Raw genomic sequence first — 69,882 nt, 5'->3', positions numbered from 1 at the left:
GTAGTCAGCATGACTTGTAATTCGTACAATCCAAGGGTCATGTTGTAGGTAGTGCAGCAAGAAGGCGCTCATGTGTCTTGAGCATCCAGGAGGACAAAGTCCTTGGTGTCTTGGTGTTGGAGAGGTGAGAATCGTGCCTCCTTCCTCTGCCCTCTCCCCACAACCTCGCACAACCAAAATGTGAGCAAGCTCTCACTAATCTGCTGAGTCTTCCATGCCCATCGCCAGTTCGTCCTCCATTTCTTCCTGGGCTCCTGCACCTTCCTCAACTGTTTTGTTGATACTATGCTCCCTTGATAATCCCTCTCCCCCTCCATACCATGACTGCCGACAAGGTGCCGCTGAACGTCTGGACCTTGTAGATCTTGTTATCCCTTCCGCTTTTGACTCCTCCAGTACATCCTCCCTTCCTCTTGGACCAATACCTGACTCCGAATAATACTTACAGTGTGTTCCATCATGTAGATGACCAAAATTGTCACGCTAAGAATGTCATCGCCAGTGTTAAACATCTGCGTCGACATTTGTAAACTGTGTAGAATGGTGCATATGTCCTTGATCTGACACCGCTCCAGAAGCGTGATCTGCATCACCTCTGGATCAAGTTAGCCCAGGGTATACGTCATAATAACGTATTTCAGCTGGGCTCTGCGGTGCTGCCACAGACGCTGCAACATGTGCAGATTAAAATTCCTGCATGTCGGAACATCGCATTTCTGACGTTTAACCGCCAGACCTTAAGAATTCAGGAGTGATGAAAGTTGTTGAGCTACTGGGTGCGAACGATGGAAGTGAGCACATAGTGAGCGTGCCCGCTGCACAAGGCCATGTAGGCCGGGATGTTGTTTTAAAAATTGCTGGAGAATCAGATTAAACACGTGAGCCATACAAGTCACGTGTGTCACATGGGCCTGACGAAGGCACGCTGCCATGTTTGCATCATTGCCGCACACAGCTGTTAAGTCACCACCGTAGTCCGCTACGTCAATTTGTACTCCTGTCGCAAGGTGACAACGTGTTCCTTTCGTGCATAGTGCTGATGATGGGAGAGGAGTCGACGCCAGCGGTGCAGGTGGACACAGGTTATGCTCACCCACTGGGATGCGTTACCTTGACAGATGCAGAACCACAGGCTGAATGCAGGTGGTGGGTATCTCACAGATGAAGTACCATCATTCAGCTACAACCAATGGGAAGACACAACACCCTTTTTTAGGCCCCTCCTCTCTGAAGACCACTGCCAGGCATAGCTATGAACCTCTGGTTACTGTTACCCCCAGTTTAGTTTTATGAGTTTGTTTGCTTGTTACCTGACTACTTTTCCTGCTTGCTGTTTAGGTACCTCGTTGGCCAATTTGCATTTCACCTCTGCTTGTTTTCTGATTAAGTCCTGTCCCTCCCATTCTGTTCCTCTTCCTCAATTAATGTTTTGACCCTGCATGACTACTATTCCCTGGAATTGCAGCCTTCCACAGGTATTGATCAACTTGGGCCCTGTGTCATTCAACATCACTGTATAGGGATTAAAGGGTTTCAGGGTTCTGGGGGTCCAGCTTGGTGAGTGGGTTCCCTCTAGCCTACCCTTTACAGCCCGTATGAGTGTGTCAATCCAGGCAGGCGTTACACCGTGCCCTCGACAGAAGGACATGTAGGCCGGGATAGTGTTTTAAAAATTGCTGGAGATTCGGATTCAACACGTGAGCCATACAAGGCACGTGTGTCACATTGCCCTGAAGAAGGGCCGTAGACTGTTTAGCATCATTGTCACACCCGGCATTCCCTGGCTGCTGGTTGAGTGGAGACAACCATTGATGAAACTCGGTCTCACTCTACAGAGCTAACCGTCCACAATTCCTCAGCGGTGTCTCACACTTCCCCTACATTTCAAAGTAAACATTTGACCGCCTGATGGCCTTGAGCTCTGCTGCCAGCATAGTAAGGAGGTGTGTGGGATTCCTTGGGTGCAGTTACAAGGAAGGGTGGCCTGACCACACAGGGTTTGGGCTGAGGTGCAGGAACAACACGAGGTTGATGAGGCAGAAGCAGTGGAGGAACTTGTACATACAGAGGAAGGATTTAAACACACAACTCGTGTGGACGGAAAGACTTGTACAGCAGACACTTCTATATCTATCACAATAGTTACCCAGTGCCCAGTCAGCGACATGTAACGCCCCTGTTCATGCTTACTGTTCCAAGTATCTGTGGTGAAATGCACCCTGTCACACACAGAGTTTCTTAAGGAAGCGGTGATGTTGTGTGCGACCTGCTGTGTTAGCGCGGGCACCCCTTTCTTGGAGAAGGAGTGGCAAATGGCCATCGGCTCTTGGGGCACTGCAATGGGCATAAGGTCTCGAAAATCTTCGGTGACAAAAGGGTGTAAAGGCAGCCTTTCTGTAGCTAACAAGTTTGAGATGCCGAAACTAAACCTCTTAGGCATGTTATGCACTTCGAAAATCATGTAAGAAACAGCGAGGGGACTCCAACCACAGTCTCCCTCGTTGCCACTAATTGGGCCACACACACCCCACTTGACTGGCATCAGTTGATGCCCCTTTTCAAAATGAAACAGATGCTTTGCATGAAGCACTCTCAAATATATACGTGCCTTTTGCCTCCCCTAGATGAGCCAGGGGAAGAAAAGTCTTCTGAGAGCCATGACTTGTTCATCTTGGTTCTTTTTTCAAAAGCGAGGGGACTCCAACCACAGTCTCCCTCGTTTCCACTAATTGGGCCACACACACCCCACTTGACTGGCATCAGTTGACCCCGATTTTGAAAAAGAAAAAGATGCTTTGCATGAATCACTCTCAAAAATACGCGTGCCTTTCGCCTCCCCTGGATAACTCAGGGGAGGAAAAGTCCTCTGAGAGCAATGACTTGTTCATCTTGGTTCTTTTAGAAACACAGCGAGGGGACTCCAACCACAGTCTCCCTCGTTTCCACTAATTGGACCACGCACACCCCACTTGACTGGCATCAGTTGATCCCCCTTTTCAAAATGAAACAGATGCTTTGCATGAAGCACTCTCAAAAATACACGTGCCTTTTGCCTCCCCTGGCTGACCCAGGGGAAGAAAAGTCCTCTGAGAGCGATGACTTGTTCGTCTTGGTTCTTTTAGAAACACAGCGAGGGGACTCCAACCACAGTCTCCCTCGTTTCCACTAATTGGGCCACACACACCCCACTTGACTGGCATCAGTTGATCCCCCTTTTCAAAATGAAACAGATGCTTTGCATGAAGCAATCTCAAAAATACACGTGCCTTTCGCCTCCCCTGGCTGACCCAGGGGAAGAAAAGTCCTCTGAGAGCCATGACTTGTTCATCTTGGTTCTTTTAGAAACACAGCGAGGGGACTTCAACCACAGTCTCCCTCGTTGCCACTAATTGGGCCACACACACCCCACTTGACTGGCATCAGTTGACCCCCCTTTTGAAAAAGAAAAAGATGCTTTGCATGAAGCACTCTCAAAATGCGCGTGCCTTTCACCTCCCCTGGCTGTCCCAGGGGAAGAAAAGTCCTCTGAGAGCCATGTACACATTGTCAGTGGACAGACACGTGTGTTTATCTGCCAGCAGACCCCCAGCAGCACTGAAGACAGGTTCCGAGAGAACGCTGGCTGCAGGACACGACAAGATTCCCAAGGCGTACGTGGCAAGCTCAGGCAATTTATCCAGATTAGAAGCCTAAAATGAGCAGGGATCAAATTGCACAGTAATGGCATCAATGTTTCCTTGCATATACTCATATATCTGTGTCTCCTCCTCTTTTTCCTTGTCCAGCTCTTTTGTTTTCGCATGAGTATATGTACTTGTCACTTTCCCATGTGTTTGTGTTGTGTGGTGAATTGTTTGTCACTTTTGGACACCTTTGAGGGTGTTTTCTAGGTGTTTTTATGTGTTTGTGATTGCCTGCCATTGTTTTCTATGCGGTTCGAGTTCGGTTCGTCGAACGTTCGCCGAACCGAACTCGAAAGAGACGCCCGTTCGGCGAACCTAACTCGAGAAGAACCGCGACCGGTTCGCTCATCTCTAGTTAGGAATAGAGTAAAAACAGGAGTTAGTTTAAAACTAGGGGATAGAAATTAGGTTAGTCCAGCAGTTTAACCTAGGTTAAACCAGAATTTAAGGTTTAGATTAAGCAAGAGGTGAGGATTAGAGTTGGGTACTGAGTTAAGGCTATCATTAGGGTTAGACCATGGGTTAAGATTAGAGTTAAAACAGGAGTTAAGGTCAGACCAGGAGCTAGAAATAGGGTTAGTCCAGCAGTTAAAGTTAGGTTATCCCAGTATTTAAGGTTTAGGTTAAGTCAGAGGTGAGGATTAGGGTTGGGTCCTGGGTTAAGGCTAGGGTTAGGGTTAGACCATGGGTTAGGAATAGAGTAAAAACAGGAGTTAGTTTAAAACTAGGGGCTAGAAATAGGGTTAGTCCAGCAGTTTAACCTAGGTTAAGCCAGAATTTAAGATTTAGGTTAAGCCATACGTGAGAATTAGGGTTGGGTCATGGGTTAAGGCTAGGGTTAGGGTTAGACCATGGATTAGTAATAGAGTTAAAACAGGAATTAGGGTCAGACCATGAGCTGGAAATAGGGTTAGTCCAGCAGTTAAAGTTAGGTTATCCCAGAATTTAAGGTTTAGGTTTGGGTTAGGCCAGAGGTGAGGATAACGGTTGAGTTCTGGGTTAAGGTTAGGGTTAGGGTTAGACCATTGGTTAGGAATAGACTTAAAACAGGAGTTAGAGTCAGACCAGGAATTAGAAATAGGGTTAGTCCAGCAGTTAAAGTTAGGAATGGAGGAAAAACAGAAGTTAGTTTAAAACTAGGTGCTAGAAATAGGGTTAGTCCAACAGTTTATCCTGAGTTAAGCCAGAATTGAAGGTTTGGGTTAAGCCAAAGGTGAGGATTAGGGTTGGGTCCTGGGTTAAGGCTAGGTTTAGGGTTGGACCATGGGTTAGTAATAGAGTTAAAACAGGAGTTAGGGTCAGACCACAAGCTAGAAATAGGGTTAGTCCAGCAGTTAAAGTTAGGTTATCCCAGTATTTAATGGTTAGGTTAAGTAAGAGGTGAAGATTAAGGTTGGGTCCTGAGTTAAGGCTAGGGTTAGGGTTAGACCATGGGTTAAAAATAGAGTAAAAACAGGAGTTCGTTTAAAACTAGGGGATAGAAATTGGGTTAGTCCAGCAGTTTAACCTAGGTTAAGCCAATGTTTAGGTTAAGTCAGAGGTAAGGATTAGGTTGGGTCCTGTTTTAAGGCTAGGGTTAGAGTTACACTATGGGTTAGGAATAGAGTTAAAGCAGGAGTTAGGGTCAGACCAGGAGCAAGAAATAGGGTTAGTCCAGCAGTTAAAGTTAGGTTATCCCAGAATTTAAGGTTAAGGTTTGGGTTAGGCCAGAGGTGAGGATTAGGGTTAAGTCCTGGGTTAAGGTTAGGGTTAGGGTTAGACCATGGGTTAGGAATAGAGTTAAAACAGGACTTAGTTTAAAACTAGGGGCTAGAAATAGGGTTGGTCCAGCAATTTAACCTAGGTTAAGCCAGAATTGAAGGTTTGGGTTAAGCCAGAGGTGAGGATTAGGGTTGGGTCCTGGGTTAAGGCTAGGGTTAGGGTTAGACCATGGGTTAGTAATAGAGTTAAAACAGGACTTAGGGTCAGACCACAAGCTAGAAATAGGGTTAGTCCAGCAGTTAAAGTTAGGTTATCCCAGAATTTAAGGTTAAGGTTTGGGTTAGGCCAGAGGTGAGGATTAGGGTTAAGTCCTGGGTTAAGGTTAGGGTTAGGGTTAGACCATGGGTTAGGAATAGAGTTAAAACAGGAGTTAGGGTCAGACCAGGAGCTAGAAATAGGGTTAGTCCAGCAGTTAAAGTTAGGTTATCCCAGTATTTAAGGTTTAGGTTAAGTCAGAGGTGAGGATTAGGGTTGTGTCATGGGTTAAGGCTAGGGTTAGGGATAGACCGTGGGTTAGAAATAGAGTTAAAACAGGAGTTGGGGTCAGACCAGGAGCTAGAAATAGGGTTAGTCCAGTAGTTAAACTTAGGTTATGCCAGAAATTAAGGTTTAGGTTAAGCCAGTGGTGAGGATTAGGGTTGGGTCTTGGGTTAAGGCTAGGGTAAGGGTTAGAACATGGGTTAGTAATAGAGTTAAAACAGAAGTTAGGTCAGACCACGAGCTAGAAATAGGGTTAGTCCAGCAGTTACATTTAGGTTATCCCAGAATTTAAGGTTAAGGTTTGGGTCAGGCCTGAAGCGAGGATTAGGGTTGAGTCCTGGGTTAAGGTTAGGGTTAGACCATGGGTTAGGAATAGAGTTAAAACAGGAGATAGGTCAGACCAGGAGCTAGAAATAGGGTTAGTTTAGCAGTTAAAGTAAGGTTATCCCAGTATTTAAGGTTTAGGTTAAGTCAGAGGTGAGGATTAGGGTTGGGTCGTGGGTTAAGGCTAGGGTTAGGGTTAGACCGTGGGTTAGGAATAGAGTTAAAACAGCAGTTGGGGTCAGACCAGGAGCTCGAAATAGGGTTAGTCCAGTAGTTCAACTTAAGTTAAGCCAGAATTTAAGGTTTAGGTTAAGGCAGTTGTGAGGATTAGGGTTGGGTCTTGGGTTAAGGCTAGGGTTAGGGTTAGAACATGGGTTAGTAATAGAGTTAAAACAGAAGTTAGGATCAGACCACGAGCTAGAAATAAGGTTAGTCCAGCAGTTCAAGTTAGGTTATCCCAGAATTTAAGGTTTAGGTTTGCGTTAGGCCAGAGGTGAGGATTAGGGTTGAGTCCTCGGTTAGGGTTAGGGTTAGACCATGGGTTAGGAATAGACTTAAAACAGGAGTTAGGGTCAGACAAGGAATTAGAAATAGGGTTAGTCCAGCATATAAAGTTAGGTTATCCCAGCATTTAAGGTTTAGGTTAAGTCAGAGTTGAGGATTAGGGTTGGGTCCTGGGTTAAGGCTAGGGTTAGGGTTAGACCATGGGTTAGTAATAGAGTTAAAACAGGAGTTAGGGTCAGACCAGGAGCTAGAAATAGGGTTAGTCCAGCAGTTAAAGTTAGGTTATCTTAGAATTTAAGGTTTAGGTTTGGGTTAGGCCAGAGGTGAGGATTAGGGATGAGTCCTGTGTTAAGGCTAGGGTTAGGGTTAGACCATGGGTTAGTAATAGAGTTAAAACAGGAGTTAGGGTCAGACCACGAGCTTGAAATATGGTTAGTCAAGCAGTTAAAGTTAGGTTATCCCAGTATTTAAGGTTTAGGTTAAGTCAGAGGTGAGGATTAGGGTTGGGTCCTGGGTTAAGGCTAGGGTTAGGGTTAGACCATGGGTTAGGAATAGAGTTAAAACAGGAGTTAGGGTCAGACCAGGAGCTAAAAAAAGGGTAAGTCCAGCAGTTAAAGTCAGGTTATCCCAGAATTTAAGGTTTAGGTTTGGGTTAGGCCACAGGTGAGGATTATGCATGAGTCCGGGTTTAAGGCTAGGGTTAGAGTTAGACCATTAGTTATGAATAGAGTAAAAACAGGAGTTAGTTTAAAACTAGGAGCTAGAAATAAGGTTTTTCCTGAAGTTTAACATAGTTTAAGCCAGAATTTAAGGTTTAGATTAAGCAAGAGGTGAGGATTAGAGTTGGGTCCTGGGTTAAGGCTATCATTAGGGTTAGACCATGGGTTAGGATTAGAGTTAAAACAGGAGTTAGGGTCAGACCAGGAGCTAGAAATAGGGTTAGTCCAGCAGTTAAAGTTAGGTTATCCCAGTATTTAAGGTTTAGGTTAAGTCAGAGGTGAGGATTAGGGTTGGGTCCTGGGTTAAGGCTCGGGTTAGGGTTAGACCATGGGTTAGGAATAGAGTAAAAAAAGGAGTTAGTTTAAAACTAGGGGCTAGAAATAGGGTTAGTCCAGCAGTTTAACCTAGGTTAAGCCAGAATTTATTGTTTAGGTTAAGGCAGAGGTGAGGATTAGGGTTGGGTCCTGGGTTAAGGCTAGGGTTAGGGTTACACTATGGGATAGGAATAGAGTTAAAGCAGGAGTTAGGGTCAGACCAGGAGCTAGAAATAGGGTTAGTCCAGCAGTGTAAGTTAGGTTATCCCAGAATTTAAGGTTTAGGTTTTAGTTAGGCCAGCGGTGAGGATTGGGGATGAGTCCTTTGTTAAGGCTAGGGTTAGGGTTAGACCATGGGTTAGGAATAGAAGAAAAACAGGAGTTAGTTTAAAACTAGGGGCTAGAAATAGGGTTAGTCCAACAGTTTAACCTATGTTAAGCCAGAAATGAAGGTTTGGGTTAAGCCAGAGGTGAGGATTAGGGTTGGGTCCTGGGTTAAGGCTAGGGTAAGGGTTAGACCATGGGTTAGTAATAGAGTTAAAACAGGAGTTAGGGTCAGACCACAAGCTAGAAATAGGGTTAGTCCAGCAGTTAAAGTTAGGTTATCCCAGAATTTAAGGTTTAGGTTAAGCAATAGGTGAGGTTTAGGGTTGGGTCATGGGTTAAGGCTAGGGTTAGGGTTAGACCATGGGTTAGTAATAGAGTTAAAAGAGGGGTTAGGGTCAGACCAAGAGCTAGAAATAGGGTTAATCCAGCAGTTAAAGTTAGGTTATCCCAGAATTTGAGGTTTAGGTTTGGGTTAAGCCAGAGGTGAGGATTAGGGTTGAGTCCTGGGTTAAGGTTAGGGTTAGGGTTAGACCATGGGTTAGGAATAGACTTAAAACAGTAGTTAGGGTCAGACCAGGAATTAGAAATAGGGTTAGTCCAGCAGTTAAAGTTAGGTTATCCCAGTATTTAAGGTTTCGGTTAAATCAGATGTGAGTATTGGGTTAAGGCTAGGGTTAGGGTTATGCCATGGGTTAGGAATAGAGAAAAAACAGGAGTTAGTTTAAAATTAGGGGCTACAAATAGGGTTAGTCCAGCAGTTTAACCTAGGTTAAGCCAGAATTTAATGTTTAGGTTAAGCCAGAGGTGAGGATTAGGGTTGGGTCCTGGGTTAAGGCTAGGGTTAGGATTAGACCATTGGTTATGAATAGAGTTAAAACAGTAGTTAGGGTCAGACCAGGAGCTAGAAATAGGGTTAGTCCAGCAGTTAAAGTTAGGTTAAGCAAGAATTTAAGGTTTAGGTTAAGCCATATGTGTGGATTAGGGTTGGGTCATAGGTTAAGGCTAGGGTTAGGGTTAGACCATGGGTTAGTAATAGAGTAAAAACAGGACTTACTGTCAGACCACGAGCTAGAAATAGGGTTAGGCCAGAAGTTAAGGTTAGATTATCCCAGAATTTAAGGTTTAGGTTTGGGTTAGGCCAGAGGTGAGGTTTAGTGTTGAGCCCTGGGTTAAGGTTAGGGTTAATGTTAGACCATGGGTTAGGAATAGAGATGAGCGAACCGGTCCCGGTTCGGCTCGAGGTCGGTTCGCCGAACGGAGGTCCCGTTCGAGTTCGGCTCGTCGTACGTTCGACGAACCGAACTCGAACTGCATAGGAAACAATGGCAGGCAATCACAAACACAGAAAAACACCTAGAAAACACCCTCAAAGGTGTCCAAAAGGTGACAAACAACTCACAACACATGGGAAAGTGACAAGGACATATACTCATGTGAAAACAAAAGAGCTGGACAAGGAAAAAGAGGAGGACACACAGATATATGAGTATATGCAAGGAAACATCGATTCCATTATTGTGCAACTTGAGCCCTGCTCATTTTAGGCTTCCAATCTTGATAAATTGCCTGAGCTCGCCACGTACGCCTTGGGGATCTTGTCGTGTCCTGCAGCCAGCGTTCTCTCGGAACCTGTCTTCAGTGCTGCTGGGGGTCTGCTGGCAGATAAGCACACATGTCTGTCCACTGACAATGTGGACATGGCTCTCAGAGGACTTTTCTTCCCCTGGGTCAGCCAGGGGACGGGAAAGGCACGCGTATTTTTGAGAGTGCTTCATGCCAAGCATCTTTTTCTTTTTCAAAAGGGGGCTCAACCGATGCCAGTCAAGTGGGGTGTGTGTGGCCAAGTTAGTGGAAACGAGGGAGACTGTGGTTGGAGTCCCCTCGCTGTGTCTCTAAAAGAACCAAGATGAACAAGTCATGGCTCTCAGAGGACTTTTCTTCCCCTGGGTCAGCCAGGGGACGGGAAAGGCACGCGTATTTTTGAGAGTGCTTCATGCCAAGCATCTTTTTCTTTTTCAAAAGGGGGCTCAACCGATGCCAGTCAAGTGGGGTGTGTGTGGCCCAGTTAGTTGAAACGAGGGAGACTGTGGTTGGAGTCCCCTCGCTGTGTCTCTAAAAGAACCAAGATGAACAAGTCATGGCTCTCAGAGGACTTTTCTTCCCCTGGGTCAGCCAGGGGACGGGAAAGGCACGCGTATTTTTGAGAGTGCTTCATGCAAAGCATCTTTTTCATCTTGAAAATTGGCTCAACTGATGCCAGTCAAGTGGGGTGTGTGTGGCCCAGTTAGTGGAAACGAGGGAGACTGTGGTTGGAGTCCCCTCGCTGTGTTTCTAAAAGAACCAAGATGAACAAGTCATGGCTCTCAGAGGACTTTTCTTCCCCTGGGTCAGCAAGGAGACGGGAAAGGCACGCGTATTTTTGAGAGTGCTTCATGCAAAGCATCTTTTTCATCTTGAAAATGGGGCTCAACTGATGCCAGTCAAGTGGGGTGTGTGTGGCCCAGTTAGTGGAAACGAGGGAGACTGTGGTTGGAGTCCCCTCGCTGTGTTTCTAAAAGAACCAAGATGAACAAGTCATGGCTCTCAGAGGACTTTTCTTCCCCTGGGTCAGCAAGGAGACGGGAAAGGCACGCGTATTTTTGAGAGTGCTTCATGCAAAGCATCTTTTTCATCTTGAAAATGGGGGTCAACTGATGCCAGTCAAGTGGGGTGTGTGTGGCCCAGTTAGTGGAAACGAGGGAGACTGTGGTTGGAGTCCCCTCGCTGTGTCTCTAAAAGAACCAAGATGAACAAGTCATGGCTCTCAGAGGACTTTTCTTCCCCTGGGTCAGCAAGGAGACGGGAAAGGCACGCGTATTTTTGAGAGTGCTTCATGCAAAGCATCTTTTTCATCTTGAAAATGGGGGTCAACTGATGCCAGTCAAGTGGGGTGTGTGTGGCCCAGTTAGTGGAAACGAGGGAGACTGTGGTTGGAGTCCCCTCGCTGTGTCTCTAAAAGAACCAAGATGAACAAGTCATGGCTCTCAGAGGACTTTTCTTCCCCTGGGTCAGCCAGGGGACGGGAAAGGCACGCGTATTTTTGAGAGTGCTTCATGCAAAGCATCTTTTTCATCTTGAAAATTGGCTCAACTGATGCCAGTCAAGTGGGGTGTGTGTGGCCCAGTTAGTGGAAACGAGGGAGACTGTGGTTGGAGTCCCCTCGCTGTGTTTCTAAAAGAACCAAGATGAACAAGTCATGGCTCTCAGAGGACTTTTCTTCCCCTGGGTCAGCAAGGAGACGGGAAAGGCACGCGTATTTTTGAGAGTGCTTCATGCAAAGCATCTTTTTCATCTTGAAAATGGGGGTCAACTGATGCCAGTCAAGTGGGGTGTGTGTGGCCCAGTTAGTGGAAACGAGGGAGACTGTGGTTGGAGTCCCCTCGCTGTGTCTCTAAAAGAACCAAGATGAACAAGTCATGGCTCTCAGAGGACTTTTCTTCCCCTGGGTCAGCCAGGGGACGGGAAAGGCACGCGTATTTTTGAGAGTGCTTCATACAAAGCATCTTTTTCATCTTGAAAATTGGCTCAACTGATGCCAGTCAAGTGGGGTGTGTGTGGCCCAGTTAGTGGAAACGAGGGAGACTGTGGTTGGAGTCCCCTTGCTGTGTTTCTAAAAGAACCAAGATGAACAAGTCATGGCTCTCAGAGGACTTTTCTTCCCCTGGGTCAGCAAGGAGACGGGAAAGGCACGCGTATTTTTGAGAGTGCTTCATGCAAAGCATCTTTTTCATCTTGAAAATGGGGGTCAACTGATGCCAGTCAAGTGGGGTGTGTGTGGCCCAGTTAGTGGAAACGAGGGAGACTGTGGTTGGAGTCCCCTCCCTGTGTTTTACATGCTTTTAGAAGGTCATGACATGGCTTGGAGGTTGACTTTCATCATCTGCAAACTGTTGGCTACCAAAATGCTGCCTTTCCAACAACTGTGGTTATAGACAGTGAGGAACATACTGATGAAGATGAGACGCAGATACCCGATTGGGATGACAACTTAAATATTCGGTCAGGGCAAGAAGAGGCTCAGTCTGAGGGGGAGGGGAGTGCAAACACAACAATTGATGATGAAGTTCTAGATCCCACCTACTGTCAACCCACAGTCAGACACTCGAGGAGGTCAACAGAGGCGGTGGAGGAGGATGCAACCGACGTCGAAGTAACCTTGCGCCTTCCTGGACACAGTCGGAGCACTGGTAGCACGTCTACAACTGCATCCTCAGCCACCACTCTGCCTCTGAGCATTATTCGGGGTGGATCAACAGGTCGCATGGCCTCTAAGCCTTGCCTAGCCTGGTCCTTTTTTGACATAAAAAAAGATCGCCCAAATTATGTGATCTGTAACATTTGGCATGGTTATCTTACTAGAGGTCAAAACCTCAGCAGTTTGACAACTTCTTCCATGAATCGTCACATGAATAAATATCATATGGCCTGGTGGGAAGCTCACCGTGCTGCAATGCGGCCTAGCGGAGCCAACCATCCACCGCCTGCCCCTTCCAGTGCATCCGCGCACTCGTCATCTTCTAGGACTGTGGGGACAGCTGTCACACCTGTTTTTCCACCCACAACTTCCACCACTGTAACCGCAACAGGCAGTTTGCTTGGTAGGTCGTCAGTTGGTTTGGAAGGGGAAACAAGTGATTGTGTACAGCTCTCTCAAACATCGATAGCACCAACGTTGGATGAAGGCAACATCATGTCTCCGCCTGCACTTTCCTCACAAACCTGCATTTTTCAAGGGACACCCTACTCAACACCGTCTACACACAGCAGCCAGATCTCTGTCCCTCAGATGTGGTCAAATAAAAGGCCACTTCCTGCGACCCATGACAAAGGTAAGAGGTTGACTCTATCCCTCTGTAAGCTGTTGGCTACCGAAATGCTGCCTTTCCGCCTAGTGGACACACAGGATTTTAGAGACCTTATGTCTGTCGCTGTGCCCCAGTACCAGATGCCTAGTCGCCACTACTTCTCTAAGAAAGGTGTGCCCGCGCTACACCAGCATGTCACACACAACATCACCGCTTCCTTGAGAAACTCTGTGTGTGAACGCGTGCATTTCACCACCGATACTTGGACCAGTAAGCATGGACAGGGACGTTACATGTCGCTGACTGGCCACTGGGTAACTATGGTGATTGATGGTGAAGGGTCTGCTGCACAAGTCTTGCCGTCCCCACGACTTGTGTGTCAATCCTCTGTCTGTCCAAGTTCCGCCACTGCTTCTGCATCCTCCACCTCATCTGGGTCCTCCACCTCCGCCCCAAGCCTGCCTGGTCAGGCCACTAGCGTTCTCACTGCGCAGAAGGAATCACGCACCCCTCATTACTATGCTGGCAGCAGAGCGCAACGGCATCAGGCGGTCTTTAGCTTGACATGTCTTGGGAATAAGAGTCACACAGCTGAGGAGTTGTGGTCAGCTCTGCGGTCCGAGTTTAATAAATGGTTGTCTCCACTCAACCTGCAGCCTGGTAAGGCCGTGTGCGACAATGCTGCAAACCTGGGTGCGGCCCTTCGCCTGGGCAAGGTGACACACGTACCTTGTATGGCTCACATGTTGAACCTTGTCGTCCAGCAATTTTTAACACACTATCCCGGCCTAGATGGCCTTCTGAACAGGGCACGAAAACTGTCTGCTCACTTCCGCCGTTCAAGCGCCGCAGCTGAGCGACTTGCATCGATACAGAAGTCTTTCGGCCTGCCGGTTCATCGCCTGAAATGCGATGTGGCGACACGCTGGAATTCAACTCTCCACATGTTACAGCGACTGTGGCAGCACCGCAGAGCCCTGGTGCAATACGTCATGACGTATAGCCTGGGCCAACGAGATGCAGAGGTGGGGCAGATCACCCTGATGGAGTGGTCTCAGATCAAGGACCTATGCACCCTTCTGCACAGTTTCGACATGGCGACGAATATGTTTAGCGCTGACAATGCCATTATCAGCATGACGATTCCAGTCATTTACATGCTGGAGCACACGCTAAACACTATTCGGAGTCAGGGGGTGGGACAACAGGAAGGGGAGGAACTACAGGAGGATTCATATGCGCAAGACACAACAACATCACCAAGGTCCAGACGTTCATCATCACCAACGCGGCAGGCATGGGACCATGGGGGACAGGGATCAACAAGGGCGCATGGTAGCAGGCGAGATGTTGAGGAAGGTGCAGGAGGACATGAAGATATGGAGGACGAACTGTCCATGGACATGGAAGACTCAGCAGATGAGGGGGACCTTGGTCAAATTTCAGTTGAAAGAGGTTGGGGGGAGATGTCAGAGGAAGAAAGAACGGTTAGCACCTCTATGCCACAAACACAGCGTGGACTTGGTCCGCATGGCTGCGCAAGACACATGAGTGCCTTCTTGTTGCACTACCTCCAACATGACCCTCGTATTGTCAAAATTAGAAGTGATGATGACTACTGGCTTGCCACACTATTAGATCCCCGGTACAAGTCCAAATTTTGTGACATAATTCCAGCCATAGAAAGGTACGCACTTATGCAGGAGTATCAGCAGAAGCTGTTACTCGATCTTAGATCGGCTTTTCCACCAAACAACCGTGCAGGTGCAGGGAGGGAATCTCCCAGTTGTAACTTGACAAACATGGGACGGTCTCGTCATCTTCAACAGTCTACACGTACCAGTAGGACCGTATCTGGTGCTGGTAACAGCAATTTAATGGAATCTTTTCATAATTTTTTTAGACCCTCCTTTGCAAGGCCACCAGAGACAACAAGTCTGACACATAGTCAACGGCTGGAGAGGATGATACAGGAGTATCTACAAATGAACATCGATGCCATGACTTTGCAAATAGAGCCTTGCTCATTTTGGGCTTCAAATCTAGAAAAATGGCTGACAGATAAGCGCACGCGTCTGTCCAGTGACAATGTGGACAGACTGACGTTCATCCAAATTAACAAGTCATGGATCCAGAAGGAATTTACAACCCCTGTGTCATCCTGGGGAGAGTAAATGCTTGTGGATTTGGAATGTGCTTGATGCAAATCTAGCTGTGAAGTGTACAACTATAGCACAACTGCTGCCACTGAATGGGTGGGTGTGTGTGGGGCCCAATTTTTGGAAAAAAGGGAGGCTCCGCTTTGAGTAACCCTTGCTTACATTGTTTTTAAAAGGAGCCAAGATGACCAAGTCATGGTTCAGCAAAGACTTTATCTACCTACCCCGGTGTCATGCTGGGGACGGTTAATTATGGCGTATTTTTGAATGTGCTTGATGCAAATCAAAACATCCTGTTTGCAACTAGGGCACAAGTGCTGCCACTGATGGGGTGTCTGTGTGCCCAATTTTTGGAAAAAAGGTAGACTCCGCTTGGAGTAACCCTTGCTTGCTGTGTTTTTTAAAAATGATACAAGATGAACAGATCTGAAGGCAAGATGAAGGCAACATCATGTCTCCGCCTGCACTTTCCTCACAAACCTGCATTTTTCCAGGGACACCCTACTCAACACCGTCTACAGACAGCAGCCAGATCTCTGTCCCTCAGATGTGGTCAAATAAAAGGCCACTTATTGCGACCCATGACAAAGCTAAGTGGTTGACTCTATCCCTCTGTAAGCTGTTGGCTACCGAAATGCTGCCTTTACGCCTAGTAGACACACAGGATTTTACAGACCTTATGTCTGTCGCTGTGCCCCAGTACCAGATGCCCAATCACCACTGCTTCTCCAAGAAAAGCATGCCCGCGCTACACCAGCATGTCGCACACAACATCACCACTTCCTTGAGAAAATCTGTGTGCGACAGGGTGCATTTCAACACAGATACTTGGACCAGTAAGCATAGACAGGGTCATTACATGTCACTGACTGGGCACTGGCAAACTATGGTGAGAGATGGAGAAGGGTCTGCTGTACAAGTCTTGCCGTCCCCACGAGTTGTTTCAATCCTTCTTCTGTATGTAGAAGTTAATACACTGCTTCTGCCTCTTCAACCTCGTGTGGGTCCTCCACCTTGGCGCAAACCCTGTGTGGTCAGGCCACCCTTCCTTGCAACTGCGCACAAGGACTACCACACACCTCCTTACTATGCTGGCAGCAGAGCTCAATGCCATCAGGCGGTCAAAGTTTTACTTTGAAATGTATAGGAAATGTGAGTCACACCGCTATTCCAGAGAATAGTAGTCAGGCAGGGTCAAAACATTAATTGAGGAACAGGAACACAATGGGACGGCCAGGACTTAATCAGAAAACAAGTAGAGGTGAAATGCGGATCGGCCAACAAGGTACATAAACAGCAAGCAGGAAAAGTAGTCAGGTAACAAGCACACAAAATCCTAAAACTGAACTGGGGGTAAAATTAACCAGAGGTTCATAGCTATGTCTGGCAGTGGTCTACAGACAGGATGGGCATAAAAAAGGGTGTGGTGTCTTCCCATTGGTTGTAGCTGAATGATGGTATTTCATCTGTGAGATACCCACCAGCTACATTCAGCCAGAGATTCTGCATCTGTCAAGGTAATGCAGCCCAGTGGGTGAGCATAACCTGCGTCCACCTGCGCCGCTGGCATCGACTACTCTCCCATCATCAGCACTATTCATGAAAGGAACACGTTGTCACCTGGCGACCGGAGTACAAATTGACGGAGCGGACTCTGTTGGTGACTTAACAGCCGTGTGCGGCAATGATGCAAACCTGGCTGCGGGCCATCCTCAGGGCAATGTGACACACGTGCCTTGTATGGCTCACGTGTTGAACCGAATTCTCCAGCAATTTTTAAAACACCATCACGGCCTACATGGCCTTGTGCAGCGGGCACGCTCGCTATGTGCTCACTTCCATCGTGCGCACACAGCAGCTCAACAACTTTCATCACTCCGGAAGTCTTAGGGTCTGGCAGTTAAAGGCCGGAAATGCGATGTTCCGACACGCAGGAATTGGAATCTGCACATGTTGCAGCGTGTGTGGCAGCACCGCAGAGCCCTGCTGATATACGGTATGACATATATCCTGGGATAACTTGATCAAGAGGTGGTGCAGATCACGCTGCTGGAGTGGGGTCAGATCAAGGACCTATGCACCCTGCTACACAGTTCACAAATGTCGACGAAGATGTTTTGCACTGGCAATGTCATTCTCAGCGTGACAATTCTGGTCATCTACATGATGGAGCACACTGTAATTATTATTCGGAGTCAGGTGTTGGGACAAGAGGAAGGGGAGGAAGTACAGGAGGAGTCATATGCGGAAGGGATAACAAGATCTATGAGGTCCAGATGGTCAGCGGCACCTATGCGGCAGTCATTGTGAGGGAGAGGGATTAACAAGGGCGCATAGTATCAGCAAAAAGTGTTGATGAAAGTGCAGGAGCCCATGAAGAAATGGAGGACGAACTGGCGATGGGCATGGAAGACTCAGCAGATGAGTGAGAGCTTGCTCACATTTCGGTTGTGCGAGGTTGTGGGGAGAGGGCAGAGGAAGGATGCACGATTCTCACCTCTCTGCCACCAACACACCAAGGACTTGGTCCTCCTGGATGCACAAGACACATGAGCGCCTTCTTGCTGCACTACCTACATGACCCTCGGATTGTATGAATTTGAAGTAATCCTGAATACTGGGTTGCCACACTGTTAGATCCCCGGTACAAGACAAAATTTGGCGAACTAATTCCTGCCATAGAAATGGACGCACGTATACAGGAGTATCTGCAGAATGTGGTACGCAATCTTAGATCTACTTTTCCACTAAACACCAGTGCTGCACAGAGTGAATCTCAACGCTTTGTCATGGATAGGAGGAAATGGTCTTTTACTTGTCCACATCGGAGGGACCGAGGGATGGCTGCTGTGCTGAGATGGCGTTGAGTACGGTGTCCCTGCACAGTTGCACTTTTGGTCATATCCCAAAATGAGTTTAAAAAGGACAGATGCTGTTGGAAAGGGGAACAGGTCTGTTGGAAAGGGGAAAAAAGTTTTGGTCCGTGGATTTGGTGGTTAAGCAACTGTAACATTTGCTGAAGAAACACCATCTGTTACAGTGGGACTGGCAGATTTGGATAAAGTGGTATATAATCTGTGACCGCTATATAACGAAAATTAATAAGAAAAGAAAGAGAAAGGTATATATCCCCATCAGCAGTCAGTGTCCACCGTGCTCCCAGTTGGAAAAGGAGAGGTTGGCAACTGGAAGGTTTGGGGGAGGATACAGAGCTGTGTGGCTATGAAACTAATAGTAGCCTGAACCGAGTTAGACGCCATTCGGATCTGGAGACTGTGAGCCCTGTTAGCGTCACAGGGTCCACATGCCCACCCAGCCCAGGAACTCCCTGTTAACAACACAGGGGCCATTGAGTACGCTGACCGTGTGCGTAGGGGCCACACCTGTGGACAGCAGGCGCATCAGCAGCAGCAGGCCTGTTAATGCCACTGGGCTGCACAAGCAGGACTGGTAGGACAGGAGCTGGTCTTAACCGTTCTGCGTTACCAACTGTGGTGGTGGCCTGCATCCACCACCCTATCCCTGCCTACCTCTGGCCTAAAGCCGCAATGGGTTCAACACATGGAGGTGTGCTCTTTCGGAGCATAATAGAAGACTGCGCACCTCCTTGTTGGCTCCAGCCCCTTTTATAACCTGGGTCCGCCCCAAACCAGGGTGAACCACAATGCACCTCCTGGAGACAATAGTAGAGTGACACGTCATGAGTGGCATAACTAGCGTCCTATTTGGAAACGCAACTTCAATGATGACCTCATGGCTGCCATGACCCAAACACCTCACCAGTCATCGTCTGACCATCAATAATGTGGTGACAAGTCATAGGTGTGGGCCTCTGCAAGCCATTTGGGAGGACACCTGATGCCCTGTGGTCTATATGGGACCCCCACATCAGGGCCAGGGCCAAAGAGTTCATTACCGGACCTAGTCTCTGATGCAGGAAGTGCCTGAGCATGCTCAGTAGCATGAAATACAGTCTCTGAAAAAAGACTATCAGCTTTAGCATGGTGTCTAGGCACAAAACAGGACTTAGACCCGGCACGGAATGCAAGCACCTGTGCAAAGAGGCTTTTCACACTTAGTGTGGGAGCATGCGCTGTATCCCGAAAAGAAGACTTAGCGTCAGGAATAACACAGTCAGGCTGAGCATACTCACTACGCGAAACACTGTAATTATGCTGCAGCTGGGGTACATCGGCAAACGCATGCGCACTAGCTGCCTCTCCACACTTAGACGTGGAGGGGAAATTGCTCTTGGAGATGCTGTCTATGAACAGAAGGAAAAGCGAAAGGAAGCCTGACTTTCTATCCCTCCGAATTATGAAATGCAGCAATGAATTCCATGAGTTTGCTATAACATAAAGGCTAGGGTTAGGGTTATGCCATGGGTTAGGAATAGAGAAAAAACAGGAGTTAGTTTAAAATTAGGAGCTAGAAATAGGGTTAGTCCAGCAGTTTAACCTAGGTTAAGCCAGAATTTAATGTTTAGGTTAAGCCAGAGGTGAGGATTAGGGTTGGGACCTGGGTTAAGGCTAGGGTTAGGATTAGACCATTGGTTATGAATAGAGTTAAAACAGTAGTTAGGGTCAGACCAGGAGCTAGAAATAGGGTTAGTCCAGCAGTTAAAGTTAGGTTAAGCAAGAATTTAAGGTTTAGGTTAAGCCATATGTGAGGATTAGGGTTGGGTCATAGGTTAAGGCTAGGGTTAGGGTTAGACCATGGGTTAGTAATAGAGTAAAAACAGGACTTACTGTCAGACCACGAGCTAGAAATAGGGTTAGGCCAGCAGTTAAGGTTAGATTATCCCAGAATTTAAGGTTTAGGTTTGGGTTAGGCCAGAGGTGAGGTTTAGTGTTGAGCCCTGGGTTAAGGTTAGGGTTATTGTTAGACCATGGGTTAGGAATAGAGTAAAAACAGGAGTTAGTTTAAAACTAGGGGCTAAAAATAGGGTTAATGCAGCAGTTTAACCTACGTTAAGCCAGAATATAAGGTTTAGATTAACCCAGAGGTGAGGATTAGGGTTGAGTCCTGGGTTAACGTTAGGGTTAGGGTTAGACCATTGGTTAGGAATAGACTTAAAACAGGAGTTAGGGTCAGACCAGGAATTAGAAATAGGGTTAGTCCAGCAGTTAAAGTTAGCTTATCCCAGTATTTAAGGTTTAGGTTAAGTCAGAGGTGAGGATTAGGGTTGGGTCCTGGGTTAAGGCTAGGGTTAGGGTTAGACCATGGGTTAGGAATAGAGTAAAAACAGGAGTTAGTTTAAAACTAGGGGCTAGAAATAGGGTTAGTCCAGCAGTTAAAGTTAGGTTATCCCAGAATTTAAGGTTTAGGTTTGGGTTAGGCCAGAGGTGAGGATTAGGGATGAGCCCTGTGTTAAGGCTTGGGTTAGGCTTAGACCATGGGTTAGGAATAGAGGAGAAACAGGAGTTAGTTTAAAACTAGGGGCTAGAAATAGGGTTAGCCCAGCAGTTTAACTTATGTTAAGCCAGAATTGAAGGTTTGGGTTAAGCCAGAGGTGAGGATTAGGGTTGGGTCCTGGGTTAAGGCTAGGGTTAGGGTTAGACCATGGGTTAGTAATAGAGTTAAAACAGGAGATAGGGTCAGACTACAAGCTAGAAATAAGGGTTAGTTCAGCAGTTAAAGTTAGGTTATCCCAGTATTTAAGAGTTAGGTTAAGTCAGAGGTGAGTATTAGGGTTGGGTCCTGGGTTAAGGCTAGGGTTAGACCATGGGTTAGGAATAGTGTTAAAACAGGAGTTAGGGTCAGACTAGGAGCTAGAAATAGGGTTAGTCCAGCAGTTAAAAGTAGGTTATCCCAGAATTTAAGGTTTAGGTTTGGGTTAGGCCAGAGGTGAGGATTAGGGATGAGTCTTGGTTTAAGGCTAGGGTTGGGGTTAGACCATGGGTTAGGAATAGAGTAAAAACAGGAGTTAGTTTAAAACCAGGGGCTAGAAATAGGGTTATTCCAGCAGTTTAACATAGTTTAAGCCAGAATTTAAGGTTTAGTTTAAGACAGAGGTGAGGATTAAGGTTGGGTCCCTGGTTAAGGCTAGGGTTAGGATTAGACCATGGGTTAGGAATAGAGTAAATGCAGGAGTTAGGGTCAGACCAGGAGCTAGAAATAGGGTTACTCCAGCAGTTAAAGTTAGGTTAAGCCAGAGGTGAGGATTAGGGTTGGGTCCTGGGTTAAGGTTAGGGTTAGGGTTAGACCATGGGTTAGGAATAGGGTTAAAACAGGAGTTAGTGTCAGACATGGAGCTAGAAATAGGGTTAGTCCAGCAGTTAATGTTAGGTTAAGCCAGAATTTAAGGTTTAGGTTAACCCATAGGTGAGGTTTAGGGTTGGGTCATGGGTTAAGGCTAGGGTTAGGGTTAGACCATGGGTTAGTAATAGAGTTGAAAGAGGAGTAAGGGTCACACCAAGAGCTAGACATAGAGTTAATCCAGCAGTTAAAGTTAGGTTATCCCAGATTTTAAGGTTTAGGTTTGGGTTAGGCCAGAGGTGAGGTTTAGGGTTGGGTCCTGGGTTAAGGCTAGGGTTATGGTTACTCTATGGGTTAGTAATAGAGTTAAAAGAGGGGTTAGGGTCAGACCAAGAGCTAGAAATAGGGTTAATCCAGCAGTTAAAGTTAGGTTATCCCAGAATTTAAGGTTTAGGTTTGGGTTAGGTCAGAGGAGAGGATTAGGGTTGAGTTCTGGGTTAAGGTTAGAGTTAGGGTTAGACCATGGGTTAGGAATAGACTTAAAACAGGAGTTAGGGTCAGACCAGGAATTAGAAATAGGGTTAGTCCAGCAGTTAAAGTTAGGTTATCCCAGTATGTAAGGTTTAGGTTAAGTCAGATGTGAGTATTAGGGTTAGGTCCTGGGTTAAGGCTAGGGTTACGGTTATACCATGGGTTAGGAATAGAGAAAAAACAGGAGTTAGTTTAAAACTAGGGGCTAGAAATAGGGTTGGTCCAGCAGTTTAACCTAGGTTAATCCAGAATTTAATGTTTAGGCTAAGCCAGAGGTGAGGATTAGGGTTGGGTCCTGGGTTAAGGCTAGGGTTAGGGTTACACTATGGGTTAGGTATAGTGTTAAAGCAGGGGTTAGGGTCAGACCAGGAGCTAGAAATAGGGTTAGTCCAGCAGTTAATGTTAGGTTATCCGAGAATTTAAAGTTTAGGTTTGGGTTAGGCCAGAGGTGAGGATTAGGGATGAGTCCTGTGTTAAGGCTAGGGTTAGGGTTAGACCATGTGTTAGGAATAGAGGAGAAACAGGAGTTAGTTTAAAACTAAGGGCTAGAAATAAGGTTAGTCCAGCAGTTTAACCTATGTTAAGCCAGAATTGAAGGTTTGGGTTAAGCCGGAGGTGAGGATTAGGGTTGGGTCCTGGGTTAAGGCTAGGGTTAGGGTTAGACCATGGGTTAGTAATAGAGTTTAAACCAGAGTTAGGGTCAGACCACAAGCTAGAAATAGGGTTACTCCAGCAGTTAAAGTTGGGTTATCCCAGAAATTAAGGTTAAGGTTTGGGTTAGGCCAGAGGTGAGGATTAGGGTTGAGTCCTGGGTTAAGGTTAGGGTCAGGGTTAGACCATTGTTTAGGAATAGAGTTAAAACAGTAGTTAGGGTCAGACCAGGAGCTAGAAATAGGGTTAGTCCAGCAGTTAAAGTTAGGTTAAGCAAGAATTTAAGGTTTACGCTAAGCCATATGTGAGGATTAGGGTTGGGTCATATGTTAAGGCTAGGGTTAGGGTTAGACCATGGGTTAGTAATAGAGTAAAAACAGGAGTTACTGTCAGACCACGAGCTAGAAATAGGGTTAGGCCAGCAGTTAAACTTAGATTATCCCAGAATTTAAGGTTTAGGTTTGGGTTAGGCCAGAGGTGAGGTTTAGTGTTGAGCCCTGGGTTAAGGTTAGGGTTACGGTTAGACCATGGGTTAGGAAAAGAGTAAAAACAGGAGTTAGTTTAAAACTAGGGGATAAAAATAGGGTTAATGCAGCAGTTTAACCTATGTTAAGCCAGAATATAAGGTTTAGATTAGCCCAGAGGTGAGGATTAGGGTTGTGTCCTGGGTTAAGGCTACGGTTAGGAATACACCATGGGTTAGGAATAGAGTTAAAGCAGGAGTTAGGGTCAGACCAGGAGCTAGAAGTAGCGTTAGTCCAGCAGTTGAAGTTAAGTTATCCCAGTATTTAAGGTTTAGGGTAGGTCAGAGGTGAGCATTAGGGTTGGGTCCTGGGTTAAGACTAGAGTTAGCGTTAGACCATGGGTTAGTAATAGAGTTAAAACAGGAGTTAGGTTCAGACCAGATGCTAGAAATAGGGTTAGTCCAGCAGTTGAAGTTAGGTTATCCCAGAATTTAAGGTTTAGGTTTGGGTTAGGCCAGAGGTGAGGATTAGGGTTAAGTCATGGGTTAATGTTAGGGTTAGGGTTAGACCATGGGTTAGGAATAGAGATAACACAGGAGTTAGGGTCAGACCAGGAGCTAGAAATAGAGTTAGTACAGCAGTTAAAGTTAGGTTATCGCAGATTTTAAGGTTTAGGTTTGGGTTTGGCCAGAGGTGAGGATTAGGGTGGAGTCCTTCATTAAGGTTAGGTTTAGGGTTGTACCATGGCTTAGGAACAGAGGAAAAACAGGAGTTAGGGTCAGACCAGGAGCTAGAAATAGGGTTAGTCCAGCAGTTAAAGTTAGGTTATCCCAGAATTTAAGGTTTAGGTTTGGGTTAGGTCAGAGGAGAGGATTAGGATTGAGTTCTGGGTTAAGGTTAGAGTTTGGGTTAGACCATGGGTTAGGAATAGACTTAAAACAGGAGTTAGGGTCAGACCAGGAATTAGAAATAGGGTTAGTCCAGCAGTTAAAGTTAGGTTATCCCAGTATGTAAGGTTTAGGTTAAGTCAGATGTGAGTATTAGGGTTAGGTCCTGGGTTAAGGCTAGGGTTACGGTTATACCATGGGTTAGGAATAGAGAAAAAACAGGAGTTAGTTTAAAACTAGGGGCTAGAAATAGGGTTGGTCCAGCAGTTTAACCTAGGTTAATCCAGAATTTAATGTTTAGTCTAAGCCAGAGGTGAGGATTAGGGTTGGGTCCTGGGTTAAGGCTAGGGTTAGGGTTACACTATGGGTTAGGTATAGTGTTAAAGCAGGGGTTAGGGTCAGACCAGGAGCTAGAAATAGGGTTAGTCCAGCAGTTAATGTTAGGTTATCCGAGAATTTAAAGTTTAGGTTTGGGTTAGGCCAGAGGTGAGGATTAGGGATGAGTCCTGTGTTAAGGCTAGGGTTAGGGTTAGACCATGTGTTAGGAATAGAGGAGAAACAGGAGTTAGTTTAAAACTAAGGGCTAGAAATAAGGTTAGTCCAGCAGTTTAACCTATGTTAAGCCAGAATTGAAGGTTTGGGTTAAGCCGGAGGTGAGGATTAGGGTTGGGTCCTGGGTTAAGGCTAGGGTTAGGGTTAGACCATGGGTTAGTAATAGAGTTTAAACCAGAGTTAGGGTCAGACCACAAGCTAGAAATAGGGTTAGTCCAGCAGTTAAAGTTGGGTTATCCCAGAAATTAAGGTTAAGGTTTGGGTTAGGCCAGAGGTGAGGATTAGGGTTGAGTCCTGGGTTAAGGTTAGGGTCAGGGTTAGACCATTGTTTAGGAATAGAGTTAAAACAGTAGTTAGGGTCAGACCAGGAGCTAGAAATAGGGTTAGTCCAGCAGTTAAAGTTAGGTTAAGCAAGAATTTAAGGTTTACGCTAAGCCATATGTGAGGATTAGGGTTGGGTCATATGTTAAGGCTAGGGTTAGGGTTAGACCATGGGTTAGTAATAGAGTAAAAACAGGAGTTACTGTCAGACCACGAGTTAGAAATAGGGTTAGGCCAGCAGTTAAACTTAGATTATCCCAGAATTTAAGGTTTAGGTTTGGGTTAGGCCAGAGGTGAGGTTTAGTGTTGAGCCCTGGGTTAAGGTTAGGGTTACGGTTAGACCATGGGTTAGGAAAAGAGTAAAAACAGGAGTTAGTTTAAAACTAGGGGATAAAAATAGGGTTAATGCAGCAGTTTAACCTACGTTAAGCCAGAATATAAGGTTTAGATTAGCCCAGAGGTGAGGATTAGGGTTGTGTCCTGGGTTAAGGCTACAGTTAGGAATACACCATGGGTTAGGAATAGAGTTAAAGCAGGAGTTAGGGTCAGACCAGGAGCTAGAAGTAGCGTTAGTCCAGCAGTGAAGTTAAGTTATCCCAGTATTTAAGGTTTAGGGTAGGTCAGAGGTGAGCATTAGGGTTGGGTCCTGGGTTAAGACTAGAGTTAGCGTTAGACCATGGGTTAGTAATAGAGTTAAAACAGGAGTTAGGTTCAGACCAGATGCTAGAAATAGGGTTAGTCCAGCAGTTGAAGTTAGGTTATCCCAGAATTTAAGGTTTAGGTTTGGGTTAGGCCAGAGGTGAGGATTAGGGTTAAGTCATGGGTTAATGTTAGGGTTAGGGTTAGACCATGGGTTAGGAATAGAGATAACACAGGAGTTAGGGTCAGACCAGGAGCTAGAAATAGAGTTAGTACAGCAGTTAAAGTTAGGTTATCGCAGATTTTAAGGTTTAGGTTTGGGTTTGGCCAGAGGTGAGGATTAGGGTGGAGTCCTTCGTTAAGGTTAGGTTTAGGGTTGTACCATGGCTTAGGAACAGAGGAAAAACAGGAGTTAGGGTCAGACCAGGAGCTAGAAATAGGGTTAGTCCAGCAGTTAAAGTTATGTTATCCCAGTATTTAAGGTTTAGGTTAAGTCAGAGGTAAGGATTAGGGTTGGGTCCTGGGTTAAGGCTAGGGTTAGGGTTAGACCATGGGTTAGGAATAGAGTAAAAACAGGAGTTAGTTTAAAATTAGGGGCTAGAAATAGGGTTAGTCCAGCAGTTTAACCTAAGTTAAGCCAGAATTTAAGGTTTAGGTTAAGCCAAAGGTGAGGATTAGGGTTGGGTCCTGGGTTAAGGTTAGGGTTAGACCATGGGTTAGGAATAGGGTTAAAACAGGAGTTAGTGTCAGACAAGTAGCTAGAAATAGGGTTAGTCCAGCAGTTAAAGTTAGGTTAAGCCAGTATTTAAGGTTTAGGTTAAGTCAGAGGTAAGGAATAGGGTTGGGTCCTGGGTTAAGGCTAGGGTTAGGGTTAGACCATGGGTTAGTAATAGAGTTAAAAGAGGAGTTAGGGTCAGACCAGGAGCTAGAAATAGGGTTAGTCCAGCAGTTAAAGTTAGGTTATCTCAGAATTTAAGGTTTAGGTTTGGGTTAGGCCAGAGGTGAGGATTAGGGATGAGTCCTGTGTTAAGGCTAGGGTTAGGATTAGACCATGGGTTAGGAATAGAGGAGAAACAGGAGTTAGTTTAAAACTAGGGGCTAGAAATAGGGTTAGCCCAGCAGTCTAACCTATGTTAAGCCAAAATTGAAGGTTTTGGTTAAGCCAGAGTTGATAATTATTGTTGGGTCCTGGGTTAAGGCTAGGGTTAGGGTTAGACCATGGGTTAGTAATAGAGTTAAAACAGGAGATAGGGTCAGACTACAAGCTAGAAATAGGGTTAGTCCAGCAGTTAAAGTTAGGGTATCCCAGTATTTAAGGGTTAGGTTAAGTCAGAGGTGAGGATTAGGGTTGGGTCCTGGGTTAAGGCTAGGGTTAGACCATGGGTTAGGAATAGTGTTATAACAGGATTTAGGGTCAGACCAGGAGCTAGAAATAGGGTTAGTCCAGCAGTTAAAAGTAGGTTATCCCAGAATTTAAGGTTTAGGTTTGGGTTAGGCCAGAGGTGAGGATTAGGGATGAGTCCTGGTTTAAGTCTAGGGTTAGGGTTAGACCATGGGTTAGGAATAGAGTAAAAACAGGAGTTAGTTTAAAACTAGTGGCTAGAAATAGTGTTATTCCAGCAGTTTAACATAGTTTAATTCAGAATTTAAGGTTTAGTTTAAGACAGAGGTTAGGATTAAGGTTGGGACCCTGGTTAAGGCTAGGGTTAGGATTACACCATGGGTTAGGAATAGAGTTAAAACAGTAGTTAAGGTTAGACCAGGAGCTAGAAATAGGGTTAGTCCAGCAGTTATAGTTAGGTTACGCCAGATTTTAAGGTTTAGTTTAAGCCGTAGGTGAGGATTAGGGTTGGGTCATGGGTTCAGGTTAGGGTTAGGGTTAGACCATGGGTTAGGAATAGACTTAAATCAGGAGTTAGGGTCAGACCAGGAATTAGAAATAGGGTTAGTCCAGCAGTTTAACCTAGGTTAAGCCAGAATTTAAGGTTTAGATTAAGCAAGAGGTGAGGATTAGAGTTGGGTACTGAGTTATAGGTTAAGCCATAGGTGAGGATTAGAGTTGGGTCATGGGTTAAGGCTAGGGTTAGGGTTAGACCATGGGTTAGTAATAGAGTTAAAACAGGAGTTAGGGTCAGACCAGGAGCTAGAAATATAGTTAGTCCAGCAGTTAAAGTTGGGTTACCCCAGTATTTATGGTTTAGGTTAAGTCAGAGGTGAGGATTAGGGTATGGTCCTGGGTTAAGGCTAGGGTTATGGTTAAACCATGGGTTAGGAATAGAGTTAAAACAGGAGTTAAGGTCAGACCAGGAGCTAGAAATAGGGACAGTCCAGCAGTTAAAGTTAGGTTATCCCAGTATATAGGGTTTAGTTTAAGTCAGAGGTGAGGATTAGGGTTGGGTCCTCGGTTAACGCTAGGGTTAGGGTTAGACCATGGGTTAGGAATAGTGTTAAAACAGCAGTTAGGGTCAGACCACAAGGTGGAAATAGGGTTAATCCAGCAGTTAAAGTTAGGTTATCCCAGAATTTAAGGTTAAGGTTTGGGTTAGGCCAGAGGTGAGGATTAGGGTTGGGTCCTGAGTTAAGGGTAGGGTTAGGGTTGACCATGGGTTAGGATTAGAGTTAAAACAGGAGTTAGGGTCAGACCAGTAGCTAGAATTAGGGTTAGTCCAGCAGTTAAAGTTAGGTTATCCATGTATTTAAGGTTTAAATTAAGCCAGAGGTGAGGATTAGGGTTGGGTCCTGGGTTAATGCTAGGGTTAGGGTGAGACCATGGATTAGGAATAGAGTAAAAAAAGGAGTTAGTTTAAAACTAGGGGCTAGAAATAGGGTTAGTCCAGCATTTTAACCTAGGTTAAGCCAGAATTTAATGTTTAGGTTAAGCCAGAGGTGAGGATTAGAGTTGAGTCCTGGGTTGAGGCTCGGGTTAGGGTTACACTATGGGTTAGGAATAGAGTTAAAGCAGGAGTTAATGTCAGACCAGGAGCTAGAAATAGGGTTAGTCCAGCAGTTAAAGTTAGGTTATCCCAGAATTTAAGGTTTAGGTTAGGCCAGAGGTAAGGATTAGGGATGAGTCCTGGTTTAAGGCTAGGGTTAGGGTTAGACCATGGGTTAGGAATAGAGGAAAAACAGGACTTAGCTTAAAATTAGGGGCTAGAAATTGGGTTAGTCCAGCAGTTTAACCTAGGTTAAGCCAGAATTGAAGGTTTGGGTAAAGCCAGAGGTGAGGATAAGGGTTGGGTCCTGGGTTAAGGCTAGGTTTAGGGTTGGACCATGGGTTAGTAATAGAGTTAAAACAGGAGTTAGGGTCAGACCAGGAGCTAGAAATAGGGTTAGCCCAGCAGTTAAAAGTAGGTTATCACAGAATTTAAGGTTTAGGTTTGGGTTGGGCCAGAGGTGAGGATTGGGGTTGAGTCCTGGTTTAAGGCTAGGGTTAGGGTGAGACCATGGATTAAGAATAGAGTAAAAACAGGAGTTAGTTTAAAACTAGGGGATAGAAATTGGGTTAGTCCAGCAGTTTAACCTAGGTTAAGCCAGAATTTAAGGTTTAGATTAAGGAAGAGGTGAGGAATAGAGTTGGGTCCTGAGTTAAGACTATCGTTAGGGTTATACCATGGGTTAGGATTAGAGTTAAAACAGGAGTTAGGGTCAGACCAAGAGCTAGAAATAGGGTTAGTCCATCAGTTAAAGTTAGGTTATCCCAGTATTTAAACTTTAGGGTAGGTCAGAGGTGAGCATTAGGGTTGGGTCCTGGGTTAAGACTAGAGTTAACGTTAGACCATGGGTTAGTAATAGAGTTAAAACAGGAGTTAGTTTCAGACCAGATGCTAGAAATAGGGTTAGTCCAGCAGTTGAAGTTAGATTTTCCCAAAATTTAAGGTTTAGGTTTGGGTTAGGCCAGAGTTGAGGATTAGGGTTGAGTCCTGGGTTAAGGTTAGGGTTAGCGTTAGACCATGGGTTAGTAATAGAGTTAAAACAGGAGTTAGGTTCAGACCAGATGCTAGAAATAGGGTTAGTGCAGCAGTTGAAGTTAGGTTATCCCAGAATTTAAGGTTTAGGTTTGGGTTAGACCAGAGATGAGGATTAGGGTTGGGTCCTGGGTTAAGGCTAGGGTTGGGGTTAGACCATGGGTTAGAAATAGAGTAAAAACAGGAGTTAGTTTAAAACTAGGGGCTAGAAATAGGGTTAGTCCAGCAGTTTTACCTAGGTTAAGCCAGAATTTAATGTTTAGGTTAAGCTAGGGGTAAGGGTTAGGTTGGGTCCTGGGTTAAGGCTAGGGGTAGAGTTACACTATGGGTTAGGAATAGAGTTAAAGCAGGAGTTAGGGTCAGACCAGGAGCAAGAAATAAGGTTATTCCAGCAGTTAAAGTTAGGTTATGCCAGAATTTAAGGTTTGGGTTAAGCCAGAGGTGAGGATTAGGGTTGGGTCCTGGGTTAAGGTTAGGGTTAGGGTTAGACCAATTCATTAGGAATTGAGTTAAAACAGGAGTTAGGGTCAGACCAGGAGCTAGAAATAGGGTTAGTTCAGAAGTTAAAGTTAGGTTATCGCAGTATTTAGGGTTTAGGTTAAGTCTGAGGTGAGGATTAGGGTTGGGTCGTGGGTAAAGGCTTGGGTTAGGGTTAGACCGTGGGTTAGAAATAGAGTTAAAACAGGAGTTGGGGTCAGACCAGGAGCTAGAAATAGGGTTAGTCCAGTAGTTAAACTTAGGTTAAGCCAGAATTTAAGGTTTAGGTTAAGCCAGTGGTGAGGATTAGGGTTGAGTCTTGGGTTAAGGCTAGGGTTAGGGTTAAAACATAGGTTAGTAATAGAGTTAAAACATAAGTTAGGTTAGACCACGAGCTAGAAATAGGGTTAGTCCAGCAGTTAAAGTTAGGTTATCCCAGAATTTAAGGTTAAGGTTTGGGTTAGGCTAGAAGTGAGGATTAGGGTTGAGTCCTGGGTTAAGGTTAGGGTTTGGGTTAGACCATGGGTTAGGTTTAGAGTTAATCCTGGATTTAGTTTAAAACTAGGGGCTAGAATTAGGGTTAGTCCAGCAGTTTAACCTAGGTTAAGCCAGAATTGAAGGTTTAGGTTAAACCAGAGGTGAGGATTAGGTTTGGGTCCTAGGTTAAGGCGAGGGTTAGAGTTAGACCATGGGTTAGTAATAACGTTAAAACAGGAGTTAGGGTCAGACCACAAGCTAGAAATAGGGTTAGTCCAGCAGTTAAAGTTAGGTTATGCCAGAATTTAAGGTTTGGGTTAAGCCAGAGGTGAGGATTAGGGTTGGGTCCTGGGTTAAGGTTAGGGTTAGGGTTAGACCAATGGTTAGTAATAGAGTTAAAACAGGAGTTAGGGTCAGACCACAAGCTAGAAATAGTGTTAGTCTAGCAGTTAAAGTTAGGTTATCCCAGAATTTAAGGTTAAGGTTTGGGCTAGGCCAGAGGTGAGGATTAGGGTTAAGTCCTGGTTTAAGGTTAGGGTTATGGTTAGACCAATTCATTAGGAATTGAGTTAAAACAGGAGTTAGGGTCAGACCAGGAGCTAGAAATAGGGTTAGTTCAGCAGTTAAAGTTAGGTTATCGCAGTATTTAAGGTTTAGGTTAAGTCTGAGGTGAGGAATAGGGTTGGGTCGTGTGTTAAGGCTAGGGTTAGGGTTAGACCGTGGGTTAGAAATAGAGTTAAAACAGGAGTTGGGGTTAGACCAAGAGCTAGAAATAGGGTCAGTCCAGTAGTTAAACTTAGGTTAAGCCAGAATTTAAGGTTTAGGTTAAGCCAGTGGTGAGGATTAGGGTTGGGTATTGGGTTAAGGCTAGGGTTAGGGTTAGAACATAGGTTAGTAATAGAGTTAAAACATAAGTTAGGTTAGACCACGAGCTAGAAATAGGGTTAGTCCAGCAGTTAAAGTTAGGTTATCCCAGAATTTAAGGTTAAGGTTTGGGTTAGGCTAGAAGTTAGGATTAGGGTTGAGTCCTGGGTTAATGTTATAGTTTGGGTTAGACCATGGGTTAGGTATAGAGTTAAACCAGGATTTAGTTTAAAACTAGGGGCTAGAATTAGGGTTAGTCCAGCAGTTTAACGTAGGTTAAGCCAGAATTGAAGGTTTAGGTTAAACCAGAGGTGAGGATTAGGTTTGGGTCCTAGGTTAAGGCTGGGGTTAGAGTTAGACCATGGGTTAGTAATAACGTTAAAGCAGGAGTTAGGGTCAGACCACAAGCTAGAAATAGGGTTAGTCCAGCAGTTAAAGTTAGGTTATCCCAGAGTTTAAGGTTAAGGTTTGGGTTAGGCCAGAGGTGAGGATTAGGGTTGAGTCCTGGTTTAAGGCTAGGGTTAGGGTAAGACCATGGGTTAGGAATAGAGTAAAAACAGGAGTTAGTTTAAAACTAGGGGCTAGAAATAGGGTTATTCCAGCAGCTTAACATAGTTTAAGCCAGAATTTAAGGTTAAGATTAAGCAAGAGGAGAGGATTAGAGTTGGGTCCTGGGTTAAGGCTAGGGTTAGGGTGAGACCATGGATTAGGAATAGAGTAAAAAAAGGAGTTAGTTTAAAACCAGGGGCTAGAAATAGGGTTAGTCTAGCAGTTTAACCTAGGTTAAGCCAGAATTTAATGTTTAGGTTTAGCCAGAGGTGAGGATTAGAGTTGGGTCCTGGGTTAAGGCTCGGGTTAGGGTTACACTATGGGTTAGGAATAGAGTTAAAGCAGGAGTTAGGGTCAGACCAGGAGCTAGAAATAGGCTTAGTCCAGCAGTTAAAGTTAGGTTATCCCAGAATTTAAGGTTTAGGTTAGGCCAGAGGTGAGGATTAGGGTTGAGTCCTGTGTTAAGGCTAGGGTTAGGGTTAGACCATGGGTTGAGAATAGAGGAAAAACAGGACTTAGCTTAAAATTAGGGGCTAGAAATTGGGTTAGTCCAGCAGTTTAACCTAGGTTAAGCCAGAATTGAAGGTTTGGGTAAAGCCAGAGATGAGGATAAGAGTTGGGTCCTGGGTTAAGGCTACGTTTAGGGTTGGACCATGGGTTAGTAATAGAGTTAAAACAGGAGTTAGGGTCAGACCAGGAGCTAGAAATAGGGTTAGTCCAGCAGTTAAAAGTAGGTTATCCCAGAATTTAAGGTTTAGGTTTGGGTTGGGCCAGAGGTGAGGATTAGTGTTGAGTCCTGGTTTAAGGCTAGGGTAAGGGTTAGACCATGGGTTAGGAAGAGAGTAAAAACAGGAGTTAGTTTAAAACTAGGCGATAGAAATTGGGTTAGTCCAGCAGTTTAACCTAGGTTAAGCCAGAATTTAAGGTTTAGATTAAGGAAGAGGTGAGTATTAGAGTTGGGTCCTGAGTTAAGGCTATCGTTAGGGTTATACCATGGGTTAGGATTAGAGTTAAAACAGGAGTTAGGGTCAGACCAGGAGCTAGAAATAGGGTTAGTCCAGCTGTAGAAGTTAGGTTATCCCAGAATTTAAGGTTTAGGTTTGGGTTAGGCCAGAGGTGAGGATTAGGGTTGAGTCCTGGGTTAAGGTTAGGGTTAGCGTTAGACCATGGGTTAGTAATAGAGGTAAAACAGGAGTTAGGTTCAGACCAGATGCTAGAAATAAGGTTTGTCCAGCAGTTGAAGTTAGGTTATCCCAGAATTTAAGGTTTAGGTTTGGGTTAGGCCAGAGGTGAGGATTAGGGTTGAGTACTGGGTTAAGGTTAGGGTTAGTGTTAGACCATGTGTTAGTAATAGAGTTAAAACAGGAGTTATGGTCAGACCACAAGCTAGAAATAGGGTTAGTCCAGCAGTTAAAGTTAGGTTATCCCAGAATTTATGGTTAAGGTTTGGGTTAGGCCAGAGGTGAGGATTAGGGTTAAGTCCTGGGTTAAGGTTAGGGTTATGGTTAGACCAATTCAATAGGAATTGAGTTAAAACAGGAGTTAGGGTCAGACCAGGAGCTAGAAATAGGGTTAGCTCAGCAGTTAAAGTTAGGTTATCGCAGTATTTAAGGTTTAGGTTAAGTCTGAGGTGATGATTAGGGTCGGGTTGTGGGTTAAGGATAGGGTTAGGGTTAGACCGTGGGTTAGAAATAGAGTTAAAACAGGAGTTGGGGTTAGACCAGGAGCTAGAAATAGGGTTAGTCCAGTAGTTAAACTTAGGTTAAGCCAGAATTTAAGGTTTAGGCTAAGCCAGTGGTGAGGATTAGGGTTGGGTCTTGGGTTAAGGCTAGGGTTAGGGTTAGAACATAGGTTAGTAATAGAGTTAAAACATAAGTTAGGTTAGACCACGAGCTAGAAATAGGGTTAGTCCAGCAGTTAAAGTTAGGTTATCCCAGAATTTAAGGTTAAGGTTTGGGTTAGGCCAGAGGTGAGGATTAGGGTTGAGTCCTGGGTTAAGGTTAGGGTTAGGGTTAGACCATGGGTTAGATATAGAGTTAAAACAGGAGTTAGGGTCAGACCAGGAGCTAGAAATAGGGTTGGTCAAGCAGTTAAAGGTAGGTTAAGCCAGAATTTAAGGTTTAGGTTAAGCCATGGGTGAGGATTAGGGTTAGGTCATGGGTTAAAGCTAGGGTTAGGGTTAGAACATGGGTTAGTAATAGAGCTAAAACAGGAGTTAGGGTCAGACCACAAACTAGAAATAGGGTTAGTCCAGCAGTTAAATTTAGGTTATCCCAGAAATTAAGGTTAAGGTTTGGGTTAGGCCAGAGGTGAGGATTAGGGTTGAGTCCTGGGTTAAGGTTAGGGTTAGGGTTACACCGTGGGTTAAGAATAGAGTTAAAGCAGGAGTTAGGGTCAGACCAGGAGCTAGAAATTAGGTTAGTCCAGCAGTTAAAGTTAGGTTAAGCCAGAATTTAAGGTTTAGTTTAAGCCATGGGTGATGATTAGGATTGGGTCATGGGTTAAAGCTAGTGTTAGGGTTAGACCATGGGTTAGTAATAGAGTTAAAACAGGAGTTAGGGTCAGACCAGGAGCTAGAAATAGGCTTAGTCCAGCAGTTAAAGTTAGATTATCCCAGTATTTAAGGTTTAGATTAGACAAGAGGTGAGGATTAGAGTTGGGTCCTGGGTTAAGGCTAGGGTAAGGGTTAGACCATGGTTTAGAAATAGAGTTAAAACAGGAGTTAGGGTCAGACAAGGAGATAGAAGTAGGGTTAGTCCAGCAGTTAAAGTTTAGTTATCCCAGTATTTAAGGGTTAGGTTAAGTCAGAGGTGAGGATTGGGGTTGGGTTCTGGGATAAGACTAGGGTTAGACCATGGGTTATAAATAGAGTAAAAACAGGAGTTAGTTTAAAACTAGGGGCTAGAAATAGGGTTATTCCAGCAGTTTAACATAGTTTAAGCCAGAATTTAAGGTTTAGTTTAAGACAAAGGTAAGGATTAAGGTTCGGTCCCTGGTTAAGGCTAGGGTTAGGATTTCACCATGGGTTAGGAATAGAGTTAAAGCAGGAGTAAGGGTCAGACTAGGAGCTAGAAATAGGGTTACTCCAGCAGTTAAAGTTAGGTTATCCCAGAATTTAAGGTTTAGGTTTGGGGTAGGCCAGAGGTGAGGATTAGGGATGAGTCCTGTGTTAAGTGTTAGACCATGGGTTAGGAATAGAGTTAAAACAGAAGTTAGGGTCAAACCAGGAGCTAGAAATAGGGTTAGTCCAGCAGATAAAGTTAGGTTATCCCAGAATTTAAGGTTAAGTTTAAGCCGTAGGTGAGGATTAGGGTTGGGTCATGGGTTAAGGCTAGGGTTAGAATTAGACCATGGGTTAGTAATAGAGTTAAAACAGAAGTTAGCGTCAGACCACAAGCTAGAAATAGCGTTAGTCCAGCAGATAAAGTTAGGTTATCCCAGAATTTAAGGTTTAGGTTAAGCCAGAGGTGAGGATTGGGGTTGGGTCCTGGGTTAAGGCTAGGGTTAGAAGTAGACCATGGGTTAGTAATAGAGTTAAAACAGAAGTTAGCATCAGACCACAAGCTACAAATAGGGTTAGTCCAGCAGTTAAAGTTAGGTTATCCCAGAATTTAAGGTTAAGGTTTGGGTTAGGCCAGAGGTGAGGATTAAGGTTGTGTCCTGGGTTAGGGTTAGGGTTAGACCATGGGTTAGGAATATAGTTAAAACAGGAGTTAGGGTCAGACCAGGAGCTAGAAATAGGGTTAGTCCAGCAGTTAAAGTTATGTAAAGCCAGAATGTAAGGTTTAGGTTAAGCCATAGGTGAGGTTTAGGGTTGGGTCACGGGTTAAGGCTAGGGTTAGGGTTAGACCATGGGTTAGTAATAGAGTTAAAACAGGAGTTAGGGTCACACCAGGAATTAGAAATAGGGTTAGTCCAGCAGTTAAAGTTAGGTTATCCCAGAATTTAAGGTTCAGGTTTGGGTTAGGCCAGAGGTGAGGATTAGGATTGTGCCCTGGGTTAAGGTTAGGGTTAGGGTTAGACCATGGGTTAGGAATACATTTAAAAAAGGAGTTAGGGTCAGACCAGGAGCTAGAAATTGGGTTAGTCCAGCAGTTAAAGTTAGGTTATCCCAGAGTTTAAGGTTTAGGTTTGGGTTAGGCCAGAGGTGAGGATTAGGGAAGAGTCCTGTGTTAAGGCTAGGGTTAGGGTTAGACCATGGGTTAGGAATAGAGGAAAAACAGGAGTTAGTTTAAAACTAGGGGCTAGAAATAGGGTTAGTCCGCAGTTTAACCTAGATTAAGCTAGAATATAAGGTTTAGATTAACCCAGAGGTGAGGATTAGTTTTGGGTCCTGGGTTAAGGCTAGGGTTAGGGTTAGACCACGTGTTAGAAATAAAGTTAAAACAGGAGTTGAGGTGAGACCAGGAGCTAGAAATAGGGTTAGTCCAGCAGGTAAAATGAGGTTAACCCAGTGTTTAAGGTTTAAGTTAGGTCAGAGGTCTGGATTAGGGTTGGGTCCTGGGTTAAGGCTAGGGTTGGGGTTAGACTATGGGGTAGGAATAGAGTTAAAACAGGAGTTGGGTCAGACCAGGAGCTAGAAAGAGGTTTAGTCCAGTTCTTAAACTTAGGTTAAGCCAGAATTTAAGGTTTAGGTTAAGCCAGAGGTGAGGATTAGGGTTGGGTCTTGGGTTAAGACTAGGATTAGGGTTAGACCATGGGTTAGTAATAGAGTTAAAACAGGGGTTAGGGTTTGACCACAAGCTAGAAATAGGGTTAGTCCAGCAGTTAAAATTAGGTTATTAAAGAATTTAAGGTTTAGGTTTGGGTTAGGCCAGAGGTGAGGATTAGGGTTCAGTCCTGGGTTAAGGTTAGGGTTAGACCATGGGTTAGGAATAGACTTAAAACAGGAGTTAGGGTCAGACCAGGAATTAGAAATAGGGTTAGTCAAGCAGTTAAAGTTAGGTTATCCCAGTATTTAAGGTTTAGGTTAACTCAGAGGTGAGGATTATTGTTGGGTCCTGGGTTAAGGCTAGGGTGAGGGTTAGACCATGGGTTAGGAATAGTGTTAAAACAGGAGTTAGATCAGACAAGGAGCTAGAAATAATGGTAGTCCAGCAGTTAAAGTTAGGTTATCCCAGAATTTAAGGTTTTGGTTTTGGTTAGGCCAGAGGTGAGGATTAGGGAAGAGTCCTGTGTTAAGGCTAGGGTTAGGGTTAGACCATGGGTTAGGAATAGAGGAAAAGCAGGAGATAGTTTAAAAATAGGGGCTAGAAATAGGGTTAGTCCGCAGTTTAACCTAGGTAAAGCTAGATCATAAGGTTTAGATTAACCCAGAGGTGAGGATTAGTTTTGGGTCCTGTGTTAAGGCTAGGGTTAGGGTTAGAGGGTGAGACCAGGAGCTAGAAATAGGGTTAGTCCAGCAGGTAAAATTAGGTTATCCCAGTATTTAAGGTTTAGGTTAGATCAGAGGTCTGGATTAGGGTTGGGTCCTGGGTTAAGGCTAGGGTTGGGGTTAGACTATGGGGTAGGAATAGAGTTAAAACAGGAGTTGGGTCAGACCAGGAGCTAGAAATAGGTTTAGTCTTGTAGTTAAACTTAGGTTAAGCCAGAATTTAAGGTTTAGGTTAAGCCAGAGGTGAGGATTAGGGTTGGGTCCTGGGTTAAGACTAGGATTAGGGTTAGACCATGGGTTAGTAATAGATTTAGAACAGGAGTTGGGGTTAGACCACAAGCTAGAAATAGGGTTAGTCCAGCAGTTAAAGTTAGGTTATTCCAGAATTTAAGGTTTAGGTTTGGGTTAGGCCAGAGGTGAGTATTAGGGTTGAGTCCTGGGTTAAGGTTAGGGTTAGACCATGGGTTAGGAATCGACTTAAAACAGGAGTTAGGGTCAGACCAGGAATTAGAAATAGGGTTAGTCCAGCAGTTAAAGTTAGGTTATCCCAGTATTTACGGTTTAGGTTAAGTCAGAGGTGAGGATTAGGGTTTGGTCCTGGGTTAAGGCTAGGGTGAGGGTTAGACCATGGGTTAGGAATAGAGTTAAAACAGGAGTTAGGGTCAGACCAGGAGCTAGAAATAGGGTTAGTCCAGCAGTTCAAGTTAGGTTATCCCAGAATTTAAGGTTAAGGTTTGGGTTAGGCCAGAGGTGAGGATTACGGTTGAGTCCTGGGTTAAGGTTAGGATTAGGGTTAGACTATTGGTTAGGAATAGAGTAAAAACAGGAGTTAGGGTCAGACCAGGAGTTAGAAATAGGGTTAGTTTATCAGTTAAAGTTAGGTTATCCCAGTATTTAAGGTTTCGATTAAGCAAGAGGTGAGGATTAGAGTTGGGTCCTGGGTTAAGGCTAGGGTTAGGGTTAGACCATGGGTTAGGAATAGAGTAAAAACAGGAGTTAGTTTAAAAGTAGGAGCTAGAAAAAGGGTTATTCCAGCAGTTTAACATAGTTTAAGCCAGAATTTAAGGTTTAGATTAAGCAAGAGGTTAGGATTTGAGTTGGGTCCTGGGTTAAGGCTAGGGTTAGGGTTAGACCATGGGTTAGGATTAGAGTTAAAACAGGAGTTAGGGTCAGACCAGGAGCTAGAAATAGGGTTAGTCCAGCAGTTAAAGTTAGGTTATCCCAAAATTTAAGGTTTAGGTTAAGTCAGAGGTGAGGATTAGGGTTGGGTCCTGGGTTAAGGCTACGGTTAGGGTTACACTATGGGTTAGGAATAGAGTTAAAGCAGGAGTTAGGATCAGACCAGGAGCTAGAAATAGGGTTAGTCCAGCAGTAAAAGTTAGGTTTTCCAGAATTTAAGGTTTAGATTTGGGTTAGGCCAGAGGTGAGGATTAGGGATGAGTCATGTGTTAAGGCTAGGGTTAGGGTTAGACCATGGGTTAGGAATATAGGAAAAACAGGAGTTAGTTTAAAACTAGGGGCTAGAAATAGGGTTAGTTCAGCAGTTTAACCTATGTTAAGCCAGAATTGAAGATTTGGGTTAAGCCAGAGGTGAGGATTAGGGTTGGTTCCTGGGTTACGGCTAGGGTTAGGGTTAGACCATGGGTTAGCAATAGAGTAAAAATTGGAGTTAGGGTCAGACCACGAGCTAGAAATAGGGTTAGTCCGCAGTTTAACCTAGGTTAAGCCAGAATATAAGGTTTAGATTAACCCAGAGGTGAGGATTAGTTTTGGGTCCTGGGTTATGGCTAGGGTTAGGGTTAGACCATGTGTTAGAAATAAAGTTACAACAGGAGATAGGGTGAGACCAGGAGCTAGAAATAGGGTTAGTCCAGCAGGTAAAGTTAGGTTATCCCAGTATTTAAGGTTTATGTTAGGTCAGAGGTGTGGATTAGGGTTGGGTCCTGGGTTAAGGCTAGGGTTGGGGTTAGACTATGGGTTAGGAATAGAGTTAAAATAGGAGTTAGGTTCAGACCAGGAGCTAGAAATAGGGTTAGTCCAGCAGTTAAAGTTAGGTTATCCCAGAATTTAAGGTTTAGGTTTGGTCTAGGCCAGAGGTGAGGATTAGGGTTGAGTCCTGGGTTAAGGTTAGGGTTAGCGTTAGACCATGGATTAGTAATAGAGGTAAAACAGGAGTTAGGTTCAGACCAGGAGCTAGAAATAGGGTTAGTCCAGCAGTTAAAGTTAGGTTATCCCAGAATTTAAGGTTTAGGTTTGGTCTAGGCCAGAGGTGAGGATTAGGGTTGAGTCCTGGGTTAAGGTTAGGGTTAGACCATGGGTTAGGAAAAGAGTTAAAATAGGAGTTAGGGTCAGACCAGGAGCTAGAAATAGGGTTAGTCCTGCAGTTAAAGTTAGGTTATCCCCGTATTTAAGGTTTAGGGTAAGTCAGAGGTGAGGATTAGGGTTGGGTCCTGGTTTAAGGCTAGGGTTAGGGTTAGACCATGGGTTAGGAATAGAGTAAAAACAGGAGTTAGTTTAAAACTAGGGGCTAGAAATAGGGTTAGTCCAGCAGTTTAACCTAGGTTAAGCCACAATTTAATGTTTAGCTTAAGCCAGAGGTTAGGATTTCGGTTGTGTCCTGGGTTAAGGCTAGGGTTAGGGTTACACTATGGGTTAGGAATAGAGCTAAAACAGGAGTTAGGGTCAGACCAAGAGCTAGAAATAGGGTTAGTCTAGCAGTTAAAATTATGTTAAAACAGAATTTAAGGTTTAGGTTTGGGTTAGGCCAAAGGTGAGGATTAGAGATGAGTCCTGTGTTAAGGCTAGGATTAGGGTTAGACTATGGGTTAGTAATAGAGTTAAAACAGGAGTTAGGGTCAGACCACAATCTCGAAATAGGGTTAGTCCAGCAGTTAAAGTTAGGTTATCCCAGTATTTAAGGTTTAGGTTTGGGTTAGGCCAGAGGTGAGGATTAGGGATGAGTCCTGGTTTAAGGCTAGGGTTAGGGTTAGACCATGGGTTAGGAATAGAGTAAAAACAGGAGTTAGTTTAACACTAGAGGCTAGAAATAGGGTTAGTCCATCAGTTTAACCTAGGTTAAGCCAGAATTTAATGTTTAGGTTAAGCCAGAGGTTAGGATTAGGGTTGTGTCCTGTGTTAAGGCTAGGGTTAGGGTTACACTATGGGTTAGGAATAGAGTTAAAGCAGGAGTTAGGGTCAGACCAGGAGCTAGAATAGGGTTAGTCTAGCAGTTAAAATTAGGTTATCCCAGAAATTAAGGTTTAGGTTTCGGTTAGGCCAGAGGTGAGGATTAGGGATGAGTCCTGTGTTAAGGCTAGGGTTAGGGTTAGACCATGGGTTAGGAATAGAGTAAAAACAGGAGTTCGTTTAAAACTAGGGGCTAGAAATAGGGTTAGTCCAGCAGTTTAACCTAGGTTAAGCCAGAATATAAGGTTTAGATTAACCCAGAGGTGAGGATTAGTTTTGGGTCCTGGGTTAAGGCTAGGGTTAGGGTTAGACCACGTGTTAGAAATAAAGTTAAAACAGGAGTTAGGGTGAGACCAGGAGCTAGAAATAGGATTAGTCCAGGAGTTAAAGTTAAGTTATCCCAGTATTTATGGTTTAGGTTAAGTCAGAGGTGTGGATTAGGGTTGGGTCCTGGGTTAAGGCTAGGGTTAGGATTAGACTATTGGTTAGGAATAGAGTTAAAACAGGAGTTAGGGTCAGACCAGGAGCTAGAAATAGAATTAGTCCAGCAGTTAAATTTAGGTTATCCCAGTATTTAAGGTTTAGGTTAGGTCAGAGGTGAGCATTAGGGTTGGGTCCTGGGTTAAGACTAGAGTTAGCGTTAGATTATAAATTAGGAATAGAGTTAAGACAGGAGTTAGGTTTAGACCAGATGCTAGAAATAGGGTTAGTCCAGCAGTTAAAGATAGGTTATCCCAGAATTTAAGGTTTAGGTTTGGGTTAGGCCAGAGGTGAAGATTAGGGTTGAGTCCTGGGTTAAGGTTAGGGTTAGGGTTAGACCATGGGTTAGGAATAGATTTAAAATAGTAGTTAGGGTCAGACCAGGAGCTAGAAATAGGGTTAGTCCAGCAGTTAAAGTTAGGTTATCCCAGAATTTAAGGTTTAGGTTTGGGTTAGGCCAGAGGTGAGGATTAGGGTTGAGTCCTGAGTTAAGTTTAGGGTTAGGGTTAGACCATGGGTTAGGATTCGAATAGAGTTAAAATAGGAGTTAGGGTCAGACCAGGAGCAAGAAATAGGGTTAGTCCTGCAGTTAAAGTTAGGTTAAGCAAGAATTTAAGGTTTAGTTTAAGCCATAAGTGAGGATTAGGGTTGGGTCATGGGTTAAGGCTAGGGTTAGGGTTAGACCATGGGTTAGTAATACAGTTAAAACAGGAGTTAGGAGCAGAGCAGGAGCTAGAAGTAGGGTTAGTCCAGCAGTTAAAGTTAGGTTATCCCAGTATTTAAGGTTTAGATTAAGCAAGAGGTGAGGATTAGAGTTGGGTCATGGGTTAAGGCTAGGGTTAGGGTTAGACCATGGGTTAGTAATAGAGTAAAAACAGGAGTAAGGGTCAGTCCACGAGCTAGAAATAGGGTTAGTCCAGCAGTTAAAGTTAGGTTATCCCAGAATTTAAGGTTTAGGTTTGGGTTAGGCCAGAGGTGAGGATTGGGGTTGAGTCCTGGGTTAAGGGTAGGGTTAGGCCATGGGTTAGGAATAGAGAAAAAACAGGAGTTAGTTTAAAACTAAGGGCTAGAAATAGGGTTAGTCTAGTAGTTTAACCTGGGTTAAGCCAGAATTGAAGGTTTGGGTTAAGCCAGAGGTGAGGATTATGGTTGGGTCCTGGGTTAAGGCTAGGGTTAGGGTTAGACCATGGGTTAGTAATAGAGTTAAAACAGGAGTTAGGGTCAGACCAGGAGCTAGAAATAGGGTTAGTCCAGCAGTTAAAGTTAGGTTATCCCAGAATTTAAGGTTAAGGTTTGGGTTAGGCCAGAGGTGAGGATTAGGGTTGAGTCCTGGGTTAAGGTTAGGGTCAGGGTTAGACCATGGGTAAGGAATAGAGTAAAAACAGGAGTTAGTTTAAAACTAGGGACTAGAAAAAGGGTTAGTCCGCAGTTTAAACTTGGTTAAGCCAGAATATAAGGTTTAGATTAACTCAGAGATGAGAATTAGAGTTGGGTCCTGGGTTTAGGCTAGGGTTAGGGTTGGACCACGTTTAGGAATAGAGTTAAAACAGGAGCTAGAGTGAGACCAGGAGCTAGAAATAAGGTTAGTCCAGCAAATAAAGTTAGGTTATCCCAGTATTTAAGGTTTAGGTTAGGTCAGAGTTGTTGGTAAGGGTTGGGTCCTGGGTTAAGGCTAGGGTTAGGGTTAGACTATGGCTTAGGAATAGAGTTATAACAGGAGTTAGGGTCAGACCAGGAGCTAGAAATAGGGTTAGTCTAGCAGTTAAAGTTAGATTATTACAGTATTTAAGGTTTAGGTTAAGTCAGAGGTGTGGAATAGGGTTGGGTCCTGGGTTAAGGCTATGGTTAGCGTTAGACTATGGGTTAGGAATGGAGTTAAAACAGGAGTTAGGTCAGACCAGGAGCTAGAAATAGGGTTAGTCCAGCAGTTAAAGTTCGGTTATCCCAGTATTTAAGGTTTAGGTTAGGTCAGAGGTGTGGATTAGGGTTGGGTCCTGGATTAAGGCTAGGCTTAGGGTTAGACTATGGGTTAGGAATAGAGTTAAAACAGGAGTTAGGGTCAGAGAAGGAGCTAGAAATAGGGTTAGTCCAGCAGTTAAAGTTAGGTTATCCCAGTATTTAAGGTTTAGGTTAGTTCAGAGGTGAGCATTAGGGTTGGGTCCTGGGTTAAGACTAGAGTTAGCGTTAGACCATGGGTTAGGAATAGAGTTAAAACAGGAGTTACGTTCAGACCAGATGCTAGAAATAGGGTTAGTTCAGCAGTTAAAGTTAGGTTATCCCAGAATTTAAAGTTTAGGTTTGGGTAGGCCAGAGGTGTGGATTAGGGTTGGGTCCTGGGTTAAGGCTAGGGTTAGGGTTAGACCACGTTTTGGGAATAGAGTTAAAACAGGAGTTAGGGTGAGACCACGAGCTAGAAATAGGGTTAGTCCAGCAGTTAAAGTTAGGTTATCCCAGTATTTAAGGTTTAGGTCAGGTCAGAGGTGTGGATTAGTGTTGGGTCCTGGGTTAAGGCTAGGGTTAGCGTTAGACTATGGGTTAGGAATAGAGTTAAAACAGCAGTTAGGGTCAGACCAGGAGCTAGAAATAGGGTTAGTCCAGCAGTTAAAGTTAGGTTATCCCAGCATTTAAGGTTTAGATTAAGCAAGAGGTGAGGATTAGAGTTGGGTCCTGAGTTAAGGCTAGGGTTAGGGTTAGACCATGGGTTAGCAATAGAGTTAAAACACAAGTTAGGGTCAGACCAGGAGCTAGAAATAGTGTTAGTCCAGCAGTTAAAGTTAGGTTATCCCAGTATTTAAGGGTTAGGTTAAGTCAGAGGTGAGGATTAGGGTTCGGTCCTGGATTAAAGCTAGGGTTCGACCATGGGTTAGGAATAGTGTTAAAACAGGAGTTAGGGTCAGACCAGGAGCTAGAAATAGGGTTAGTCCAGCAGTTAAAGTTAGGTTATCCTAGTATTTAAGGTTTAGGTTTGGGTTAGGCCAGAGGTGAGGATTAGGGATGAGTCCTGGTTTTAGGCTAGGGTTAGGGTTAGATCATGGGTTAGGAATAGAGTAAAAACAGGAGTTAGTTTAAAACTAAGGTCTAGAAATATGGTTATTCCAGCAGTTTAACATAGTTTAAGCCAGAACTTAAGATTTAGTTTCAGACAGAGGTGAGGATTAGGTTTGGGTCCCTGGTTAAGGATAGGGTTAGGATTGCACCATGGGTTAGAAATAGAGTTAAAGCAGGAGTTAGGGTCAGACCAGGAGCTAGAAATAGGGTTAGTCCAGCAGTTAAAGTTAGGTTATCTCAGTATTTAAGGTTTATGTTAAGTCAGAGGTGAGGATTAGGGTTGGGTCATGGGTTAAAGCTAGGGTTAGGGTTAGACCATGGGTTAGTAATAGAGTAAAAAGAGGAGTTAGTGTCAGACCACGAGCTAGAAATAGGGTTAGTCCAGCAGTTAAAGTTAGGTTATCCCAGAATTTAAGGTTTAGGTTTGGGTTAGGCCAGAGGTGAGGATTGGGGTTGAGTCCTGGGTTAAGGTTAGGGTTAGACCATGGGTTAGGAATAGAGAAAAAATAGGAGTTAGTTTAAAACTAGGGGCTAGAAATAGGGTTAGTCCAGTAGTTTAACCTAGGTTAAGCCAGAATTGAAGGTTTGGGTTAAGCCAGAGGTGAGGATTAGGGTTGGGTCCTGGGTTAAAGCTAGGGTTAGGGTTAGACCATGGGTTAGTAATAGAGTTAAAACAGGAGTTAGGGTCAGACCAGGAGCTAGAAATAGGGTTAGTCCAGCAGTTAAATTTAGAATATTCCAGCATTTAAGGTTAAGGTTTGGGTTAGGCCAGAGGTGAGGATTAATGTTGAGTCCTGGGTTAAGGTTAGGGTCAGGGTTAGACCATGGGTTAGGAATAGAGTAAAAACAGGAGTTAGTTTAAAACTAGGGACTAGAAATAGGGTTAGTCCGCAGTTTAAACTTGGTTAAGCCAGAATATAAGGTTTAGATTAACCCAGAGGTGAGAATTAGAGTTGGGTCCTGGGTTTAGGCTAGGGTTAGGGTTGGACCACGTGTTAGGAATAGAGTTAAAACAGAAGTTAGGGTGAGACCAGGAGCTAGAAATAAGGTTAGTCCAGCAAATAAAATTAGGTTATCCCAGTATTTAAGGTTTAGGTTAGGTCAGAGTTTTTATTTAGAGTTGGGTCCTGGGTTAAGGCTTGGGTTAGGGTTAGACTATGGCTTAGGAATAGAGTTAAAACAGGAGTTAGGGTCAGACCAGGAGCTAGAAATAGGGTTAGTCTAGCAGTTAAAGTTAGATTATCCCAGTATTTAAGGTTTAGGTTAAGTCAGAGGTGAGGATTAGGGTTGGGTCCTGGGTTTAGGCTAGGGTTAGCGTTAGACTATGGGTTAGGAATAGAGTTAAAACAGGAGTTAGGTCAGACCAGGAGCTGGAAATAGGGTTAGTCCAGCAGGTAAAGTTCGGTTATCCCAGTATTTAAGGTTTAGGTTAGGTCAGAGGTGTGGATTAGGGTTGGGTCCTGGATTAAGGCTAGGTTTAGGGTTAGACTATGGGTTAGGAACAAAGTTAAAACAGGAGTTAGGGTCAGAGAATGAGCTAGAAATAGGGTTAGTCCAGCAGTTAAAGTTAGGTTATCCCAGTATTTAAGGTTTAGGTTAGTTCAGAGGTGAGCATTAGGGTTGGGTCCTGGGTTAAGACTAGAGTTAGCGTTAGACCATGGGTTAGGAATAGCGTTAAAACAGGAGTTACGTTAAGACCAGATGCTAGACATAGGGTTAGTCCAGCAGTTAAAGTTAGGTTATCCCAGAATTTAAGGTTTAGGTTTGGGTTAGGCCAGAGGTGAGGATTAGGGTTGGGTCCTGGGTTAAGGCTAGGGTTAGGGTTAGACCACGTGTTAGGAATAGAGTTAAAACAGGAGTTAGGGTGAGACCAGGAGCTAGAAATAGGGTTAGTCCAGCAGTTAAAGTTAGGTTATCCCAGTATTTAAGGTTTAGGTCAGGTCAGAGGTGTGGATTAGAGTTGGGTCCTGGGTTAAGGCTAGGGTTAGCGTTAGACTATGGGTTAGGATTAGAGTTAAAACAGGAGTTAGGGTCAGACCAGGAGCTAGAAATAGGGTTAGTCCAGCAGTTAAAGTTAGGTTATCCCAGTATTTAATGTTTAGGTTAGGTTAAAGGTGTGGATTAGGGTTGGGTCCTGGGTTAAGACTAGAGTTAGCGTTAGACCATGGGTTAGGAATAGAGTTAAACAGGAGTTACGTTCAGACCAGATGCTAGAAATAGGGTTAGTCCATCAGTTAAAGTTAGGTTATCCCAGTATTTAAGGTTTAGGTTAAGTCAGAGGTGAGGATTTGGGTTTGGTCCTGGGTTAAGGCTAGGGTTAGCATTAGACTATGGGTTAGGAATAGAGTTAAAACAGGAGTTAGGTCAGACCAGGAGCTAGAAATAGGGTTAGTCCAGCAGTTAAAGATCGGTTTTCCCAGTATTTAAGGTTTAGGTTAGGTCAGAGGTGTGGATTAGGGTTGGGTCCTTGATTAAGGCTAGGGTTAGGGTTAGACTATGGGTTAGGAATAGAGTTAAATCAGGAGTTAGGGTCAGAGAAGGAGCTAGAAATAGGGTTAGTCCATCAGTTAAAGTTAGGTTATCCCAGTATTTAAGGTTTAGGTTAGTTCAGAGGTGAGCATTACGGTTGGGTCCTGTTAAGATTAGAGTTAGCATTAGACCATGGGTTAGGAATAGAGTTAAAACAGGAGTTACGTTCAGACCAGATGCTAGAAATAGGGTTAGTCCAGCAGTTAAGGTTAGGTTATCCCAGAATTTAAGGTTTAGCTTTGGGTTAGGCCAGAGGTGAGGATTAGGATTGAGTCGTGGATTAAGGCTAGGGTTAGGGTTACACCATGGGTTAGGAATAGAGTTGAAGCAGGAGTTAGGGTCAGACCAGGAGCTAGAAATAGGGTTAGTCCAGCAGTTAAAGTTAGGTTATCCCAGAATTTAAGGTTTAGGTTTGGGTTAGGCCAGAGGTGAGGATTAAGGTTGAGTCCTGGGTTAAGGTTAGGGTTAGGGTTGGACCATGGGTTAGGAATAGAGGAAAAACAGGAGTTAGTTTAAAACTAGGGGCTAGAAATAGGGTAAGTCCAGCAGTTTAACCTAGGCTAAGCCAGAATTGTAGGTTTGGGTTAAGCCAGAGGTGAGGATAAGGGTTGTGTCATGGGTTAAGGCTAGGGTTAGGGTTAGACCATGGATTAGTAATAGAGTAAAAACAGGAGTTAGGGTCAGACCACGAGCTAGAAATAGGGTTAGTCCAGCAGGTAAAGTTAGGTTATCCCAGAATTTAAGGTTTAGGTTTGGGTTAGGCCAAAGGTGAGGTTTAGGGCTGAGTCCTGGGTTAAGGTTAGGGTTAGGGTTAGACCATGGGTTTATAATAGAGTAAAAACAGTAGTTAGTTTAAAACAAGGGGATAGAAATATGGTTAGTCCAGCAGTTTAACCTAGGTTAAGCCAGAATTTAAGGTGTAGGTTAAGCCAGAGGTGAGGATTAGGTTTGGGTCCTAGGTTAAGGCTTGGGTTGGGGTTACACCATAAGTTAGGAATAGAGTTAAAGCAAGAGTTAAGGTCAGACCAAGTGCTAGAAAAAGGGTTAGTCCAGCAGTTAAATTTAGGTTAGGCCAGAGTTTAAGGTTTAGGTTAAGGCAGAGGTGAAGATTTGGGTTGGGTCCTGGGTTAAGGCTAGGGTTGGAGTTAGACCATGAGTTAGTAATAGATTTAAAACAGGAGTTTGGGTCAGACCACAAGCTAGAAATAGGGTTAGTCCTGCAGTTAAACTTAGGTTATCCCAGTATTTAAATTTTAAGTTAAGTCAGAGGTGAGGATTAGGGTTGGGTCCTGGGTTAAGGCTAGGTTTAGAGTTAGACCATGGGTTAGCAATAGAGTTAAAACTGGAGTTGGGGTCAGACCAGGATCTATAAATAGGGTTAGTCCAGCAGTTAAAGTTAGGTTATCCCAGAATTTAAGGTTTAGGTTAAGTCAGAGGTGAGGATTAGGGTTGGGTCCTGGGTTAAGGCTAGGGTAAGGGTTAGACCATGGGTTAGGAATAGAGCTAAAACAGGAGTTAGAGTCAGATCAGGAGCTAGAAATAGGGTTAGTCCAGTAGTTAAAGTTAGGTTATCCCAGAATATATGGTTTAGATTAACCCAGAAGTGAGGATTAGGGTTGGGTCCTGGGTAAAGGCTAGGGTTAGGGTTAGAACACGTATTAGGAATAGAGATAAAACAGAAGTTAGGGTCAGACCAGGAGCTAGAAGTAGGGTTAGTCCAGCAGTTAAAGTTAGGTTATCCCAGTATTTAAAGTTTAGGTTTAGTCAGAGGTGAGAAATAGGGTTGGGTCCTTGGTTCAGGCAAGGGTTAGGGTTACACCATGGGTTAGGGATAGATTTAAAGCAGGAGTTAATTTCTAAACAGGGGCTAGAAATAGCGTTAGTCTAGCAGTTAAGCTTAGGATAAGCCAGAATTTAAGGTTTAGGTTAAGTCATAGGTGAGGAATAGGGTTTGGTCCTGGGTTACGGCTAGGGTTAGGGTTATACCATGGGTTAGGAATAGAGTTAAAGCACGAGTTAGGGTCAGAACAGGGGCTAGAAATAGGGTTAGTCCAGCAGTTAAAGTTAAGTTATCCCAGTATTTAAGGTTTAGGTTTGGGTTAGGCCAGGGGTGAGCATTAGGGTTGAGTCCTGGGTTAAGGCTAGGGTTAGAGTTACACCATGGGTTTATAATAGAGTAAAAACAGTAGTTAGTTTAAAACAAGGGGATAGAAATATGGTTAGTCCAGCAGTTTAACCTAGGTTAAGCCAGAATTTAAGGTGTAGGTTAAGTCAGAGGTGAGGATTAGGGTTGGGTCCTGGGTTAAGGCTGGGTTTACGGTTAGACCATGGGTTAGGAATAGAGTTAAAACTGTAGTTGGGGTCAGACCAGGAGCTAGAAATAGGGTTAGTCCAGCAGTTAAAGTTAGGTTATCCCAGAATTTAAGGTTTAGGTTAAGGAAGAGGTGAGATTTAGGGTTGGGTCCTGGGTTCAGGCAAGGGTTAGGGTTACACCATGGGTTAGGGATAGATTTAAAGCAGGAGTTAATTTCTGAACAGGGGCTAGAAATAGCGTTAGTCTAGCAGTTAAGCTTAGGATAAGCCAGAATTTAAGGTTTAGGTTAAGTCATAGGTGAGGAATAGGGTTTGGTCCTGGGTTACGGCTAGGGTTAGGGTTATACCATGGGTTAGGAATAGACTTAAAGCACGAGTTAGGGTCAGAACAGGGGCTAGAAATAGGGTTAGTCCAGCAGTTAAAGTTAAGTTATCCCAGTATTTAAGGTTTAGGTTTGGGTTAGGCCAGGGGTGAGCATTAGGGTTGAGTCCTGGGTTAAGGCTAGGGTTAGAGTTACACCATGGGTTTATAATAGAGTAAAAACAGTAGTTAGTTTAAAACAAGGGGATAGAAATATGGTTAGTCCAGCAGTTTAACCTAGGTTAAGCCAGAATTTAAGGTGTAGGTTAAGTCAGAGGTGAGGATTAGGGTTGGGTCCTGGGTTAAGGCTAGGTTTACGGTTAGACCATGGGTTAGGAATAGAGTTAAAACTGTAGTTGGGGTCAGACCAGGAGCTAGAAATAGGGTTAGTCCAGCAGTTAAAGTTAGGTTATCCCAGAATTTAAGGTTTAGGTTAAGTCAGAGGTGAGGATTAGGGTTGGGTCCTGGGTTAAGGCTAGGGTAAGGGTTAGACCATGGGTTAGGAATATAGTAAAAACAGGAGTTAGGGTCAGACCAGGAGCTAGAAATAGGGTTAGTCCAGCAGATAAAGTTAGGTTATCCCAGAATTTAAGGTTTAGGTTAAGGAAGAGGTGAGAATTAGGGTTGGGTCCTGGGTTCAGGCAAGGGTTAGGGTTACACCATGGGTTAGGGATAGATTTAAAGCAGGAGTTAATTTCTGAACAGGGGCTAGAAATAGCGTTAGTCTAGCAGTTAAGCTTAGGATAAGCCAGAATTTAAGGTTTAGGTTAAGTCATAGGTGAGGAATAGGGTTTGGTCCTGGGTTACGGCTAGGGTTAGGGTTATACCATGGGTTAGGAATAGAGTTAAAGCACGAGTTAGGGTCAGAACAGGGGCTAGAAATAGGGTTAGTCCAGCAGTTAAAGTTAAGTTATCCCAGAATATAAGGTTTAGGTTAAGTCAGAGGTGAGGATTAGGGTTGGGTCCTGGGTTAAGGCTAGAGTTAGAGTTAGACTATGGGTTAAGAATATAGTAAAAACAGGAGTTATGGTCGGACCAGGAGCTAGAAATAGGGTTAGTCCAGCAGATAAAGTTAGGTTATCCCAGAATTTAAGGTTTATGTTAAGGAAGAGGTGAGAATTAGGGTTGGGTCCTGGGTTAAGGCTAGGGTTAGGGTTACACCATGGGTCAGGAATAGAGTTAAAGCAGGAGTTAAGGTCAGACCAAGATCTTGAAATAGGGTTAGTCCAGCAGTTAAAGTTAGGTTATCCCAGAATTTAAGGTTAAGGTTTGGGTTAGGCCAGAGGTGAGGATTAGGGTTTAGTCCTGGGTTAAGGTTAGGGTCAGGGTTAGACCATGGGTTAGGAATAGAGTAAAAACAGGAGTTAGTTTAAAACTAGGTACTAGAAATAGGGTTAGTCCGCAGTTTAAACTTGGTTAAGCCAGAATATAAGGTTTAGATTAACCCAGGGGTGAGAATTAGAGTTGGGTCCTGGGTTTAGGCTAGGGTTAGGGTTGGACCACGTGTTAGGAATAGAGTTAAAACAGGAGTTAGGGTGAGTCCAGGAGCTAGAAATAAGGTTAGTCCAGCAAATAAAGTTAGGTTATCCCAGTATTTAAGGTTTAGGTTAAGTCAGAGGTGAGGATTAGGGTTGGGTCCTGGGTTAAGGCTAGGGTTAGCATTAGACTATGGGTTAGGAATAGAGTTAAAACAGGAGTTAGGTCAGACCAGGAGCTAGAAATAGGGTTAGTCCAGCAGTTAAAGTTCGGTTATCCCATTATTTAAGGTTTAGGTTAGGTCAGAGGTGTGGATTAGGGTTGGGTCCTTGATTAAGGCTAGGGTTAGGGTTAGACTATGGGTTAGGAATAGAGTTAAAACTGGAGTTAGGGTCAGAGAAGGAGCTAGAAATAGGGTTAGTCCATCAGTTAAAGTTAGGTTATCCCAGTATTTAAGGTTTAGGTTAGGTCAGAGGTGTGGATTAGGGTTGGGTCCTTGATTAAGGCTAGGGTTAGGGTTAGACTATGGGTTAGGAATAGAGTTAAAACAGGAGTTAGCATCAGACCAAGAGCTAGAAATAGGGTTAGTCCAGCAGTTAAAGTTAGGTTATCCCAGAATTTAAGGTTTTGGTTTGGGTTAGGCCAGAGGTGAGGATTAAGGTTGAGTCCTGGGTTAAGGTTAGGGTTAGGGTTAGACCATGGTTTAGGAATAGAGGAAAAACAGGAGTTAGTTTAAAACTAGGGGCTAGAAATAGGGTAAGTCCAGCAGTTTAACTTAGCTTAAGCCAGAATTGTAGGTTTGGGTTAAGCCAGAGGTGAGGATAAGGGTTGTGTCATGGGTTAAGCCTAGGGTTAGGCTGAAACCATGGGTTAGTAATAGAGTAAAAACAGGAGTTAGGGTCAGACCACGAGCTAGAAATAGGGTTAGTCCAGCAGGTAAAGTTAGGTTATCCCAGAATTTAAGGTTTAGGTTTGGGTTAGGCCAGAGGTGAGGTTTAGGGTTGAGTCCTGGGTTAAGGTTAGGGTTAGGGTTAGACCATGGGTTTATAATAGAGTAAAAGCAGTAGTTAGTTTAAAACAAGAGGATAGAAATATGGTTAGTCCAGCAGTTTAACCTAGGTTAAGCCAGAATTTAAGGTGTAGGTTAAGCCAGAGGTGAGGATTAGGTTTGGGTCCTAGGTTAAGGCTTGGGTTGGGGTTACACCATAAGTTAGGAATAGAGTTAAAGCAGGAGTTAAGATCAGACCAGGTGCTAGAAAAAGGGTTAGTCCAGCAGTTAAACTTAGGTTAGGCCAGAGTTTAAGGTTTAGGTTAAGGCAGAGGTGAAGATTTGGGTTGGGTCCTGGGTTAAGGCTAGGGTTGGAGTTAGACCATGAGTTAGTAATAGAGTTAAAACAGGAGTTGGGGTCAGACCAGGAGCTAGAAATAGGGTTAGTCCAGCAGTTAAAGTTAGGTTATCCCAGAATTTAAGGTTTAGGTTAAGTCAGAGGTGAGGATTAGGGTTGGGTCCTGGGTTAAGGCTAGGGTAAGGGTTAGACCATTGGTTAGGAATAGAGTTAAAACAGGAGTTAGAGTCAGATCAGGAGCTAGAAATAGGGTTAGTCCAGCAGTTAAAGTTAGGTTATCCCAGAATATAAGGTTTAGGTTAAGTCAGAGGTGAGGATTAGGGTTGTGTCATAAGTTAAGGCTAGGGTTAGAGTTAGACCATGGGTTAGTAATAGAGTAAAAACAGGAGTTAGGGTCAGACCACGAGCTAGAAATAGGGTTAGTCCAGCTGGTAAAGTTAGGTTAAGCCAGAATATATGGTTTAGATTAACCCAGAAGAGAGGATTAGGGTTGGGTCCTGGGTTAAGGCTAGGGTTAGGGTTAGAACACGTGTTAGGAATAGAGATAAAACAGGAGTTAGGTTCAGACCAGGAGCTAGAAGTAGGGTTAGTCCAGCAGTTAAAGTTAGGTTATCCCAGTATTTAAAGTTTAGGTTTAGTCAGAGGTGAGAAATAGGGTTGGGTCCTTGGTTCAGGCAAGGGTTAGGGTTTCACCATGGGTTAGGGATAGATTTAAAGCAGGAGTTAATTTCTGAACAGGGGCTAGAAAAAGCGTTAGTCTAGCAGATAAGCTTATTATAAGCCAGAATTTAAAGTTTAGGTTAAGTCATAGGTGAGGATTAGGGTTTGGTCCTGGGTTACGGCTAGGGTTAGGGTTATACCATGGGTTAGGAATAGAGTTAAAGCACGAGTTAGGGTCAGAACAGGGGCTAGAAATAGGGTTAGTCCAGCAGTTAAAGTTAGGTTATCCCAGTATTTAAGGTTTAGGTTTGGGTTAGTCCAGGGGTGAGCATAAGGGTTGAGTCCTGGATTAAGGCTAGGGTTAGAGTTACACCATGGGTTTATAATAGAGTAAAAACAGTAGTTAGTTTAAAACAAGGGGATAGAAATATGGTTAGTCCAGCAGTTTAACCTAGGTTAAGCCAGAATTTAAGGTGTAGGTTAAGCCAGAAGCGAGGATTAGGTTTGGGTCCTAGGATAAGGCTTGGGTTGGGGTTACATTATAAGTTAGGAATAGAGTTAAAGCAGGAGTTAACGTCAGACCAGGTGCTAGAAAAAGGGTTAGTCCAGCAGTTAAACTTAAGTTAGGCCAGAATTTAAGATTTAGGTTAAGGCAGAGGTGAAGATTTGGGTTGGGTCCTGGGTTAAGGCTAGGGTTGGGGTTATACCATGAGTTAGTAATAGAGTTAAAACAGGAGTTTGGGTCAGACCACAAGCTAGAAATAGGGTTAGTCCTGCAGTTAAACTTAGGTTATCCCAGAATTTAAGGTTTAGGTTAAGTCAGAGGGGAGGATTAGGGTTGGGTCCTGGGTTAAGGCTAGGTTTAGGGTTAGACCATGGGTTAGGAATAGAGTTAAAACTGGAGTTGGGGGTCAGACCAGGAGCTAGAAATAGGGTTAGTCCAGCAGTTAAAGTTAGGTTATCCCAGAATTTAAGGTTTAGGTTAAGTCAGAGGTGAGGATTAGGGTTGGGTCCTGGGTTAAGGCTAGGGTAAGGGTTAGACCATGGGTTAGGAATATAGTAAAAACAGGAGTTAGGGTCAGACCAGGAGCTAGAAATAGGGTTAGTCCAGCAGATAAAGTTAGGTTATCCCAGAATTTAAGGTTTAGGTTAAGGAAGAGGTGAGAATTAGGGTTGGGTCCTGGGTTCAGGCAAGGGTTAGGGTTACACCATGGGTTAGGGATAGATTTAAAGCAGGAGTTAATTTCTGAACAGGGGCTAGAAATAGCGTTAGTCTAGCAGTTAAGCTTAGGATAAGCCAGAATTTAAGGTTTAGGTTAAGTCATAGGTGAGGAATAGGGTTTGGTCCTGGGTTACGGCTAGGGTTAGGGTTATACCATGGGTTAGGAATAGAGTTAAAGCACGAGTTAGGGTCAGAACAGGGGCTAGAAATAGGGTTAGTCCAGCAGTTAAAGTTAAGTTATCCCAGAATATAAGGTTTAGGTTAAGTCAGAGGTGAGGATTAGGGTTGGGTCCTGGGTTAAGGCTAGAGTTAGAGTTAGACTATGGGTTAAGAATATAGTAAAAACAGGAGTTATGGTCGGACCAGGAGCTAGAAATAGGGTTAGTCCAGCAGATAAAGTTAGGTTATCCCAGAATTTAAGGTTTATGTTAAGGAAGAGGTGAGAATTAGGGTTGGGTCCTGGGTTAAGGCTAGGGTTAGGGTTACACCATGGGTCAGGAATAGAGTTAAAGCAGGAGTTAAGGTCAGACCAAGATCTTGAAATAGGGTTAGTCCAGCAGTTAAAGTTAGGTTATCCCAGAATTTAAGGTTAAGGTTTGGGTTAGGCCAGAGGTGAGGATTAGGGTTTAGTCCTGGGTTAAGGTTAGGGTCAGGGTTAGACCATGGGTTAGGAATAGAGTAAAAACAGGAGTTAGTTTAAAACTAGGTACTAGAAATAGGGTTAGTCCGCAGTTTAAACTTGGTTAAGCCAGAATATAAGGTTTAGATTAACCCAGGGGTGAGAATTAGAGTTGGGTCCTGGGTTTAGGCTAGGGTTAGGGTTGGACCACGTGTTAGGAATAGAGTTAAAACAGGAGTTAGGGTGAGTCCAGGAGCTAGAAATAAGGTTAGTCCAGCAAATAAAGTTAGGTTATCCCAGTATTTAAGGTTTAGGTTAAGTCAGAGGTGAGGATTAGGGTTGGGTCCTGGGTTAAGGCTAGGGTTAGCATTAGACTATGGGTTAGGAATAGAGTTAAAACAGGAGTTAGGTCAGACCAGGAGCTAGAAATAGGGTTAGTCCAGCAGTTAAAGTTCGGTTATCCCATTATTTAAGGTTTAGGTTAGGTCAGAGGTGTGGATTAGGGTTGGGTCCTTGATTAAGGCTAGGGTTAGGGTTAGACTATGGGTTAGGAATAGAGTTAAAACTGGAGTTAGGGTCAGAGAAGGAGCTAGAAATAGGGTTAGTCCATCAGTTAAAGTTAGGTTATCCCAGTATTTAAGGTTTAGGTTAGGTCAGAGGTGTGGATTAGGGTTGGGTCCTTGATTAAGGCTAGGGTTAGGGTTAGACTATGGGTTAGGAATAGAGTTAAAACAGGAGTTAGCATCAGACCAAGAGCTAGAAATAGGGTTAGTCCAGCAGTTAAAGTTAGGTTATCCCAGAATTTAAGGTTTTGGTTTGGGTTAGGCCAGAGGTGAGGATTAAGGTTGAGTCCTGGGTTAAGGTTAGGGTTAGGGTTAGACCATGGTTTAGGAATAGAGGAAAAACAGGAGTTAGTTTAAAACTAGGGGCTAGAAATAGGGTAAGTCCAGCAGTTTAACTTAGCTTAAGCCAGAATTGTAGGTTTGGGTTAAGCCAGAGGTGAGGATAAGGGTTGTGTCATGGGTTAAGCCTAGGGTTAGGCTGAAACCATGGGTTAGTAATAGAGTAAAAACAGGAGTTAGGGTCAGACCACGAGCTAGAAATAGGGTTAGTCCAGCAGGTAAAGTTAGGTTATCCCAGAATTTAAGGTTTAGGTTTGGGTTAGGCCAGAGGTGAGGTTTAGGGTTGAGTCCTGGGTTAAGGTTAGGGTTAGGGTTAGACCATGGGTTTATAATAGAGTAAAAGCAGTAGTTAGTTTAAAACAAGAGGATAGAAATATGGTTAGTCCAGCAGTTTAACCTAGGTTAAGCCAGAATTTAAGGTGTAGGTTAAGCCAGAGGTGAGGATTAGGTTTGGGTCCTAGGTTAAGGCTTGGGTTGGGGTTACACCATAAGTTAGGAATAGAGTTAAAGCAGGAGTTAAGATCAGACCAGGTGCTAGAAAAAGGGTTAGTCCAGCAGTTAAACTTAGGTTAGGCCAGAGTTTAAGGTTTAGGTTAAGGCAGAGGTGAAGATTTGGGTTGGGTCCTGGGTTAAGGCTAGGGTTGGAGTTAGACCATGAGTTAGTAATAGAGTTAAAACAGGAGTTGGGGTCAGACCAGGAGCTAGAAATAGGGTTAGTCCAGCAGTTAAAGTTAGGTTATCCCAGAATTTAAGGTTTAGGTTAAGTCAGAGGTGAGGATTAGGGTTGGGTCCTGGGTTAAGGCTAGGGTAAGGGTTAGACCATTGGTTAGGAATAGAGTTAAAACAGGAGTTAGAGTCAGATCAGGAGCTAGAAATAGGGTTAGTCCAGCAGTTAAAGTTAGGTTATCCCAGAATATAAGGTTTAGGTTAAGTCAGAGGTGAGGATTAGGGTTGTGTCATAAGTTAAGGCTAGGGTTAGAGTTAGACCATGGGTTAGTAATAGAGTAAAAACAGGAGTTAGGGTCAGACCACGAGCTAGAAATAGGGTTAGTCCAGCTGGTAAAGTTAGGTTAAGCCAGAATATATGGTTTAGATTAACCCAGAAGAGAGGATTAGGGTTGGGTCCTGGGTTAAGGCTAGGGTTAGGGTTAGAACACGTGTTAGGAATAGAGATAAAACAGGAGTTAGGTTCAGACCAGGAGCTAGAAGTAGGGTTAGTCCAGCAGTTAAAGTTAGGTTATCCCAGTATTTAAAGTTTAGGTTTAGTCAGAGGTGAGAAATAGGGTTGGGTCCTTGGTTCAGGCAAGGGTTAGGGTTTCACCATGGGTTAGGGATAGATTTAAAGCAGGAGTTAATTTCTGAACAGGGGCTAGAAAAAGCGTTAGTCTAGCAGATAAGCTTATTATAAGCCAGAATTTAAAGTTTAGGTTAAGTCATAGGTGAGGATTAGGGTTTGGTCCTGGGTTACGGCTAGGGTTAGGGTTATACCATGGGTTAGGAATAGAGTTAAAGCACGAGTTAGGGTCAGAACAGGGGCTAGAAATAGGGTTAGTCCAGCAGTTAAAGTTAGGTTATCCCAGTATTTAAGGTTTAGGTTTGGGTTAGTCCAGGGGTGAGCATAAGGGTTGAGTCCTGGATTAAGGCTAGGGTTAGAGTTACACCATGGGTTTATAATAGAGTAAAAACAGTAGTTAGTTTAAAACAAGGGGATAGAAATATGGTTAGTCCAGCAGTTTAACCTAGGTTAAGCCAGAATTTAAGGTGTAGGTTAAGCCAGAAGCGAGGATTAGGTTTGGGTCCTAGGATAAGGCTTGGGTTGGGGTTACATTATAAGTTAGGAATAGAGTTAAAGCAGGAGTTAACGTCAGACCAGGTGCTAGAAAAAGGGTTAGTCCAGCAGTTAAACTTAAGTTAGGCCAGAATTTAAGATTTAGGTTAAGGCAGAGGTGAAGATTTGGGTTGGGTCCTGGGTTAAGGCTAGGGTTGGGGTTATACCATGAGTTAGTAATAGAGTTAAAACAGGAGTTTGGGTCAGACCACAAGCTAGAAATAGGGTTAGTCCTGCAGTTAAACTTAGGTTATCCCAGAATTTAAGGTTTAGGTTAAGTCAGAGGGGAGGATTAGGGTTGGGTCCTGGGTTAAGGCTAGGTTTAGGGTTAGACCATGGGTTAGGAATAGAGTTAAAACTGGAGTTGGGGGTCAGACCAGGAGCTAGAAATAGGGTTAGTCCAGCAGTTAAAGTTAGGTTATCCCAGAATTTAAGGTTTAGGTTAAGTCAGAGGTGAGGATTAGGGTTGGGTCCTGGGTTAAGGCTAGGGTAAGGGTTAGACCATGGGTTAGGAATATAGTAAAAACAGGAGTTAGGGTCAGACCAGGAGCTAGAAATAGGGTTAGTCCAGCAGATAAAGTTAGGTTATCCCAGAATTTAAGGTTTAGGTTAAGGAAGAGGTGAGAATTAGGGTTGGGTCCTGGGTTCAGGCAAGGGTTAGGGTTACACCATGGGTTAGGGATAGATTTAAAGCAGGAGTTAATTTCTGAACAGGGGCTAGAAATAGCGTTAGTCTAGCAGTTAAGCTTAGGATAAGCCAGAATTTAAGGTTTAGGTTAAGTCATAGGTGAGGAATAGGGTTTGGTCCTGGGTTACGGCTAGGGTTAGGGTTATACCATGGGTTAGGAATAGAGTTAAAGCACGAGTTAGGGTCAGAACAGGGGCTAGAAATAGGGTTAGTCCAGCAGTTAAAGTTAAGTTATCCCAGAATATAAGGTTTAGGTTAAGTCAGAGGTGAGGATTAGGGTTGGGTCCTGGGTTAAGGCTAGAGTTAGAGTTAGACTATGGGTTAAGAATATAGTAAAAACAGGAGTTATGGTCGGACCAGGAGCTAGAAATAGGGTTAGTCCAGCAGATAAAGTTAGGTTATCCCAGAATTTAAGGTTTATGTTAAGGAAGAGGTGAGAATTAGGGTTGGGTCCTGGGTTAAGGCTAGGGTTAGGGTTACACCATGGGTCAGGAATAGAGTTAAAGCAGGAGTTAAGGTCAGACCAAGATCTTGAAATAGGGTTAGTCCAGCAGTTAAAGTTAGGTTATCCCAGAATTTAAGGTTAAGGTTTGGGTTAGGCCAGAGGTGAGGATTAGGGTTTAGTCCTGGGTTAAGGTTAGGGTCAGGGTTAGACCATGGGTTAGGAATAGAGTAAAAACAGGAGTTAGTTTAAAACTAGGTACTAGAAATAGGGTTAGTCCGCAGTTTAAACTTGGTTAAGCCAGAATATAAGGTTTAGATTAACCCAGGGGTGAGAATTAGAGTTGGGTCCTGGGTTTAGGCTAGGGTTAGGGTTGGACCACGTGTTAGGAATAGAGTTAAAACAGGAGTTAGGGTGAGTCCAGGAGCTAGAAATAAGGTTAGTCCAGCAAATAAAGTTAGGTTATCCCAGTATTTAAGGTTTAGGTTAAGTCAGAGGTGAGGATTAGGGTTGGGTCCTGGGTTAAGGCTAGGGTTAGCATTAGACTATGGGTTAGGAATAGAGTTAAAACAGGAGTTAGGTCAGACCAGGAGCTAGAAATAGGGTTAGTCCAGCAGTTAAAGTTCGGTTATCCCATTATTTAAGGTTTAGGTTAGGTCAGAGGTGTGGATTAGGGTTGGGTCCTTGATTAAGGCTAGGGTTAGGGTTAGACTATGGGTTAGGAATAGAGTTAAAACTGGAGTTAGGGTCAGAGAAGGAGCTAGAAATAGGGTTAGTCCATCAGTTAAAGTTAGGTTATCCCAGTATTTAAGGTTTAGGTTAGGTCAGAGGTGTGGATTAGGGTTGGGTCCTTGATTAAGGCTAGGGTTAGGGTTAGACTATGGGTTAGGAATAGAGTTAAAACAGGAGTTAGCATCAGACCAAGAGCTAGAAATAGGGTTAGTCCAGCAGTTAAAGTTAGGTTATCCCAGAATTTAAGGTTTTGGTTTGGGTTAGGCCAGAGGTGAGGATTAAGGTTGAGTCCTGGGTTAAGGTTAGGGTTAGGGTTAGACCATGGTTTAGGAATAGAGGAAAAACAGGAGTTAGTTTAAAACTAGGGGCTAGAAATAGGGTAAGTCCAGCAGTTTAACTTAGCTTAAGCCAGAATTGTAGGTTTGGGTTAAGCCAGAGGTGAGGATAAGGGTTGTGTCATGGGTTAAGCCTAGGGTTAGGCTGAAACCATGGGTTAGTAATAGAGTAAAAACAGGAGTTAGGGTCAGACCACGAGCTAGAAATAGGGTTAGTCCAGCAGGTAAAGTTAGGTTATCCCAGAATTTAAGGTTTAGGTTTGGGTTAGGCCAGAGGTGAGGTTTAGGGTTGAGTCCTGGGTTAAGGTTAGGGTTAGGGTTAGACCATGGGTTTATAATAGAGTAAAAGCAGTAGTTAGTTTAAAACAAGAGGATAGAAATATGGTTAGTCCAGCAGTTTAACCTAGGTTAAGCCAGAATTTAAGGTGTAGGTTAAGCCAGAGGTGAGGATTAGGTTTGGGTCCTAGGTTAAGGCTTGGGTTGGGGTTACACCATAAGTTAGGAATAGAGTTAAAGCAGGAGTTAAGATCAGACCAGGTGCTAGAAAAAGGGTTAGTCCAGCAGTTAAACTTAGGTTAGGCCAGAGTTTAAGGTTTAGGTTAAGGCAGAGGTGAAGATTTGGGTTGGGTCCTGGGTTAAGGCTAGGGTTGGAGTTAGACCATGAGTTAGTAATAGAGTTAAAACAGGAGTTGGGGTCAGACCAGGAGCTAGAAATAGGGTTAGTCCAGCAGTTAAAGTTAGGTTATCCCAGAATTTAAGGTTTAGGTTAAGTCAGAGGTGAGGATTAGGGTTGGGTCCTGGGTTAAGGCTAGGGTAAGGGTTAGACCATTGGTTAGGAATAGAGTTAAAACAGGAGTTAGAGTCAGATCAGGAGCTAGAAATAGGGTTAGTCCAGCAGTTAAAGTTAGGTTATCCCAGAATATAAGGTTTAGGTTAAGTCAGAGGTGAGGATTAGGGTTGTGTCATAAGTTAAGGCTAGGGTTAGAGTTAGACCATGGGTTAGTAATAGAGTAAAAACAGGAGTTAGGGTCAGACCACGAGCTAGAAATAGGGTTAGTCCAGCTGGTAAAGTTAGGTTAAGCCAGAATATATGGTTTAGATTAACCCAGAAGAGAGGATTAGGGTTGGGTCCTGGGTTAAGGCTAGGGTTAGGGTTAGAACACGTGTTAGGAATAGAGATAAAACAGGAGTTAGGTTCAGACCAGGAGCTAGAAGTAGGGTTAGTCCAGCAGTTAAAGTTAGGTTATCCCAGTATTTAAAGTTTAGGTTTAGTCAGAGGTGAGAAATAGGGTTGGGTCCTTGGTTCAGGCAAGGGTTAGGGTTTCACCATGGGTTAGGGATAGATTTAAAGCAGGAGTTAATTTCTGAACAGGGGCTAGAAAAAGCGTTAGTCTAGCAGATAAGCTTATTATAAGCCAGAATTTAAAGTTTAGGTTAAGTCATAGGTGAGGATTAGGGTTTGGTCCTGGGTTACGGCTAGGGTTAGGGTTATACCATGGGTTAGGAATAGAGTTAAAGCACGAGTTAGGGTCAGAACAGGGGCTAGAAATAGGGTTAGTCCAGCAGTTAAAGTTAGGTTATCCCAGTATTTAAGGTTTAGGTTTGGGTTAGTCCAGGGGTGAGCATAAGGGTTGAGTCCTGGATTAAGGCTAGGGTTAGAGTTACACCATGGGTTTATAATAGAGTAAAAACAGTAGTTAGTTTAAAACAAGGGGATAGAAATATGGTTAGTCCAGCAGTTTAACCTAGGTTAAGCCAGAATTTAAGGTGTAGGTTAAGCCAGAAGCGAGGATTAGGTTTGGGTCCTAGGATAAGGCTTGGGTTGGGGTTACATTATAAGTTAGGAATAGAGTTAAAGCAGGAGTTAACGTCAGACCAGGTGCTAGAAAAAGGGTTAGTCCAGCAGTTAAACTTAAGTTAGGCCAGAATTTAAGATTTAGGTTAAGGCAGAGGTGAAGATTTGGGTTGGGTCCTGGGTTAAGGCTAGGGTTGGGGTTATACCATGAGTTAGTAATAGAGTTAAAACAGGAGTTTGGGTCAGACCACAAGCTAGAAATAGGGTTAGTCCTGCAGTTAAACTTAGGTTATCCCAGAATTTAAGGTTTAGGTTAAGTCAGAGGGGAGGATTAGGGTTGGGTCCTGGGTTAAGGCTAGGTTTAGGGTTAGACCATGGGTTAGGAATAGAGTTAAAACTGGAGTTGGGGGTCAGACCAGGAGCTAGAAATAGGGTTAGTCCAGCAGTTAAAGTTAGGTTATCCCAGAATTTAAGGTTTAGGTTAAGTCAGAGGTGAGGATTAGGGTTGGGTCCTGGGTTAAGGCTAGGGTAAGGGTTAGACCATGGGTTAGGAATAGAGTTAAAACAGGAGTTAGAGTCAGACCAGGAGCTAGAAATAGGGTTAGTCCAGCAGTTAAAGTTAGGTTATCCCAGAATATAAGGTTTAGGTTAAGTCAGAGGTGAGGATTAGGGTTGGGTCCTGGGTTAAGGCTAGGGTTAGGGTTAGACCATGGGTTAGTAATAGAGTAAAAACAGGAGTTAGGGTCAGACCACGAGCTAGAAATAGGGTTAGTCCAGCAGTTAAAGTTAGGTTATCCCAGAATTTCAGGTTTAGGTTTGGGTTTGGCCAGAGGTGAGGTTTAGGGTTGAGTCCTGGGTTAAGGTTAGGGTTAGGGTTAGACCATGGGTTAGAAATAGAGTAAAAACAGGAGTTAGTTTAGAACTAGGGGCTAGAAATAGGGTTAGACCAGCAGTTAAACCTAGGTTAAGCCAGAATTTAAGGTTTAGGTTAAGGCAGAGGTGAAGATTTGGGTTGGGTCCTGGGTAAAGGCTAGGGTTGGGGTTAGACCATGAGTCAGTAATAGAGTTAAAACAGGAGTTTGGGTCAGACCACGAGCTAGAAATAGGGTTAGTCCTGCAGTTAAACTTAGGTTATCCCAGTATTTAAATTTTAAGTTAAGTCAGAGGTGAGGATTAGGGTTGGGTCCTGGGTGAAGGCTAGGTTTAGGGTTAGACCATGGGTTAGGAATAGAGTTAAAACTGGAGTTAGGGTCAGACCAGGAGCTAGAAATAGGGTTAGTCCAGCAGTTAAAGTTAGGTTATCCCAGAATTTAAGGATTAGGTTAAGTCAGAGGTGAGGATTAGGGTTGGGACCTGGGTTAAGGCTAGGGTAAGGGTTAGACCATAGGTTAGGAATAGAGACAAAACAGGAGTTAGAGTCAGACCAGGAGCTAGAAATAGGGTTAGTCCAACAGTTAAAGTTAGGTTATCCCAGAATTTAAGGTTTAGGTTAATTCAGAGGTGAGATATAGGGTTGGGTCCTGGGTTAAGGCTAGGGTTAGGGTTAGACCATGGGTTAGTAATAGAGTTAAAACAGGAGTTAGGGTCAGAGCACGAGCTAGAAATAGGGTTAGTCCTGCAGTTAAAGTTAGGTTATCCCAGAAATTAAGGTTTAGGTTTGGGTTAGGCCAGAGGTGAGGATTAAGGTTAAGTCCTGGGTTAAGGCTAGGGTTAGGGTTAGACGATGGGTTAGGATTAGAATTAAAACAGGAGTTAGGGTCAGACCAGGAGCTAGAAATACGTTTGGTCCAGCAGTTAAAGTTAAGTTATCCCAGTATTTCAGGTTTAGGTTAAGCCAGAGGTGAGGATTAGGGTTTTGTCCTGGGTTAAGGCTAGGGTTAGGATTAGACCATGGGTTAGGAATAGAGTTTAAACAGGAGTTAGGGTCAGACCAGGAGCTAGAAATAGGGTTAGTCCAGCAGTTAAAGGTAGGATAAGCCAGAATTTAAGGTTTAGATTAAGCCATGGGTGAGGATTGGGGTTGGGTCATTAGTTAAGGCTAGGGTTAGACCATGGGTTAGTAATAGAGTTAAAACAGGAGTTAGGGTCAGACCAGGAGCTAGAAATAGGGTTATTCCAGCAGTTAAAGTTAGGTTATCCCAGTATTTAAAGTTTAGATTAAGCAAGAGGTGAAGATTAGAGTTGGGTCCTGAGTTAAGGCTAGGGTTAGGGTTAGACCATGGGTTAGGAATAGATTTATAACAGGAGTTAGGGTCAGACCAGGAGCTAGAAATAGGGACAGTCCAGCAGTTAAAGTTAGGTTATCCCAGAATTTAAGGCTTAGGTTTCGGTTAGGCCAGAGGTGAGGATTAGGGATGAGTCCTGGTTTAAGGCTAGGGTTAGGGTTAGACCATGGGTTAGGAATAGAGTAAAAACAGGAGATAGTTTAAAATTAGGGGATATAAATTGGGTTAGTCCAGCAGTTTAACCTAGGTTAAGCCAGAATTTAAGGTTTAGATTAAGCAAGATGTGAGGATTAGATGTAGGTCCTGGGTTAAGGCTAGGGTTAGGGTTAGACTATGGGTTAGGAATAGAGTTAAAACAGGAGTTAGGGTCAGACCAGGAGCTAGAAATAGGGTTAGTCCAGCTGTTAAAGTTAGGTTATCCCAGTATATAAGGGTTCGGTTAAGTCAGAGGTGAGGATTAGGGTTGGGTCCTGGGTTAAGGCTAGGGTTAGGGTTAAACCATGGGTTAGGAATAGTGTTAAAACAGGAGATAGGGTCAGACCACAAGCTAGAAATAGGGTTAGTCCACCAGTTAATGTTAGGTTATCCCAGAATTTAAGGTTAAGTTTTGGGTTAGGCCAGAGGTGAGGATTATGGTTGAGACCTGGGTTAAGAATAGGGTTAGGGTTAGACCATGGGTTAGGAATAGAGTTAAAACAGAAGTTAGGGTCAGACCAGGAGCTAAAAATAGGGTTAGTCCACCAGTTAAAGTTAGGTTAAGGCAGAATTTAAGGTGTAGGTTAACTCATGGGTAAGGATTAGGGTTGGGTTATGGGTTAAGGCTAGGGTTAGGGTTAGACCATAGGTTAGTAATAGAGTTAAAACAGGAGTTAGGGTCATACCATGAGCTAGAAATAGGGTTAGTCCAGCAGTTTAATTTAGGTTATCCCAGAGTTTAAGATTTAGGTTTGGGTTAGGCCAGAGGTGAGTATTAGGGTTGAGTCCTCGGTTAAGGTAAGGGTTAGGGTTAGGGTTAGACCATGGGTTAGGAATACACTTATAACAGGAGTTAGGGTCAGACCAGGAATAAAAAATAGGGTTAGTCCAGCAGTTAAAGTTAGGTTATCCATGTATTTAAGGTTTAGGTTAAGTCATAGGTGAAGATTAGGGTTGGGTCCTGGGTTAAGGCTAAGGTTAGGGTTAGACCATGGGTTAGGAATTGAGTTAAAACAGAACTTAGGGTGAGACCAGGAGCTAGAAATAGGGTTAGTCCAGCAGTTAAAGTTGGGTTACCCCAGTATTTAAGGATTAGATTAAGTCAGAGGTGAGGATTAGGATATGGTCCTGCGTTAAGGCTAGGGTTAGGGTTAGACCATGGGTTAGGAATAGAGTAAAAACAGGAGTTAGTTTAAAACTAGGGGCTAGAAATAGGGTTAGTCTAGCAGTTTATCCTAGGTTAAGCCAGAATTGAAGGTTTGGGTTAAGCCAGAGGTGAGGATAAGGGTTGGGTCCTGGGTTAAGGCTAGGTTTAGGGTTGGACGATGGGTTAGTAATAGAGTTAAAACAGGAGTTAGGGTCAGACCACAAGCTAGAAATAGGGTTAGTCCAGCAGTAAAAGTTAGGTTATCACGGTATTTAATGGTTAGGTTAAGTCAGAGGTGAGGATTAGGGTTGGGTCCTGGGTTAAGGCTAGAGTTAGGGTTAGACCATGGGTTAGGAATAGAGTAAAAACAGGAGTTAGTTTAAAACTAGGGGATAGAAATTGGGTTAGTCCAGCAGTTTAACCTAGGTTAAGCCAGAATTTAAGGTTTAGATTAAGCAAGAGGTGAGGATTAGAGTTGGGTCCTGAGTTAAGGCTATCGTTAGGGTTAGACCATGGGTTAGGATTAGAGTTAAAACAGGAGTTAGGGTCAGACCAGGAGCTAGAAATAGGGTTAGTCCAGCAGTTAAAGGTAGGTTACCCCAGTATTTAAGGTTTAGGTTAAGCCAGAGGTGAGGATTAGGGTTGGTCCTGGGTTAAGGCTAGGGTTGGGGTTAGACCATGGGTTAGGAATAGAGTAAAAACAGGAGTTAGTTTAAAACTAGGGGCTAGAAAAAGGGATAGTTCAGCAGTTTAACCTAGGTAAAGCCAGAATTTAATGTTTAGGTTAATTCAGAGGTAAGGATTAGGTTGGGTCCTGGGTTAAAGCTATGGTTAGAGTTACACTATGAGTTAGGAATAGAGTTAAAGCAGGAGTTAGGGTCAGACCAGGAGCAAGAAATAGGGTTATTCCAGCAGTTAAAGTTAGGTTATGCCAGAATTTAAGGTTTAGGTTAGGCCAGAGGTTAGGATTAGGGATGAGTCCATTTTTAAGGCTAGGGTTAGGATTAGACCATGGGTTAGGAATGGAAGAAAAACAGGACCTAGTTTAAAACTAGGGGCTAGAAATAGGGTTAGTCCAGCAGTTTAACCTAGGTTAAGCCAGAATTGAAGGTTTGGGTTAAGCCAGAGGTGAGGATTAGGGTTGGTTCCTGGGTTAGGGCTAGGGTTAGGGTTAGACCATGGGTTAGTAATAGAGTTAAACAGGAGTTAGGGTCAGACTACAAGATAGAAATAGGGTTAGTTCAGCAGTTAAAATTAGGTTATCCCAGAATTTAAGGTTAAGGTTTGGGTTAGCCCAGAGGTGAGGATTAGGGTTAAGTCATGGGTTAAGGTTAGGTTTAGGGTTTGACCATGGGTTAGGAATAGAGTTAAAACAGGAGTTAGGGTCAGACCAGGAGCTAGAAATAGGGTTAATCAAGCAGTTAAATTTAGGTTATCCCAGTATTTAAGGTTTAGGTTAAGTCAGAGATGAGGATTAGGGTTGGGTCGTGGGTTAAGGCTAGGGTTAGGGTTAGACCGTGGGTTAGAAATAGAGTTAAAACAGGAGTTAGGTAAGACCACGAGCTAGCAATTGGGTTAGTCCAGCATTTAAAGTTAGGTTATCACAGAATTTAGGGTTAAGTTTTGGGTTAGGCCAGAGGTGAGTATTAGGGTTGAGTCCTCGGTTAAGTTAAGGGTTAGGGTTAGGGTTAGACCATGGGTTAGGAATACACTTATAACAGGAGTTAGGGTCAGACCAGGAATAAAAAATAGGGTTAGTCCAGCAGTTAAAGTTAGGTTATCCATGTATTTAAGGTTTAGGTTAAGTCATAGGTGAAGATTAGGGTTGGGTCCTGGGTTAAGGCTAAGGTTAGGGTTAGACCATGGGTTAGGAATTGAGTTAAAACAGAACTTAGGGTGAGACCAGGAGCTAGAAATAGGGTTAGTCCAGCAGTTAAAGTTGGGTTACCCCAGTATTTAAGGATTAGGTTAAGTCAGAGGTGAGGATTAGGATATGGTCCTGCGTTAAGGCTAGGGTTAGGGTTAGACCATGGGTTAGGAATAGAGTAAAAACAGGAGTTAGTTTAAAACAAGGGGCTAGAAATAGGGTTAGTCTAGCAGTTTATCCTAGGTTAAGCCAGAATTGAAGGTTTGGGTTAAGCCAGAGGTGAGGATAAGGGTTGGATCCTGGGTTAAGGCTAGGTTTAGGGTTGGACGATGGGTTAGTAATAGAGTTAAAACAGGAGTTAGGGTCAGACCACAAGCTAGAAATAGGGTTAGTCCAGCAGTAAAAGTTAGGTTATCACGGTATTTAATGGTTAGGTTAAGTCAGAGGTGAGGATTAGGGTTGGGTCCTGGGTTAAGGCTAGAGTTAGGGTTAGACCATGGGTTAGGAATAGAGTAAAAACAGGAGTTAGTTTAAAACTAGGGGATAGAAATTGGGTTAGTCCAGCAGTTTAACCTAGGTTAAGCCAGAATTTAAGGTTTAGATTAAGCAAGAGGTGAGGATTAGAGTTGGGTCCTGAGTTAAGGCTATCGTTAGGGTTAGACCATGGGTTAGGATTAGAGTTAAAACAGGAGTTAGGGTCAGACCAGGAGCTAGAAATAGGGTTAGTCCAGCAGTTAAAGGTAGGTTACCCCAGTATTTAAGGTTTAGGTTAAGCCAGAGGTGAGGATTAGGGTTGGTCCTGGGTTAAGGCTAGGGTTGGGGTTAGACCATGGGTTAGGAATAGAGTAAAAACAGGAGTTAGTTTAAAACTAGGGGCTAGAAAAAGGGATAGTTCAGCAGTTTAACCTAGGTAAAGCCAGAATTTAATGTTTAGGTTAATTCAGAGGTAAGGATTAGGTTGGGTCCTGGGTTAAAGCTATGGTTAGAGTTACACTATGAGTTAGGAATAGAGTTAAAGCAGGAGTTAGGGTCAGACCAGGAGCAAGAAATAGGGTTATTCCAGCAGTTAAAGTTAGGTTATGCCAGAATTTAAGGTTTAGGTTAGGCCAGAGGTTAGGATTAGGGATGAGTCCATTTTTAAGGCTAGGGTTAGGATTAGACCATGGGTTAGGAATGGAAGAAAAACAGGACCTAGTTTAAAACTAGGGGCTAGAAATAGGGTTAGTCCAGCAGTTTAACCTAGGTTAAGCCAGAATTGAAGGTTTGGGTTAAGCCAGAGGTGAGGATTAGGGTTGGTTCCTGGGTTAGGGCTAGGGTTAGGGTTAGACCATGGGTTAGTAATAGAGTTAAACAGGAGTTAGGGTCAGACTACAAGATAGAAATAGGGTTAGTTCAGCAGTTAAAATTAGGTTATCCCAGAATTTAAGGTTAAGGTTTGGGTTAGCCCAGAGGTGAGGATTAGGGTTAAGTCATGGGTTAAGGTTAGGTTTAGGGTTTGACCATGGGTTAGGAATAGAGTTAAAACAGGAGTTAGGGTCAGACCAGGAGCTAGAAATAGGGTTAATCAAGCAGTTAAATTTAGGTTATCCCAGTATTTAAGGTTTAGGTTAAGTCAGAGATGAGGATTAGGGTTGGGTCGTGGGTTAAGGCTAGGGTTAGGGTTAGACCGTGGGTTAGAAATAGAGTTAAAACAGGAGTTAGGTAAGACCACGAGCTAGCAATTGGGTTAGTCCAGCATTTAAAGTTAGGTTATCACAGAATTTAGGGTTAAGTTTTGGGTTAGGCCTGAAGTGAGGATTAGGGTTGAGTCCTGGGATAAGGTTAGGGTAAGACCATGGGTTAGGAATAGAGTAAAAACAGGAGTTAATTTAAAACTAGGGGCTAGAAATAGGGTTATTCCAGCAGTTTAACATAATTTAAGCCAGAATTTAAGATTTAGTTTAAGACAGAGCTGAGGATTAAGGTTGTGTCCCTGGTTAAGGCTAGTAATAGGTTTACACCATGGGTTAGGAATAGAGTTAAAGCAGGAGTTAGGGTCAGACCAGGAGCTAGAAATAGGGTTAGTCCATCAGTTAAAGTTAGGTAACCCCAGAATTTAAGGTTTAGGTTTGGGTTAGGCCAGAGGTGAGATTTAGGGATGAGTACTGTGTTAAGGCTAAGGTTAGGGTTAGACCATGGGTTAGGAATAGAGGAAAAACAGGAGGTAGGGTGAGACCAGGAGCTAGAAATAGGGTTAGTCCAGCAGTTTAACCTAGGTTAAGCCAGAATTTATTGTTTAGGTTAAGCCAGAGGTCTGGATTAGGGTTGGGTCCTGGGTTAAGGCTAGGGTTAGGGTTACACTATAAGTTAGGAATAGAGTTAAAGCAGGAGTTAGGGTCAGACCAGGAGCTAGAAATAGGGTTAGCTCAGCAGTTAAAGTTAATTTATCCCAGAATTTAAGGTTAAGGTTTGGGTTAGGCCAGAGATGAGGATTAGGGTTGAGTCCTGGGTTAAGGCTAGGGTTAGGGTTAGACCACAAGTTAGAATTAGAGTTAAACCATGAGTTAGGGTGAGACCAGGAGCTAGAAAAAGGGTTAGTCCAGCAGTTATAGTTAGGTTATACCAGTATTTAAGGTTTAGGTTAAGTCAGAGGTCTGGATTAGGGTTGGGGCCTGGGTTAAGGCTAGGGTTAGGGTTAGACTATGGGATAGGGATAGAGTTAAAACAAGAGTTAGAATCAGACTACAGGTTAGAAATAGGGTTAGTCCAGCAGTTAAAGTTAAGTTATCCCAAAATTTAAGGTTAAGGTTTGGGTTAGCCCAGAGGTGAGGATTAGGGTTGAGTCCTGGGTTACGGTTAGGGTTAGGGTTGGATCATGGGTTAGGAATAGAGTTAAAACAGGAGTTAGGGTCAGACCAGGAGCTAGAAATAGGGTTAATCAAGCAGTTAAAGTTATGTTATCCCAGTATTTAAGGTTTAGGTTAAGTCAGAGGTGAGGATTAGGGTTGGGTCGTCGGTTAAGGCTAGGGTTAGGGTTAGACCGCGGGTTAGGAATAGAACTAAAACAGCATTTGGGGTCAGACCAGAAGCTAGAAATAGGGTTAGTCCAGTCGTTAAACTTAAGTAAAGCCAGAATTTAAGGTTTAGGTTAAGGCAGTGGTGAGGATTAGGGTTGGTTCTTGGGTTAAGGCTAGGGTTAGGGTTAGAACATGGGTTAGTAGTAGAGTTAAAACAGAAGTTAGGGTCAGACCACGAGCTAGAAATAAGGTTAGTCCAGCAGTTAAAGTAAGGTTATCCCAGAATTTAAGGTTTAGGTTTGGGTTAGGCCAGAGGTGAGGATTAGGGTTGAGTCCTGGGTTAAGGTTAGGGTTAAGGTTAGACCATGGGTTAGGAATAGAGTAAAAACAGGAGTTAGTTTAAAACTAGGGGCTATAATTAGGGT

The sequence above is a fragment of the Anomaloglossus baeobatrachus genome, chromosome 3 (genome assembly GCF_048569485.1).
Source record: "Anomaloglossus baeobatrachus isolate aAnoBae1 chromosome 3, aAnoBae1.hap1, whole genome shotgun sequence".
Classification (NCBI taxonomy): Eukaryota; Metazoa; Chordata; class Amphibia; order Anura; family Aromobatidae; genus Anomaloglossus; species Anomaloglossus baeobatrachus.
The sequence above is the reverse complement of the archived record's forward strand: the minus strand, read 5'-3'. Positions refer to the sequence as shown.